General features: G+C 58.1%; 3 protein-coding genes across 9 annotated transcripts in view; all 3 read left to right on the top strand.

Moving 5' to 3' along the window:
* Positions 1-6,591: 6,591 nt before the first annotated feature.
* Positions 6,592-45,694, top strand: SEMA3F (semaphorin 3F). 5 transcript variants are annotated; one of them, XM_024983272.2, is made up of 21 exons: positions 6,592-6,719; positions 7,876-8,096; positions 11,944-12,097; positions 21,420-21,577; positions 35,007-35,167; positions 35,268-35,330; positions 35,453-35,572; positions 36,294-36,386; positions 38,020-38,113; positions 39,456-39,575; positions 39,798-39,937; positions 40,058-40,172; positions 40,324-40,393; positions 40,559-40,703; positions 41,547-41,769; positions 42,405-42,493; positions 42,627-42,668; positions 42,855-43,012; positions 43,215-43,282; positions 43,543-43,676; positions 44,332-45,694. In XM_024983272.2, exons 4-21 carry the CDS (start codon positions 21,466-21,468, stop codon positions 44,761-44,763), a joined length of 2,379 nt encoding a protein of 792 aa, XP_024839040.1. In that variant the 5' UTR covers positions 6,592-6,719; positions 7,876-8,096; positions 11,944-12,097; positions 21,420-21,465; the 3' UTR covers positions 44,764-45,694. The 5 variants fall into 5 exon arrangements, with proteins under 5 accessions (XP_024839040.1, XP_024839041.1, XP_002697079.2 ...); XM_024983273.2 differs by lacking the exon at positions 11,944-12,097; XM_002697033.7 differs by lacking the exons at positions 6,592-6,719; positions 7,876-8,096; positions 11,944-12,097 and adding an exon at positions 16,921-17,430.
* A 91-nt stretch (positions 45,695-45,785) lies between these two features.
* Positions 45,786-54,478, top strand: GNAT1 (G protein subunit alpha transducin 1). Of its 2 annotated transcripts, XM_024982388.2 has the most exons (10): positions 45,786-46,701; positions 49,599-49,708; positions 50,900-50,942; positions 51,081-51,222; positions 51,313-51,470; positions 51,564-51,692; positions 51,954-52,083; positions 52,406-52,559; positions 52,682-52,873; positions 53,227-54,477. In XM_024982388.2, exons 1-9 carry the CDS (start codon positions 46,643-46,645, stop codon positions 52,870-52,872), a joined length of 1,116 nt encoding a protein of 371 aa, XP_024838156.1. In that variant the 5' UTR covers positions 45,786-46,642; the 3' UTR covers position 52,873; positions 53,227-54,477.
* A 5,917-nt stretch (positions 54,479-60,395) lies between these two features.
* SLC38A3 (solute carrier family 38 member 3) overlaps positions 60,396-66,849 on the top strand; it is a 14,782-nt gene continuing 8,328 nt past the window's right edge. The window contains exon 1 of one of the 2 annotated variants that reach the window (XM_024982409.2): positions 60,396-60,451. The gene's annotated coding sequence lies outside the window, so the exon portion shown is untranslated. 2 annotated transcript variants of the gene reach the window in all.

Below are 66,849 nucleotides of genomic sequence, written 5' to 3'. Positions count from 1 at the left end.
TCCATACCCCACAGGTGATGCCTCCCCCAGAGAAAAGCTTTCAAGGCAGAAGATGGGGAGAGTCCTGCAACAAGGCCGCCCTCCCCGCCTCCCCTGTGCTCTCCCTATGGCTGTGCTCCCACCCCATCAGTCATTTGGGTAGAGGGGCCCTCCTTCCCCAGGATGGATGTGGAGTGCCAAAGCCAAGCACTGCAGGGCCAGCAGATGGGGGCCAAGGCCAAAGAGAAGTCACTTCCATCTTACCTGTCCCTTGAGCCCAAGAGTTGAGACTATATAGTAACAGCCCTTCAGAGGTCATAGATGGGCAGGCCAACCTTGGGGAGGCCACAGAGAACCCCAGGAACAAGATAGAGTGGTGTTATGGCCAGCCCATCACCACCTGCCCACTTTTCTGTCAGTCCCTATCCTTCCCAGACACCCAGATCAGGGAAGCCCCAGGCTAGGCTGGGGAGGAGAGAACCCCAGCCCAAGCCCTAGGTGAGAATGAGAATGTCCCAGGTGGAGCATCTCCTCTCTACAGCCTGTGACCCCTCACCCCTAAGGTTATGACACCCAGACAGGGCCAGACCCCTCTCTCCCCCAGCCATCTGTGGCTCCTAGGCTTCTGAAGAGCTTCCTGGTATCAGGGAACTGATACTGAAGCACACTACACTTCTACCAAGACCTCCACACTTGAGAGCCTGCAGCTAAAGTACTAAGGAGCAGGGCTGCCTGAGATTTCTCTTGTGGGCAGCAGGCGTCTGGCAAGCCTCACTCAGTGCAAACTGGGGGCTTGGCATCAGCTAGAGGACTGTTCAGACCCTCCAAGAAAGTCTGCTGGCCCTGGCAGGCTGGTGCAGCACTGGAGCCCCCATCTTGACTCAGAGGAGGAGTGTGGGTGAGAGGGGGACCAGCAGGGCAAGATGGGTGTCAGTGGCATGGGAATAGAAACCACCCCACCCAGGATACCTGATGGCCTAGTTTCTAGACACCATCTCTAGGGTCAGAGGCAGCGCCCTGTCCCCCATATCCTGTGTACTCACATCAGGCAGGAAGCAGGCCTCTCGCTCCAGAGATGGTATGCCTGGACCAGCGTGATGCCTGAACATCAAAAGGCCCCAAATTGCCCTGCCTCAGTGGAAAGAGGTCCCTGGGGCTTTAGAACCAGGAATCTGGGCCTAGAAGCCTGACTCCCCAGGGGGTATTTGAAAAAGAAGCTGAGGAAATGCCAGCAACTATTTATAGCCTGTGGGATATACCAGCCCCATCTTCTTCTCCTGCCAGCCACCTGCAAGCTGTCGGGGTGAGCATCCCTGCTCTAGAGCAGGAGACCCCAAAGGTTCAGAGACAGCAGACCTGTCTGAAATTCCACAGCTCACCATCTGCACAGCCTTGGGAGCTGGGAGCAGGGCCAGTGCTAACCCAGGTTACAGTGTTGCAGGGGAAGGGTACTGGGATGGGGACATTTACTCAGAAGGCCAGGGCAGGGCTTTCAGCCCAGGCCAGGCTTGGCAGGCCTGGTCAACAGGAAAGGGTAGTTGAATAGGCCTTCTGGTAGGGGAGTGGAGTTCAGTTCCCTTTGCATGGAGCTAAGGCTGTCTGAGTATAGGGGTATAGGGGTGGTTGCTAAGGGGTGATTGCTGAGGATATGAATTGTCCTGTCAGCTGTTTAGGCGATCCAGCCATGGGGGCAGGGAGCAGGTCAGAGCTGGCAGTGTGAGGGGCACCGAGTGTCATTGAGGCAGGTCCCTACTGCTGGCTGAGCAGGCTAGAGATTAGAAGCTGAGAAGCCCTCCCAACCCACCCACCTGATGACAGTGCTTTCCTCGGAGTCCCTACAGGAGGCACCCCTGAGCCCCAACCTCATAGCCCTCCTGGTCTCCTAATGCTCTGACAGCCCATTCACCTCGGGCTTCTCTGGGTTTCTTTGGGGACCCAGGGTCGTGGCACCTATTTCCTCAGTCCCAGGCCTGTCTTCCAGGAAGATTCCAAGCTCCGAACAGGCAGAAACCATACCTGCCTAATGTCTATACCCCACCCTACCACCACCACATTGGGGCCCATGAAGGAGAGGGGCCCACCACGGGGCTGGTCTGTGTGTGAGGCAATTGAATGAGTTTGCCTTAAAGCGTTGGAAATGCAGCTGTACCTTGTGGCTAACTGGTTGAGCTGTTACCCAGGGCTCCCAGGACCTGGGGACCAAGTGTGACTGAGATGGATGTGGTCTCCATCCTCCCAGAGCTCACAGTCCTGCGGGCAGGGGGGACAGTGCTGACCCCCCAGAGTGGCTGGACCTGTGATGAGGGACACAGGAGACTGGGGATCCCCAGGAGGTGGGACTAGGCCATCTTCTTTGAGGAGAGGTCCCCGGGCTGCTGAGCTGGCCAGGTCCCGTGGTCCTGAAACTGCAGCCCTGACTGGGAGGGGAGGCGTGTCAGGACCTAGGAATAACCCCCTCAGAGCTGGAGTGGTCTTGATTGGCTTTCCCTGAGACAGGTCTCTGGGGAGGTTGCTGGGGGACTGCAAGGGGCACCTCTTGTTCACAACAACGGATAGCCTGGGGACACGAAGTCAGCCTCAGGCAGTGGCAGGGCCTCGGGTCACTGGCTCTCACTGACCTGAAGGACAGGCCAATTCAGATCTCCCAGGAAACTGGCTCCACGCATCTGACCGGAGACAGAGAACCCAACCAGGAAGTGACCAGGGACGTTCTGGCCAGGAACACTGGGGAGCAGACTGTGGGGTTACTTATCCCTTCAGCCTTATTTGGTTCTTTCCCAGCAGGCACTCCCTTCCCAGAGACTGGTTTGTCTTTCCCAGGGCCTGCCAGGGTGACCCCCCACCCCGATGCACTAGCCAGGCAGACACCTGCCCCACCTCCCAGGGACACGGGGTCAGTTGCCCCACATCTGGACAGGTGAAGCCCATTTTTCACCAGCCGCCAGACTGGAGCCAGGAGCCAGAGTCCTTCCTAGGAAACCATCTGCCCAGCTCAGGTTGCCTGAAATGGGCACCAGCATCTGAATAAACAGCCCTGAGTAGGGCAGGGCTAGAGGTGGTGGTGGTGGGGAGGCAGGGCCCCCAGCCCCACCCTGGAGCTCACGAGAGTCCTGCAGCTGCCTTTGTCCCATCAGTCCTGCTTGATGACCACACGGACCTCCCACCCCTCAGCCCCATGGCTAACTGCTGCCTGCCCACGATCAGCCGGGCTGAAGCCCTCCCAGGCCCTCCTCAGACAACCTGTCTTCTCTTCCTGGCACATGAATGGCCTCTGCTGCGCTCCAGGAAGACCCTGCCCGTGGCCATCCTTTGCCCACCACTACACCAGTCAAGCTGGGCTGTCCTTCTTAGTGTCCACCACTGCCCCAGTGCCAAGCACAGGCTGGCACACAGTGGGTGCTCAGTAAACATTGCTGCCCATGGTCATGACTGTGGGATGGGTGGTCCCAGGAATAATGCCTGAGCCAGCTTAGACCAGCAGTTCTTCCTGCTCCTCCAGCCCGCATGGCCCGATCCAGCTCTGAAGGCCTGACCCAGACTCAGAGCAGGACTGGGCCCCTAGTGGGAGCTACCCATGGGAGGCCCACCCGTAGTCCAACTGTCCCTGCTCCTGCCTACCTGGGGAAAGAGGGGACCGGCATGGCCCCTCCCACAAGCCCCATCTACAGGCTGTGGGGCTGCTGCGGACACAGTATCTGGATGCTCCTGCCTGGCACCCCTCACAAGGCTTCAGCCCCCACTTCGCCTGCTGCCTAGGACTGGGGGTAGGGGGCATATGGACCTTCTAGCATCTTTCCTGGGAAGGTCTGTCAGTGCTCTCTGTCTCCAGATGGGAGACTTCCAGATAGTGCAGGGCCAGGGGCTCTGGGGTCCTGGGTGCCTGTAGGACTGCACACCGGGCTCCCCAGGGACCTGAGGGCACACAGGGGTCCCTAACCGACCTGCCTATCCTTGCTATGAGATCTTGGGCCGGGGGTGGAGGGTGGGGGGTGTGTGTGGGGGGAGATGTGCCAGCCCCTCCTTCTGGGTACTTCAAAAAGCAGTGCGTGCATCCCCCAAGGTTCATTTTCCATTTCCTGTAGGTCGGATCTCAACCTGACAGGCATCCCCTCTCACCTCCCACTCACCACTCCTCCCGCCCCCTCCCCCGCCCCCTTTTCTAATACCCACCCCTTCCCCTACCTAATGGGAACGCACCCCCACCCCCACAGAGTGGCTTCCTCTCTCTGCGGCGTCTGGTTCCCACTGCAGCCAGAAGAAGAGGCCAGCACCCTGACCCCCTGCCTTCCTGCAGTCCCTGTCGTCTCCCCTCTGCCCTTCAGGCAGCCCCCATCCCGTCCTGAAAGAGCCCCCCCAACTTTGGGATCCCCCTCCCCAACCTAGGGCCCCCACCCCCAGCAAACTTGGCTCCTTTCAGCTCCCCTCCCTCTCGGGCAGAGGCAGGGCGTTCAAGTCCATTTAATCTTGGCAGAATGCAATTTCCTGCTTCAGGGAGCTGCCGGGTTTAGGAGGCTTAATGAGGGGGGAGGGGGGAGACAGGGAAGAAGAGAAGCTGAGCGGGGCTGGGAGATGGAGACTGAGTCACTGAGAGGGGTGGTCCAAGAAGCTCAGGGATGTGCCTGTGTCTTGGGGTTGCCTGGGGGTGTCTTTGGGGGATCACACAAGCGTCAGCTCTTCAGCTTCAGGTCTGGGGCTCCTTCGCACACCTCCCCACTCCAGCTATGCGGGGTGGAAATGGGGGAAGGGGAGGGGCCTCAAAGTGGCCCACAGAGTGAGTGTGTGTGTGTGAGTCATGACTCTGCTTGGCTGAATGGTGCGGGGTGCAAGTCCCAGTGTGCAGGTGGGGGAGGGGGTCCTGGGGAAGGTGTGCAGCTGGCAGGTCTCAGACCCCCAGGTGGGGAAGTGGGCAGCCGGGCTGGAATTTCAGCCCCAAATGGGATGTTTATCTGGATACTGCCACCTAGGAGGCAGAGAAGATAAGGGACAAAGGGGCCTCTGAGCTGCCGGCAGCCCCACAGCTGGTGGGGGCAGGGCGGCCAAAAGCCTGGCCTGCCACCCAGCACCCCAGGCAATCCCTGGGGAGACTGAGGCTGGGTGTCTTTCTGTGGTCCCTGCCCTGCAGCCCCACCTGGGCCTCTCTCCCCACCCCTCCCCATCCCTCCTTGCCCTGGTTCAGGCATTTACTTCCTGAAGAAGTCCTTGGAGGAGCCACGACCCATCAGAGTCCCCAGGCAGGGCTGGCAGAGTGGTGGTCAGGCAGGGGCGCCCACAGGATGCAGGCCGGGGGAGGGTGGCAGGTATTTTCAGGGAAAAGCAGACAGCCTGGAGCCCTCCAGGAGCAGCGCCCTGGATAGGGAGGTTCTGCTAAGCTTGCGGCCCCGGTGAGGGGAGAGAGCAAGGAGGATAGAGGGGCTCTGAGAGCTCTGGAAGCCAGTCTGAGCCCACTCTCTGCTAGGAATTCTCATTTATGGGGGCCTGGGAGAAAGGCCGATGAACACCACGGAGCCGCTTGTGTGAGGCACTCTTCCTCTGGGCTGCAGTCTCACCGCGTGTGAAGAAACGTAAGTGGGGCGAGGTTTCTGAGGAGTAGCCCAGACCTCCTTGGAAACAGGTGGGTCCTGCCCAAGCCCAGGGGTCATCTTGGGGTGTCCTTGAATGGCAGCCAGGTGTGTAGAAGATACAATAGAGACCCACCTGTGACCTTTGCCCTCCCACACGTCTCCAAGCCTCCCAGCTGCCCATGAGTAATGAAAACAGCATCTTCTCCAGAGAAGGCAGCCTGTCTCTCCAGCAAAGCTAACACAAATCTACCAATAGAGTATGCTCAGGGGCAGAAAGGCCTGCAGGCTGGAGGTCAACAGGAGCCCCCCACCCCAGCTCCTTGTGAAGGGCTGACCTGGTTCCCTGCACCTCTGCTTCCCCTCTGACTAGCTCACCAGCTGTCTGGGCTGCCTGGTGTCCTGTCACTGGGCCTCTTCCTCTGATTGACAGCTCCCCAGGGATTGTTCCCGGTCCACATCTGCCCTTACTCTGCCTCTGCTGAGCTCAGCGAGGGCCTTCCTGGCTCTTGCAAGGGTCAAAATGAAGCTCCTCTGCCACTTCTCCTATCCCCTGCGCCAACACGCATCTCTAGTAGACTCCGACACTGATTCTGCTCGAGACAGCCCGGTGATCTGGCCTCCAGGACACCTTGACAGGTCATGCCTCCAGCCTCTTGCCCAAGTTGTTCCTTCATCCTTCAAGCTGGGAGATCTCTGGTTCTTTAAGGCCCAGTGACACTGTCACTTCCTCTGTGTGGCCATTCCTGAGTCACTCTCTCAGCCCTCCGGGTATACACACCCGCTTGGATATCCCCTGGCCAAGCTCCAAGCTGATCTGGGGCCTCGTCACCTTGCTGACCCCGAGAGCTCCTGAGTCATAGAGGTTTGCAGAAACTGTGGGCTGGACACTGCAGTCAGGGCCAGAGTGGGGCTGGCCTAGAGGGAAGCAGGTGTGTGACCTGGGAGTCCCTCCTGTGCTATCACCGCATTCCCTTGACAGCCGGCATGCAGGCCTCTACCTGGGAGGACGGTGTGTTTGCCTTTGCTGGTAGAGGCTCCAGTGGGGCAATCCTGTGTGCCGCCCTGTAGGTCCTGGCTGTCTGAGGAGCTGAGGCAGTGGCTGGATATGGAGTCCCTTCTGCTGGCTGAAAAGGGTCCCCACTCTCTCCTGGGGCTCCAGCCCATGGCAGAGGAGTTCAGGTAAGCCCTCATGCCCCTGGGTCTCTCTGGCATCCACTGGAGAGAAGCAGTGAGTCATAGCAAAGGTGACATAGGCAGAGAATGCCCTACATACCAGATGCTGCTCCCAGCAACCCGCTCGTAGTGGCTCCTTTCATCCTCCCAGCACCCTGAGATGAGAGACTAGCTCTCATTTTCCAGATGAGGAAACTGGTCTCCAGAGAATAAGCAAAAGAATGTACGTGGGCCACGGGTGGGTAAGACCCTCAGGCAGCTAGGCTTGGAGTCAGAGGGTCCTTGATGGGGTCCCAAGGAGACCTTCCCACACTTGCGTGCACTCGTACTGCAGCCCCAGCCTTGCTGGCCCTGATGGTTGGGTAGGCAGAGTGAGGCCCGGTGAGATCAAAGAGCTCAGTGTCCCTGGCTGCGCCTGCCCGTGTTCCCACGTCCACGGGAGCCCCGGTGGCTGCTCGGAGAGCAAGACCAGAGCTGCACAGCCTCTGCCACCACCCAGGCTGCACACCAGTCTCCACACTTCTGTGAGACTCGTGTTTCTCATTTCCTATTTTGAGACCCATCTCCCAGCCCTCAGGGGGCCTCTCCAAGGTGTAGGGTCCAGGGCAGGCCTGGGCCCTGCAGGAACTTGATCCTCCAAACTCTGTGCCTTTAGGGTCTCCTGAGGTGGCCCCTTTTTCTCAACCCCAAGCCTATAACCCTAGCCTACCACTCCTTGGGGACAATTTTGTTGCTCAGTAGGTAAAGATTCTGCTTGCAATGCAGGAGATCCAGGTTCAATCCCTGGGTCGGGAAGATCTCCTGGAATAGGAAATGACAACCCACTCCAGTATTCTTGCCTGGAAAATCCCATGGACAGAGGAGCCTGGCAGGCTATAGTTCATGGGGTCGCAAGAGTAGTTTAGTGACTAAACTACCACCACCACTCCTTGGGGACAATTTTGTTAAAACTTCAGCCCACACTCGGGTGGAGAATCAGCATGGGAAGCTGGGATTTGGGAGCTTACTTACCCAATGGGCAAGGGCTCAGTGGCAGTCTGACCCACTTTTTGGCTGTGCTGGGTCTTCGTTGCTGCATGGGCTTTTCTCTAGTTGTGGCAAGCTGGGGCTACTCTAGTTGCCATGTGTGGACTTCTCATTACGGTGGCTTCTCTTGTTACAGAGCACAGTTTCAGTCATCACGGCTCACAGGCTTAGCTGCTCCTTGGCATGTGAGATCTTCCAGGATCAGGAATCGAACTTGAGTCTCCTGCATTGGCGGGCAGATTCTTATCCACTGTACCACCAGGGAAGCCCAGTCTGACCCATTTTGTCCATCCTCCCAGAACTGCACCCTCAGCTCAGAGGAGACTCCACCAGACCGTCTGAAGTTCGTGGTCCAGAGTGAGTATGAGATGTGTGGAGACATTAGCCTCCATGGCCTGGCAGTTGGTTAGTCATTCAGTTGTGTCCGACTCTTTGTGACCCCATGGACTGGAGACCGCCAGGCTCCTCTGTCCGTGGGATTCTCCAGGCAAGAATACTGGAGTGGATGGCCATTCCCTTCTCCAGGGAATCTTCCCAACCCAGGGACTGAACCTCTGTCTCCTGCATTGTAGACAGATTCTGTACTGTCTGAGCCACCAGGGAAGCCCAAATATAATGTAAGTGCTATGTGAATAGTTGAAGATGAGTGGAAAATTCAAGTTTTGGTTTTTGGAATTTCATGGAATTTGAGGCAGGACACTCGTGATACCTGCAGAATGCATATGTGACATTTGACCAAGACACAAGGTAGAGAGGTTGTCTTCTAAGAATTCAGGGGACAGCGACTAGCTGGGCAGTTGGGGGGCCTTTTTGGGGAGACAGTATTTGAATCTGGGAACTACAGATCAGCCCTACCCACGTGGCTGGCTCTGCCTGCAGAATGTGTGCTGGAATTTCTTCCTTGTTCCAGCCACCCAGCTCTCTGCGTGCCTCCTCTCCCGCAGGCAGGGGCTGGGTGCACAGAGAGGAGTGGGGAGAAGGCTGCCTTATGGTTGGGGGAGCGGAAGGGCTGCAATGAGGAATGGGGCGAAGAGAAGTCGGGGCAGCTTGGGCTCAAGGACAGGAATTGTGGGTACTTCAAGAGAGGACAAGGGGTCGGGCAAGCTGGGGGCCCCAGTTTTCCCCCAGGGACTGTGAGGAGACCAGCAACTGGGAAGGGGAAAGGGAGGGCAGCGACTTCCTTTTGAGGAGGAAATGCTCCTCTGTGCTCCTGACCAGCATCCTGGGGAATCAGGACCTGACCAGGACTGCTGCCTGAAGAGTACAGCTTGGGCCCAGAGACCCTTCCCTGTGAGCTGAGTGGGTGTGACTGATGTAGATGCAGCACACAGTAGGTGTTCAGACAGGCTGTGGACACCTGAATGCATTGCTCTAAGTGGCAGGAATAGTCCGGAGGTGCGGGAGGCAGGCCGGCCAGAGGGTGGAGTGTGGATTTCTGATCTCTCCCTAGGCAGGCCCTGCCCCTTCCCTCCCTCCAAATCCCCCTCCCACCTTATCCCTCCATCTAGGTTGGTCCCTGCTCCTTCCGCGGCAAACATGAGCTTTGCTGAAACTTGTCCTCGGATTAAAGCTTAAACCACTGTCTCAGGGGAGCGGGGCAGGGAGCCCGGCCAGCCAGGCCACATGTGGAGGTGTATAAGGCTAGGAAGGAAGCTACTTTCCCCATTCCAAAAGTCTGGGTCAGATCTCATACACAAAAGGGAAAAGTGAGGGGACCCTGGCTGAGCTGAGCATCCCCAGCAGCTCTCCTAGTGATCTACCCAGGTGCCTGTCCTCTCGCTTGATGCTCACCACTCCCTTTCTGGCCCCCAGAAGCCAGAGGAATCCTGTAAAATCTTAAATCAGACTCTACTGCCCTCATTACCCTCAGGCCAGTCCTAGTCATTCCTCAAGCAGAGGCTACACCCCAACATTCAAGGGGACCCTAGTTTGGAATCCCCAGACAAGGTTGCCCAGGCTCCTGCTCCTCAAGGACTCGGTATTCCTTTCTGTGAAATGGGTGCACAGTGATGTTCTGACCAATGTAAGCCAGAGGCCCTCATCCTTTCTAAGACTCCACAGATAGCACAAGTGGAGCCCCTGATTCCTGGATGCAGGTTCAGAGGCCAGGTAAGGCCAAGGGGTCCACTCCACCCAGTTATGTTCGGAAATTAAACCCTCACAGGGCAGGATGGCACCCTGTCCCAGGGCAGGGGGCGTAGGCTTGGCTTCACTGCCCTGCCAACCACACGCGGAGCAGGGAGGTTCATCATTCTGGATGGAGTGCTTAGCAGGCACTAGGTTGGCCAGGGCGGTCCCAGCTCCCCACTGCCTGGCATCCGCCCTGCTACCTGATACTCCTCTAAGGCAAGAGGCCATGAGCTGTAATGGGGAGATTCTCTGCATAGAGCCTTCCTCCTTGGCCAGTCCCAATGCTGCTGTGCCCCAGATGCCTTACAGCCTAGAATAGGCGATGGCACTGGCCAAGATCCTCCATTTCCTGGCTCCTGAGGGATGGAGACCCAGATGGGATACTCTGGCCTTAGATCTCTGGTCTGAGGCTAAGGACAGTGGCCTCGTATTGAATCCAGGCTAAGGGAGGAGGACCAGGATGGCAGGGTGCCCAGGGTCTGCCCACCAGCCCCTCCCACTTCGGGGGGTTGCCTTATCTGGGCCCCATTTCCCTGCTGGCAACGAGGGACCAGGGGAGGCCATGCCGCGGCTGTCACGGAAGGGACATTCCCCAGTCATTTGGAACTAAGTAAGTCCAGATCTCGGCTTGCAGGCCTGGCTGCAGGACCCTCCCTGGGCCCCCCTCCCCCAGGACTGTGGCCACACAGACACAGGGAAGGGGGTGTGTGCCGCAGATGTGGGCCTGGGAGGCAGCCAGAAACCCACAGGATCAGAGCCCAGCGGACTTCGCTTGGTTGGGGGCCTGCCCTGGTCTCCCCTAGCTCTGAGACACACCTCTGCCTGAAGGACTATGCCTGCCCCTGGCCGGGGGAGGTGGGGGGGCACTCACAACTAGATTTTCCCTGTCTTTAAAGCCAAGGCAAAGTTGACCTTGAGTCTCTGGGGCCGTAGCTGGAGACATTCTCTCCTCAGGCCCTCTCTTCCGTGGAGGAAGAAGCAGCACATGGGCATCCATCCCTGCCCTGTCCACAGCTCCAGGGAGTGGGAGCAGAGGCCCAAAGATCAGGGTAGGAAGCAGCACCCAGCCCCTGGCCAGAGTGCAGAGGGGCCCTGGGCAGAGCCCTTCTCTCATTCCGTGAGGATGCTATATCCCAGTCTGTGTTCTGGGTGCTGGGGAAAAAGCAAATAGAACAGTTCCTGCCCTCTTGATGCTGATAGTCTACCAGGGGTAGAGAAATGGACAATAAACAATAAAAAAAAAAAAAAGAAGCAAAGGAGGAGAAAAAGAGAGGAAGGGAAGGCAAAGTCAAGCGCATTGGGGTGGTGGTGACAGATACTACTTGTGACAGGGACTATCTGAACAAAAATCTGAAGGAGGTAAGGGGCTGGCAGGGGGATGCCTGCAGGAAGATCATTCAGGTTAAGTCAGTTCAGTCGCTTAGTCGTGTCCAACTCTTTGCAACCCCATGAATCGCAGCACACTAGTCTTCCCCCGTCCATCACCAACTCCCGGAGTTTACTCAAACTCATGTCCATCGCATCGGTGATGCCATCCAACCATCTCATCTTCTGTCATCCCCTTCTCCTCTCGTCTTCAATCTCCCAGCATCAGGGTCTTTTCCATTAAGTCAGTTTTTTGCATCAGGTGGACAAAGTATTGGAGTTTCAGCTTCAGCATCTGTCCTTCCAGTGAATATTCAGGACTGATTTCCTTTAGGATGGACTGGTTGGATCACCTTGCAGTCCAAGGGACTCTCAAGAGTCTTCTTCAACACCACAGTTCAAGAGCATCTATTCTTCAGCACTCAGCTTTCTTTATAGTCCAACTCTCATATCCATACATGACTACTGGAAAAGCCATAGCTCTGACTAGACGGACCTTTGTTGGTTAAGGGAACAGTCATTGAAGTGTGCCTGGTGTGAGAGGAAGAGAGAGAGGAGGCTGTAGCCAAGAGCAGGAGGACGTGAGTCAGATGAGGAGGGGGGCTGGGGAGACAGCCACTGCAAGGACTTGGCTTTGACTCTCAAGGAAGTAGGAGCCATTGAGAACTTTGGTCAAAAGAGAGACAGGCCCTGACTTCCATTTTAACAGGGCTTCTCCGAATCCTGGCTGGTTAGCAGGAGGCAAGAGCAGAAGCAGGGAGCCCAGAAAGCAGGCTCCTGTCCCTGTCAGGCGAGAAACGAGATTGGCCGCGGAGGTGGTGGCTGCAGAGGCGATGACTGCGGAGCTGGCGGCCAGGGAGAAGGTAGGAAGTGGTCACCTGACATTTTGTATATTTTAAAGGTGAAGTTGAAAGGTCTAGATGGAGATGTGAGAGTCCAGGCTGATTCGAAGACTTTTTGGCCTGAGCAGCTGGGAGGATAGGACTGTCTCAACTGAGCTGAGCAAAACCAAGGAGTGGCTCCAGATACAAGGTCTTTTGAGCCACACTCTGCAGCCCCCACCTCTACCCAGTGGTGGGGGCTGCCCAACCATAAATGATCCTGGGCCCAGCCACCCAGAAAAAAGGCCTGCACCATGGGGGCAGGGGAAATGCAGAATTTCCATGTCAGTTCTTAGTAAAGATTCTTTTCTGGAGCAGATAAGGATTGAGCTCTAGGCCCAAGACCTGGGCTCCCCAGCAAGGGCTGGGCAGGCCCGAGTGGGTAAGGGATGGCTGTCTGGCCTCTATCTAAACAGGATATGCTCAGGCTGGCTGATGGTCATGGGTCACTTGGCAGCCAGTCAAGCTTAGGCTCACCCGACCCCCACCTCCCTCAATATACAAACACACACACACAGAGTAATACAAACATGGGATGAGATGAGTATGGGCAACTCAGATCCCATGACTCCCTCTTTTGTTCACTCTGAATGCACACGAGAAGCAGCGGCTGATGAGTCTGTGTGGGGCCCAGCCAGAACACAGAGAGACCTGGGTGTCTCGGTCTCTGGATGGACTTGCAGGACCCCTAGGGTCTAAAAAACCTTCTGACCCAAACATTAGGACTGGCTTCCTGGGAGGTCGTGTCTTCCCAGAGGCCTACAGGATCTAGGAGGAAATAGGAAAGGCTTCCAGCACAGGGGATCAGCATGTGCGAAGACCCAGAGATGAGAGCGAGGGCAGAACTCTTCAAAGAGGCCTGGGAGGCCTGCAGGGCTCCAGAATGGAAGGGGAGGATGAAGCTGCCTCAAGAAGGGAGCCTGGCCCCTTGTGCAGAAAGGGACAGTGTGTGGAGGGTGATGGAGGTGGCCACAGGCTCTGGGCTAGAGGAAACACAGGGCTTACACTGGTACTGAAGAGCATTCCTAGCAGAGGGGACAACAGCAGAAAAGGCCTAGAGGCAGCTTTGGGGAGCAGCCAGGGAGGTGGGTCGTTCCAGCTTTTGATCGGCTCGGAGCCAGCCCCTGGGGCAGGCTGGGCAGAAGGCTGAGCCAGGCGTGGGTGACTCCTCACCGCCCGCCCCCTTCCCGGTGCAGCAAGCACGGCCTTGCACCCCCTCCTGGGGGCCCCCTTTCCATCACTCCCCCTCTCTGGGATCCAGTTCCGGGCGGGTGGGGGCTGGGCCAGAAAGCAGGCAGCGCCTGGGGCAGAGGAGATGAGAAAACCAGAAAGTGGGGAAACCTGAGCCAGCAACGCTAGGGCTGGGCGGGCCAAGGCTTGCTCAGCCGGCTAGGCCCGGGAAACAGGTTCCCCGGAGACACAGGCAGAGGAGAGAGTGATGGTTTAGTGGGCCACCTTCGTGGAGGGGGCACGGCCGGTCCCTGAGGCCCAGGCCTGCCTTGTCCAGCCTTCCAGATGCAGAGACCAAGAGGGCAAGTTTTCTCAAGTTTACCCACAGTGGAGGCCAGATAGAGGCAAATAGTGTAGACAGAGGTTAGACAGGCAGCAGGAGGCCTAGGGCTGCACTTCAGCCCCCAACAGCACAGCCTGGAAGAGCAAGAAGGAAACTAAACAGGCATGAGCACTGCCAGAAACAAAGTCTGGGCCAGGCTGAAGGCTGGGGGTGTCTGGGGGAGACCTTCAAAGCTCTCCTGCCTGTTACCAGCACTATCCCCATGGGTGGCGACTGGGATAAAGGGGGCCAATTCTTTCTCATTTGTAGCCCTCACTATCAGGCTCTGTGAGACCTCAGGAGCTCTGGGAAGCTGAGCCCAAGGCTGAACAGCCAGGATGTCACCCCAAGGGCCTGTCCTCATGTAGGAAGGGAGAGGGCACTGCTCCAGGATGGGAACCCCAGAGAATCGGTCAAGGTGGGGAACCAGACCTGGCTTAACCATCTCTGAACTTCCTACCACCTTGCATGTCCAGAGCGGCACTAGTATGGGCCATAGGGACTGGGCATGCCTGGGGTCTGGGTGTCCACAGAGGAAGGAGGGACAGAGGCCAGGCAAGGGTCAGCCTGACCTGGCCTCTGTTCAGGTGGCCCCACGGGGCATCCTGGGTGGCTCTCAGGTAGAGCTGGCACAGCTGAGTAGCACTGAGACAGAAAGACAGAAGGACTCAGGGTGGCTGTGAGAGTGTCGGGTTGGGGCAGCCAGTCCAGAGGAGCTGGGTAGCAGGCAGGGAGTTGGCTCCTGGCCTCTTGGCTCATGTTCCCTCTTGGATCTGGTGTTACAGGGATTTGCCCTCTTATTCATTCAATAAAGATTTATTGAACTCTCTAAGTGCCACGTATGGCTCTAGCACTCATTGCCAGCCCCCGCAGCACTGGTCTGCAGGCCCTTGGCTCCATGTGGGCCCCGTGGCCTGGCCCTTTCCTCCTGGAGCCTTCCTGTAGCTCCGGAAAATGCTGCTTTTCTCACACCACAGCTGGTGGTTACAGGCCTCACTCCGCTTCTCCCAGTCTCCTCTTCCTCAGCTGTACAATGGGGCAGCAGGACTTGCTTCTCAGTGGGATTGTGAATGGCATGCAGGGCTTCCTGGTCGGGCATCAGGCTGGTTTCAAGGAGTCCCCTGAAATTGGAGATAAAATCACCGTAGGCTACAATGTTCCTCCCAATAATACATATTATATATATAATAACATATATAGTGATACAAAGTGCTCATCCCAGCATGATACACAACAGGACAAGGGTGCAGTATAGATTCACTGCTGCAACTATAATTGTTTTGATTTCTATTATTCAACCTTCTCACAGTGATTACAAGAGAACTGGCATCATTCCACTATGTGTAGCCAAGCCTAGCTCCAACTCTTTTCTCTTCTGCTGTCCCCTTCCTCCGACACCACTGCCACCAAAGGCCTCCGTGTGCTGAGAGGCCTGTGTGTGTGTCTGAGAGGTGTTCCATGGATAAATCAGCTGAGTCTCTTTCCTTCCCAACCCAGCACCCTGGAGTCGTTTTTGCCAAGTCCCCACAGGTCTGCTTTAATGACCAGGATGATGATCATGCTGGTAGTGGTGACAGAGGTGGCCAGGGAGCTCCGGGGTGGTGGTGGAAGTGATGGCTTTGGAAACCCTCAGCAATGATGGTGGCATAGGCTGCACTGGTAATGGTGGTGCAGTGGCAGTGACCTCAAGGGTGACCCTCATACAGAGAAGGGGGAAATGAGGAGGAATGATTGATACGGTGTTTTTAAATGAGGCATGACGGTGAGAGATGCACAGGCGCTGTCACTCCAGCCACTGTATCTGCAGGCTGGTGTTTGCTCACATCCAGTGGCCAGCCTCCGCTTGGAGCATGCGAACCAGCAGTCCAAGTGTAAGTCTGAGTCAGGAGACCCTCAGCAGGATCCCTAACATACCTAACAACCTACATTTGCAGTCAACCAGCCAATAGGTCAGAGTGAGAGATGTCTTGAGTGGGGGGTTAGCCAGGAAGAGAAAGGAGAGGAGGAAAAGAGAAAGGCGAAGAGAGTGAGGAGGAAGCAGACAAGGAAAAATAGGGGGAGAGGAAGGAGGGGAAAACGGCTTCCCTGGTGGCTCAGATGGTGAGGAATCTATCTGCCTGCAATGCGGGTAGACCTGGGTTCTATCCCTGGGTCAAGAAGATCCCCTGGAGAAGGGAAAGGCAACCTACTCCAGTATTCTTGCCTGGACAATCTCATGGACAGAGGAACCTGGCGGGCTATGGGCTACAGTCCACGGGGTCACAAAGAGTGGGACAGGACTAAACACACACAAGGAGCGGGGAAAGGAGGGGAAAAGAAAGAATAGAAAAGAGAGGAGAAAGGGGAGGGAATAGGAGAAGAAGGACAAGGGAGAGGACAAAGAGGCCCATGCCCATTGGGACCTTGGCAAAGTGCATGGGGCAGGGCTGAGTCTGTGGTCCTGGCTGGTGAGGCCATGGCCTTGGCCATCGCGTTAGGTTGGGTGGAAGGTCCCTTCCTGGCATCAAGGTGGGCCCAAAGCTCAGTTGCAGAGCCCTAAAGTCTGCAGCCCTCAGGAATCCACTTGAAAGCAAATGTGGCTTTCAGGAACCCCTAGCTGGCTTCTCTGGGATGTGGAAATATAAGGGGTGGGTCCGTGGAGCTACTGGCTTGAAATAGGGCTGGCTGCTGGGGAGATCACAGGGAGCCCTAGAGATGTTGGATGGAGCTGTAGGGCTGACCTGGCCTGGGCTGGAGGCGGAGGACAGGTCCTGCAGTGTCAGCCGTCCCAGGGGCTGCACTGCCACCTGCTGAGCGGCCCGGGCAGTCCTGGGTCCTAAGCTGCGGGGCTCACGCGAGGCCAGGCGTGGCGGGCAGCGAGTGGGAAGGACGGACACGGCAGGGGGTGCGCAGGTGAGCGCAGCCTCTTGCTCTCTGGCGCGCCTGCCCTTCCCGCCAGGGAGTTGAGTGCCCGGGTAAACACCAGGCGCGGTGTGCGCGGTGTATCCACGGAGAGACAAAGCCGGGGCGGGGCGGGGGCGCCGCCCGCGAAGCCAGGGCGGGGGCGCGGGGTGCAGGTTAGCCTTACCGGGCGCGGGCTGCCCCACCGCCTGGGATCACCGAGCCCACCCTGCGGACAGGTGGAGCGGGGGCGGGACGGCGGCCGGGCGGGTCCCGCCCTGGGGGTGGGGCCGGGCGGGGCGGGCGGGGCGGGGCCGCACTATGCAAATGTCGCCCACGGGCGGCCAATTGCCGGCGCTCCCCGCTCGGCTCCGAGCGCCCCGTCCCGCCGGCGGCCGCGAGACCAGAGAGAGCGAGCCAGCGAGCGAACGGCCGCGGCCCGGTGAGCCCCGGGCGCAACCCAGCGCGGCCGCCCGGCCCCACTCCAGAGACCAGGCGAGCACAGTGCCTGTGGGCCAAACCGAGCGCAGCGCCCCGAAGCCGAGCGCGCGCTGTCGCCCGCGCCCCGCGCCGGGGAATGCGCCCTCGGCGCGCCGGCCAGGGGGCGCCCGCAGCCCACCCGGGGGGAGGCGGCCCCGAGCGCCCCTGAGCCTTCCCATGGCCCGGGATGGGGTCCGGGGCCTCGACTGCTGACGCGCCCAAAGCCAGCAGACCCCGTTAAGCCGGGGCCGCGGCGCCGACCCCGGATCAGGCACAGCAGCGAGAGGGCGCGGGCAGGGCCATGGCCCCGGGGGGCCGCTAGCGCGGACCGGCCCAACCGGGAGCCGCTCTGCTGCCGCCGCCGCCGCCACTCGGGAGCCCAGGCCCCGCCGCCGTGGAAGAGGTGAGTGCGGCGGGAACCGGGAGGGAGCGGGCAGGCGGCCGGGCCACCCCGCGATCCCTTTGGGACCCGCGGCACTGCAACTCTGCGGAAGTGTCAGGGGCGCGGGGCTCGGAGAGGCAGGGCGCTTCCCGCGGACGCGAGGACGACAGGACTAGAGTGGGCGCTGTACCTGTCAGGGCTGCCGGGACCCTCAACATCGAAGCGACGTGGAGATGTGTGAAGGATGTGGCCTGCGGGGTCACCAGTGTGCAAAGCAACTTTTTCTCCGAGAGGTTCTGGGTGGGTGGGTGCTCCCATACGCCTCCTTGTTGCTGTAGCTGGAGACCTGATGCCCCTTCCCCTGGCTGAGCTCTCCCACTAATGCCTCAGGCAGCTCTCTTCCCTAGTAGGTACCCCTGCCCTGTCTCAGTGTCGGAATCTGGGGATCGTCTGCTGGAAGGGAAGCGCTACCCTGGCAGCCCCCTCGTGGAGGGTCTCCAAGATCAGCCGGGGCAGGACAGCCAGCCCCAAGGCTTTTCTCCCAGCCCTGTGCCAGCCCCCCGACCCCCAGCTGCTAGTCCGTGTCTGCCTTCCAGCAGGGCATTTTGCTTGGATTAGGGGCCCTGCTGTATGTGGGTAGTAAGTGAGCTGGGAGAGCCTGCAGTCAAGCCCCCCCTCCACCCCAATCTGGTCAGGCTGGGGCCCAAGTGGTGGAGTGGGCAGGGGACAGTAGGAGCTTGGTGGACTTGCCTAGAGCAGGTGGGACCAGAGAGTGTCAAGGTGGCCCAGGAGGGCTCGGCTGGAGCTAGGGCTGCAGGCCTGCCTGGATAAATAACTTCTGATTCTTGAGATAACTGTGTTATGAACACCAGCCCATGAACACCCGGGGGAGGTGGGGTGTGAACCTAAAGCGCTAATGTGTCAGCTCTGGAGATTGGGGGTTCTTGTCCTCATCAGTTCATCCAGACTGTCTCCCAGAAGCCCCTGTTCTAATTGCAGAGACAGAGAAACTGCACCCAGAGGTTGGTAGGTTCATGCCAGTCCCGGGGGTTGAATGGAGATGGAGCCTTTTCCCAGGCTGCACAGGGAGTGTGCCCGGACCCTTGGGGTAAGGTGTCCTGGAGAGTGAGGACACTGGGCATGCTTCCCCCTGCTGCTGCCCCTCAGTTCTGAAGGAGCCAGGCCCGGAAGTGCGGGGGTTGGGGAGAGGAGGGAACCTAGCCTCAGCCCCCTGCTGCTCTAGGCACACCTTGAGGGGGAAGATGGAGCCAAGCCCAGGTGACCTTGACTGGGAAACTCTGACCACGAAAGAGGGGTTTTCAACACCAGCTGTGCTGGGGTGTCTCTGGTTCCTGGTCCATAGGGTGTTGGGGGAGGGGGAAGCCAAGGAGTCGGAAAGAAGCTCTGGCCTGCTGGAGGGGGTGTCGGAGGAGCTAGATGAGGGGTAGGGTGCTGTTAATAATTTTTCCATCATGTCCCCCCCCCGCAGCATTTCCATCCAGTTCTCAGCTCGCAGGAGCCAACCTTCCTTCCCTGAAGCAGGCTCTCCACCCCCCTACCCGCGCCCCCCACCCCTCCAATCCCAAGAAGTCTGGATCAGGCTGGACAATGTGACCTCCCAGCCCCCTGCCCCGCCCCCAGGTGCCTCCGGACCCCCTCGTCTGGCCGCCCCTCCCTGCGCCCCTTGCCAGCCCCAGCTCCTCGGTTCTTTGTTCCAGCGTCTCTCCTCCGTCCCTCCCTCTCTCCTCCCTTTCTCCTCCTCCCTCCCGCCTGCCTCCCTCCCTTGCTCCCTCCCGCCAGCCTTCTTTCCTTCCTTCTCTGCTCTCCTCTTGGTGGGCTCCCAGGTGGCGGCGGCTGTTCCTTCTCTGTCCACCCATCTGGGCTGGACCCGACTGCTCCAGGGGCTGCTCTGGGACTGGGGCTGAGTGGAATGCATCCAGGGGCTGGCAGGGGAGAAGCAACTGTGGAAATGACTGCCCCATCCCTATCTCTGTCCTCCTCCTCCTTCCTTCTCCTCCTCTCCTCCATCCCCCAAGCTGCCAAAGAGGGGGGCCTAGACTTGAGCCTGAGGCCCCAACAGATTTGAACATCCCCGGTTCACCCCTTTAAAAGGCCAAAGCATTGTGGGAGGTCCCTGTAGGGGCCCAGTGGAGCAGAGCCCTCCAGGTTCCTGGACTCCGTGGGGGGACTCCAACACTGTCCTTGGTGACCCTGACCTTGTCACCATGAAAATGGATGTAGGAGAAATGAGGTCACAGGGAGGAGGGGAGGCGAGTCACCCCAGCCCCCTGATACCTCGGATCAAAGCTCTCCAAGGGACTCAGCCTGCATCTAGCCCTCCCCGAGAGAGAGCTAGAGCAGCGTCTCCCCACTTCCTGAGCCCCACCCCACTAGCAGGTCGAGTTCTTGAACAAACATATATATATATATGTATATATATGCTTGTAAGGACTAGTGCAGGCATGCAAGCTTGGATGTGTGTATCCACAGCTGTTAGAGGGGCCTCCCAGGTGCACCCGAGGGTGCCAGTAACTGCACAGCCCTTTCTCCCACCCCCCCACCCCCCGCAATCAGGGCCTGTTCTTCAGTCAGCTCCAGCTTTGTGCCCCAGCGGACAGGGGGCACGGCTGGTTCTGATTCTGCCCTCCCTCAGCTAGCCTCCCTAGCACCTGTAATGGGAGGTTTTGATGGAACCTGAGAGGTACTGCAGGCACCCCGGAGGGGGTGTGTCCACAGAGAGCACCACATGGGGAATGGGCAGGCCACTTGAAGCTGCACTTCCTGTCCGAGGAATCACCAGTGGTTTGCTTGGCAGGAGAGGCAAGGGCTCAGGGGAGGTGGGTCCCGGGAGGACATCAGGGTCTGTCGAGTGGGACTGGACAGTCCTGATGTGGAGCCTTGCCTCAGTGGATGCCAGCCAGGGCAGGGGATTAACAGATCACAATACCCCTCACCCTCCCCTCCCCACCCCAGAGTCCTAGAAATGGGCCTAGGGTCCCTGTCTCCCATGGGAGAAGGAAGTAGACCTGGCAGTTCTGGGGGGTGGGGCTCACATTGTCATTGTTGCCCCCACCCACAGTGCATCTGGGTGGGGGGGTGTTGGGAAGTTGGCGCTGATTTTCGCCGGGAGGGAGCAATATGTTCTGACAACTGGTGCTGGGCTGCGTTTACCCAACAGCCAGCCTGCCTGGGGAGACAATATTTGAAAAACATTGTGTGGAAACTTGGGCCTGCTGGAGGTTTGTATCAGAGCTCTGCCGGGGACACTGAGGCTGGCTCAGACCCTGCCCCTGGCCTGCTGGCCACCCTAGCTCCCCTTCTTTGGTCTCTGTAGGCAGAGCTGGAAGTTTCGCGGGCAGGAAGTCCTTCTGTATGTCTGACCTGGATCCCTCCTGCTGTGATTTCAATAGAAGTAGACCCTGCTGTTCTTTGCCTTTCCTGTTCTGGCTGCTGTCTCTCTCTCTAGGCCATCTATGTGTTTCTCACTTATCCTCCGCTCTCTCCTGCTCCCAACTCAAATCATCAGGCTCAGGTTTCCCTTTACTGAGAGGAGAGATTTGGCTGGAGCCTGCAGGACTGGACCCATCTCTTCCCCCATTCCCTGAAGTGGGAGAGGAAGGAACAGCCCATTTGGTTGGGGGGTGGATGCATGGAAACTGGAGAAGGATGTAAGATCACCTCCTTGAGCTGAGTCCTGTGAACGGAAGTCTGGGAGCTGTGGTTCGGGAAGGGTTTGGAAAGGTCCGCTGGCCCCTGTTAGCCCTGTTGACCCTAGGCTGCACCCGGTTGCTTGGTCTTCAGACCCATTGTTAGGGACAGGAAAGTATATGAGATTTTCACATTATGGTATTCATGGCCCCAGGCTGAGGGTGTGAGCACAGAGGTACCTATCACCGTAGTTGTTCAGGTAGGGAAACTGAGGTCCCTTTGACAGAATTACACAAGAAAATGTTGGTCGGACAGGATACCTTGCTCTGCCTCACATATTTCAATCTTGTTCCTCCTCGCAGGTGTATAGACAGCTGCCTGACTCCTGGGCCCTAGGCCCCTTCCACAATGCCTGTCGCTGGTCTCCTCCTCTGGGCTTCCCTGCTCACTGGGGCCTGGCCAGCCGCCCCCAGCCAGGACTACCTCCCAGCCATGCCCCGGATCCGGCTCTCATATAAAGGTAAGAGGCTTCCTTGCAGTTCCCTGGCATCCCCCTGTCCAGAGCATGTTGTCCTGTTGCAAAGGAGAGAGAGGGAGAGGTCAAAGCAAGAAAGAACAAATTGTACAGCCACATGGGTCACACGGGGTGGTTTGTAGGGGTTGGGGGAGGTGGTGACTTGCTGGGAAAAGCTAGAGACTGGACTACTTAGACATTTAGAGAAGGGTCCTGAGTCTGGGCTGCTTCTAGAGCCAGAATGTATGGTCTCTGGGCTCAAGTCTGCAGGGTGTCTGTCCATGCGATGACTGGGGGAGACAGAGGTGTCACATCTTTCAGACTTGTGCTTGCAGAAGCCCTTCCCTGCCACTGGTCCTGCCCTGCCTGATCGATCAGACAGTCGGACAGACATTGAGGCCTCCAAAAGCTAGAGGAACAGGACCTGCTCCTCTGGGGTGTGATGTGCTTGAGTAACCATCCTAGGGGTCTCTAGGTGGGAGGGGCTTCTAGGAATTGGGGAGGGGGCTCTTGTGCTGTGACTGGAGGAGTCTAGGGCCCCTGGTGAGTTCAGGGGGAACATGTGCTGTTATGACAGGCCCGAGATCCCCAGTGAGCACTTTGCCTGAAATCACCGGAAGGTTTTTGGGCTTCCCTGGTTGGTTCAGCCATAAAGAATCCACCTGCAATGCAGGAACCGCAGGAGATGTGAGTTTGATCCCTGGGTTGGGAAGATCCCCTGGAGGAGGGCATGGCAACCCACTCCAGTATTCTTGTCTGGAGAATCCCATGGACCAAGGAGCATGGCGGGCTACAGTCCATAGGGTCTCAAAGAGTTGGACACGACTGAAGCAACTTAGCACGCACACACAGTGGAGGCTTTTAATGATGAGTTGGGGTGTGCAGAGTGAGACACTGGTCCAGCTCCATCGCCTTTACAGCTAACCAGCTAGGCCGGTGAATACATGCGGCCCACATCCTCAGACATACCAGTGGCTCGCTCACCAGCCACTAACTCAAAGACGTGATCTAAAGAGTCTGCCCTTGGCCTGAGAAAAGAGATAGCGACTGTGCCTGGGGGACCCGGGGTCACTGCTGAGTTTTCAGCCTTGGCCCTCCTCTGACCCAGAGTGACTTTATTCAGCTGCCTGTCCTGGGTGGGGCCAACTCAGCCCTGGCTGACTAGATTTCCAGATATACTTGCTAGGGTGAGTGGCTGGGCCAGCCTTTCCTTTCTCAGGCTTGATGAGGCCCAGCCCCTCCTCACCATGTTTCCATGTCCCCTAGAAGAACCCCTCTCTTGGCCCCCATATCATTCCTGCAACTTGATGGGGGGAGTGGGGAGTGAATTTCTGAGAGTGTGCCTAGGGAGGGAGGAGTCGTACGCAGGGCCCGAGAAATGGGCAAAAGAGTCGATCGTTTTGAGTCGTAAAAAACAACCCCTCTCCTAGGCCTGGGAAGGTGAGATATTCATTCCACTGATACTGCTACCATTCCCTGGTGGAAGTTCTCAGAGCATATTAATAAATATTGAAGGGGTCCCATCCTCCTCTTATTCCCTTCCCAACCCAGGGTGCTGGCAGGGAGAATAGAGCACCCCCCCTACCCCCACCCAACAGGAGCTGGGAGGATGACTTGGTTTCCAGACCTTTGGAATCCTGGAGCCCAGACATCCACTTTGGGTATTTGTCATCATCTCGGAGACCTATGAGAGGAAGTAAAGGAACGAGGCAGAGGGAGGGTCTCTGGACGCTCCTTTTAAACCTTCTTGGACCTGCAGGGGCAAAGGGACAGAAGATTTTGTTCCTGTTTTCCAGAGAGAGAAACTGAGGCTCAGATGAGGGCAGGGCCAAGGTCAGGCAGGAGGCAGAGGCAAGGCCAGAAATAGAACCCTGGTGTCCTGGTCTTGCCGACGCCTGACGCTCACATCGGTCAGGTCGATTCCCTCTCAATTAGCTCTGAAGCCGACACCCGCACTGACTAAAAGCCCAGCTCGCTGGCAGCCAGCCTGTGGCGCTGACTTGTGGAGCCTGGGGCGGGGCTGGAGGCTGCCTGGGGCCACCCCATCCCTGGGCCTCTGTGCCTTTGCACACGCAGGTTTCTCTGTCCTGAATGACCTTTCTGTCTCCCACGTGATCTCCTGTCCTACTTTTATGCGTGGATGCCACTTAGTTTAGTAGATACTTGAGTCCCTGCCATGCGCCAGGCCCTGTGCTGAGTACTTGGGACTGTGCAGTGAACAGGGTGGGGCGCTCCCAGACAAAGTGGCTTAAAAGGCAGTGGACACCCAGTTGGCCCATGCCTCCTGGGAGCCCAGCACTTACTGTGCACCAGGCCCCAGGCACCCTTCTCCCCTGTCATGTTGGATGGTCTCAGCCAGGACATACCTATGGCGCGGCCCTCAGTGGTGGGTAGGCCCTCAGTGAGCATTTGTGGAGTAAGAATGGAGACTGACAACTACGGAACCTGGGGGTCCTGGCCTGGCTGTGTCTAAGGCTGGGGGGACAGCCTCCTGCTGCATATACCCAAGGGGCACAGAGAGGGCTGCTGTTAGGAGCCCTGATGGTCACGGCGGCTCCGTGCCTCAGCTTCTCCATCTGTGGATAGGTGAAAGCAGCTGGCCTACCAGGCCTCGGGAATTTGGCCTAGGCACATCCCCTCCCCTCCTTGGGCAGTTGGGAGATGCTAGTTCCAGCCCAATCAGCCCAGACCCTCTAATAAGCCAGAGGTGCTGCTGGTGTGAGGGGGGCCACGCTGCCCAGGACAGATAAAGGAACAAAGGCAGGAACTGGGCCAGGCTTGGGCTTGCTGCCTGCCCATCAGCCTGGGCACCCCAGCCAGGCCAAAAGCCTGGATAGGGTGTAAGAAGGGGCCCAGTTGAAGCAGGAGGACTCCAATGGCCCATCTCCTGTCCTGTCCCACCAGAAGCACAGCCAGGGTCATGCAGAAATGAGGGTCAAGTGGGGAAGGCTTTCCGGAGCAGGAGAGGCATTCTTTGAGTGCTCATGGATGCTTAGAACTAGTGACCTGGCCAGCAGGACCTTCTTTCTTCCATCCATCCTTGCCTGGGCCTGGAGTCCTCTTAACCCCAGAGTCACTGGCCAAGTCTGGCAGGAAAAAATACCCTCCTTCCCCCACCCTGAGATTGTCCAAGCCCTGAGGTATCACCTCCCACTGCAGAGGGAGGTGTGAAGGTCCTGCCAGCTCCTTTGTTCAGCCTAGGGAATGTTTACTTTTTCCCAGGAAGCCACCCCCACAAGACACAGCTCCTGCCTGGGCTGGCTTTGGCCAGGACTTGAGGTCAAGAGGTGTTTAGAGAGGGAAAGGGGTCTTGTGATGACATGAGGTGGCCAGGCTACTGAGAAACTGAGGCAGGAGTCGGGAGATGGAGTGGAAGGTCACCTTGCCAGGGGAGGTCAGGAAAGATGAAAATAATAGAAATAACAGTAGGTACCCGTGATGATAACCAAGTGGTAGTCCCACCAAGACCTGGGGAGGAGGGCTGCCTGGGTTTCCTGTGAGGAATCAGACCCAGAGGCTTTCCCGGGTCACTCAGGAGACTCAGATGGAACGTGGCTCCGCCTGATGCCCGAGCCTGTCCCAAGACTGAGGCTGGAGGGCAGGCTGGGGAGGCAGGCCCAGCCATCTCCCACGAGCTCAGGCTAAGCCTCGAGGACCCTGCAGTGCCGCCCGTAGCCTGTCCAGGCTTACTTCCCAAGGAAAGCACTGGGTTCGCACTGGGCAGGCTTCTTGTGCTCTTTCCCACTGGAGAAACAGCATCTGGGTTTGCTCCTTTCCTATGAATCCAGCTGTCCGCCACCCCAGCCCCTCCACTGATCAGAGTCCCCTGGGAAGCTGTCTCCCTTCAGAGAAGGAAAAACAGAGTCCAGGAGAGGAAAGAGCTCCGACATCCAGAGCAGCCCTGGGGTTCAGCCTTCTCAGACTGGGCGTATCTGGCTTGCCTGGTGGGAAGGACATTCTGTAGGTGGCAGGTGAACAGGTGGGTGCTGGTCACCACCCCCAGCCCACATCAGCCCAGCCTCTGAGTCTTTGGGGTAAATGGCCCAGAACAGGGCCACCACTTACATCATTTGTGTGTGGCTGAACGAGAGTCACCAGGCCTCCTTATTAGGAAATGAGGAGATTGGAGGTTAGGAAGGGTCACAGTCCGTTTACTTCACCCAAGGGAGAGTGAGTATGGGGTGAATACGGACTGAAGTGGAAGTGTCTCTAGCAAGCCTCATCTTAGCTGCCCTGACTGAGCAGGGGTGGGGGCAGGCCTGGGGAGCTTAAGGACCCTCCCTTGCCCCATAGGGGCTCCCTGGCCAGCCAAGCAGGCTTAGAGCTTAAGATTGAAAGGGAAGGGTGAGAAGGAGCTTGGAGGCCAGGGGTGGCACCAGAAAGCTGGGTAGATGGCTTTGACAATTACAGTGAAACTTGGCGATCACAAATTGGGGAGGGCTAAGTATTCCAGGATGAGCCAGACAAGGGAGGAAGGAAGACCCAAAGCACGAACTTGAGCCCAGATCCCTGCATCTGGGACCTCAGTTTTCCTGGAAATGGGAGCTACCCCCTCTCCTGAGATGGACCTTCAAAGTGGCCACTTGGGGAGTTGGGAGGTCCTGGGGGGCTGGTTGGCTGCCCCTCAGCTGGCCATGGATCTCTGTCAGAGAGAGCGGGGCAGGTCCTTGTGCTTGCTGAGAACCTGCCCGAGGCCCCGCCGGGGTCAGCCAGGCCAGGGCCGAGGGCCTCAGCTGTGGTCCTTCCAGGTCCCACCAAGCTTCAGATGGGACCGCCGCTGGCTGGGCCTCCGCAGCACAGGCCTTGTCTCTGGGTGCCTGGCACGACGCCTGCCCCTCCCTCCCTGGCTCCAGCTTCTCTTGGCACGGAGTGAGGAGCTGGTGCATGCTCAAGGAGTAAATCATGTTCCTTGGCAGCCCCCGCTGCTTCGTAATCGTAAAGAATTTAAAGAGAAACCACCAAGATAAAAATCTCATCCTGGCTCATAAAGGCATCTTTTACCCTGTGGCTTGGGAGGCAGCGGCCTCAGAGTGGGCTCCTGGCTGTCTGCTGTGTATGCGCACCTCCAACCCCGTGACCCCTCCAGAGGTGGTGGGGGATCCAGAGGGATGTCTCCAAAGCTGCGGGTCTCCCTGACAACTGGGAGACCTCCATCTCCTCCCCCAGGTCAGGCAGAGCAGGGCACTTACATTTGGTAGAATGCAGAGGTGATGCTGTGCTGGTTGAGAGGGCTGGCCTGGAAGGCAGACAGACCCCTTCCTACCTTCTCAGCTGTGTGATCTCAGACGGGTAGCCTAAGCTTTCCCACCCCTGGTTTCTCCATGTAAGGTGAGGATGGCAGTGGTCCCGTGGAAGCAGCATCCGGAAGTCTCAAACTGCCCAGCTTGCATCCTGGCCGTGGGTAGACCTTACATAGTGAAGTCCCTCTGTGTCCTGTTGCCTCATCTGTAAAATGGGGATAAAAAATGATGCTGACCTCATTGTGTTTTGAGTATTAACTTTGTGTACACCGTTGTGGCTCTGGTGAAAGGAAGTCTCAGAAACTAGGAGCTACTCTGAGGTTAGCAGACGGGTGAGGGCTAGTCCTGGGGATGCCCAAGGAGTCTGCACCGCCTCACCTCTCCCTGTAGATTTCTACCCTGTGGTGAAGCAGACGGTGTCTGGAAAAGGCTGCAAAAGATGCCCTGAGCCCTGTGGGTGGAGTGGGGTCAGGAGGAGGAGGACTTCTGCCGTGAGCATCTGGACAGGCATTTTGGAGGAAGCTGTATCTCCACCCGGGGAAGGGAGATTTCTGGAAGAACAGAAGCAGAGGCGGTGTGTGTGGTGCAGCACTTGGGGAAAGGGCAAGATGCTGGATAGGGCTCGCTCTCGGTGGTAGGATATAAAGTTTGTGTTTTCTCCTTTTTGGGTTTGGTTTTTAAGCTCTTTCTTTCATGGCAGAGGTACCACATACATACTTGGGGAAAGACAGTGCATTTGGGGAGGGGATGCCCTGGGGGGGTCTCTCCAGAGACGGGTGCCACAGTCTGGTTTGTGCCCATGATCATGGTGCCCATGATCAGCTGCAGTGACCTCCCCATCCCCACCCCCAATCTGAGCACTGTTCTGGCTCCTACAGCTTGTGCTCGGGGTGACCAGACTTGGACTGCTCACTTGGGCATCTATACAACTGGGCCGAGAGTGTGTGTGCTTGGCCTGACCTGGCGCTGTCCTGGGAATCTGAGCCCCGCCTCAAGAGAGCCCTTGGAGCTTTGGAGAAGCAGAGAAGATTCCTGCTGCATTTTTCTTAGAAATAGCAAGAGGGCCTTTGCCAGAGGCCTGGATGCCAGAAGGCTCCGATCTGAATCCAAAGCCCAGCTCACGTGGGTGCCTGAGCTTGGCAGGCCTGCAGGCCCCCGCCGCCCCAGCTTGCCGAGCAGCCCCAGGGAGAGGGTGGAGGCCTCCTGGGCTCCAGACCCTGATCACTGATCCTGACCCAGCAAAGAATGGGGTCTGGGCGGTGGCTGCTGGCCTAGGTTCCAGGAGGCCGGCCGGTGGCCGCGGGAGGCCCAGCTAGGCTGACTTGTGCTGTTCCTACTGGGACTGCCGGCAAGTATTGCCCATCTGCTGCATCTCTGCAGGGCAGGGACAGTCCCAAAGTAACAGCCCCTCCAGGGACCAGGAGGCCTTTGGGGCAAAAGGCCTTGGCTCCACTCCCCTCCCCCCAGTCTTCCTTCCTTCCTGCCCCCTGGTCCCCTCTTGCCTCCATCTCCTCCGTCACCACCATGAACCCTGCTTGGCTTCCTACCCGGACATGCTCTTTCCTCTCAGGTCTCTGCACCCGGCCAAGAACCTTGTTTCTTCCCATTTAGGGCTCCGTGCTGATGCCCTCATTTCCTTCCAGGAGCAGAGTCCACCGTGTGGACCTGCTGGTCAGCCCGCGTGGGTGGCTCCTGTCAGTCTTACACTATAACTGCAGAGCAGCTGCTAGAATGCGGGGGCCTCATGGGCTCCTGCGGCATCCGGGATAGAATGGGTGGCACTCCGGGCTCCTCTACCCAAGGCTGCCCATGCTGTCATTTTGCTCAGCACTCTCCAAGTCCCAGCACCAGGCCTGTGTAGAGTACTCGCTGCCTTTCTGGACTGGTGACCAGCTGAGTCCTGCTGGACTCTTGACACAGCCCCACCATATGCCCCAGGGCTGACCCTGAGCACACAGCTGCCTGTGTGATTATGCCTCAGTTTCCCCACCTGAATACTGGGGAGGGAGCTAAGACGGTCTGGGATACCCTGGGAACCTCTGGGTGGGTGAATGGGCCTGCAGGGACGGACTCCAGGAGTCTGAAGAGGGTAGAGATGGGGGCGGGGCCCAGGGCAGGGGGAGGGTCCTGACACCCACCAGCCTGTTGGTCCTATCCTGGCCTGTCCGTCTGGTTGATTTATCAGAGTAAATGAGCCATGGAGAGTTTGTTGTCTTTTGCAGTCACAGAGGGGAGGAGGAGGTGGAGTAAGGAGTGAGGGGCTTCCGGGCCAGGTCTGGAATGTGGGAGGAGGGGTGGGCCCCCAGGCCTGCGGAACTGGAGGCTCTGATCCACTCTCCCCACCTGAGAAAGGGATGGGTAACACCCTCCCCTCAGGACCCGCCCCTCTTCCCACTCACTTCCCACTTCTTGGGGGCACATTCCAGTGTGAGCTGCTTGCCTGGCTCAGGCCCTCTCCTCCCACCCCAGGCTTGGGGGCTACCCTGCTCCTTCAAGCCTGCCTCCTTGACCACACTGTGTCTTTTCCAGGCTGGGCTAGAGCTCTGAACTTTGCCTGGCCCACAGATTGCCAAAGGTGTCCTCCTAGGCACACCATTCGGGTCCAGGTAGGATGTCCTGGCCGCTGGAGCCACCAGCCCAGACCTAGAACAATCAGGCATCATGTGGGCCTGGGGCTGGGCAGGGTTCAATGGAGGCACCTGGATGGAGGGCCCCCTACCAGCTAGGACACAATGAAAAGTCATTGGACATCCTTCTCGGGGAGAGGTGTAGGGCCAACCTCTGCTCTCCTCCTGTGTGTGCCAGAGGGTGACCTTGCTGCCGCTTCCCACCTGCTGGTTTTTCCTGGGTCGGGATGAGCTGTGCCCCCAGCCTGTCTTCTCCTGGGCGGGGCAGGTGGGCGCTGGGGCGGAACGGGCGTGGGAACAGCATGCCTGGGCCTGCCGGGCCCCAGCCTCCAGCCCTTTGCCCCCAAAATGGGAGGGGAGCCCGCAGCAGAGTTTAGCCCAGCTGGGCTGCTCCAGCTTGGTGTTTACTGAACAGCTGCAGTGTTTACAGTAGCTCTTGAGAAGGGGCCCCTTGTTCCAGAGGATTTCCTATCCTGAGGGTCCCATCAAGGTCTGATCTTACCACCTCCCCATATCCCTGGGATAGGCATGTCAGGGAGCCAGAGACTACAACCATCTCCACCCTCTCGGCCACTGTCTTGGTGCCTGTCCCTCCGCTGTCCACTCTGGCCTTGGGTCCCTCTCCCCTGGAGAAGCTGACATTCCCAGGAAGTGGCAGCTCTAAGTGGTAAAATACGGTAACAGGGTCCCCAGTTCAGACTTTTAAATTAAATTCAATCAGAGCCGTTATTGAATATAAACACGCGGAGTCATTTACATGTTAATTATGTTGAATGGACTACGAGGCCATAATTAGTTGCTAATTGGGTGAGAGCTGCTGTAATTGGTTTTGTTGGCACCGACCTGGCTCACCTGCCTAGGGGGAAGAGGGGCGAGTATGGATGGCTCCTAGGGAGGCCTGTGGGTCTCCGCTCTGGACAGCCTGATGCAGAGATGGGACTGGAGAGGGAAGAGTTTGATGGGCTTGGGGCCAGAGGAACCTAGAGTCTGCCCCCCATCCCAGGAAGCAGACAGATTAAGCCCTAGGCAAACCCCTAGGTCTGGCTTCTAGGGGTTCCCATCTAGAACATCCCGAGGGGTGGCGGAGGGAAGGGACTGGGGGAATCAGCCCCTGAATCAAAGGTGATGGCCTCCCCTGCTCAGCCCCATGTGGGACCTGGACCTGAATAAATGGTACGTGCCTAGGAGAGGATTAGCACAAGGCACATGTCACCCCGGTGTATCCCTGCAGATGCCGGGACCCTGGCACTGAGGTGTGTGGGAGGTGGGGTGCTGAGCAGGGAGAAAGATGCCTGCAAAGGCTTTAGGGCTGCCCTGCCCCCTGCTCAGCCTGGCTGGAGCTCCGGGGTTGCAAGGCTGTGGCCAGGGGCTGAGGCCTTCCGGCTGGCCGCTCATTAAAAGAGGATTAGGCTGAGAGCCAGGGGGCCAGCCCAGCCCCTAGGCCTTCCTCTGGGGCCCCTCACAGCTTGGGGGAGTGATGAAGGGGCTGGGGGCCACCCCTGCCCAGCGCCCACGAGGGTGTCCAGGAGGGACCCTTCCCCTTCTGCTCCTGCCCCCATCTCCTTTTCCATCTTGGTTTCCCTCCTCAGAAGGACTGGAGGATAGAGACCTAACAGAGACCCTGGCGCACCCCTGCCCCTCACCCTCTGCCTCATTTCTCTTCATCTTAGGAATTAGGGCTGCCCCAGCCCACATGAAGTCAGAGGTCAGGGCTGGGCTGCCAGGACCTGTCCATCAGCTCGCAGTACCCATGCACAGCCCCGGAGGTGACACTGTCAGTCAAGGCCTGCTGCTTTGTAGGGCTGTAACCAAGGGGGCGGGGTACCCATCTCTGCTCCAAGACCCCGCTCTTGCAGCAGCCCCTGCCTCACTGGCGACAGACCTGGTGTCCTAGAGACGGGCAGCAGGGGTCGGGGGCCGCCCACTCGGGGTCTGCGGGTGAGGGCTGCAGACACGCCCCCTCAGCACTATCCTCGCCCACCTCCTCCTTTTAAGTGAGGCATCAAGTGCTTCCCAGAGAGGAGGAAACAGAGACCCCCCAGGATTAGGCTCCTCTATGCTGAGAAAGTTCCTGCCCATGGACCTTTGCCAGGCCGTTCTGGGCCAGGACCCCAAGTGTCTAATGGCCATGGGAGACTGTCAAGGCTGGGAACGGCTGCGGAAATGAGGTGGCCGATGCCAGAAAAGGCTCTTCCTTCCCGATGACGGGAAAAGCCTTCCCGGATGTTACCCCACCCAGCCTGTGCCCAGCCTGCAAGAGGGCCTGGGGGTGGGGAGCTCGTCCCTGGAGCATCACCCAGGCACACCACCCTCTCTCCCCAAAATGAGAGCTCATCCAGACTTGAATCCCTGGCACCCGCAGAGCCTTGGATTGGGCTGGTTGTGCCCTGGCCCCTCCGTCTGTATTTTCCTGGGGTTGCGGCAGGGGGGTGACACTCCTGCTATCAGAGCTGGGCCTGGAACAAGTGGAGCAGAGGTGGGGACTGGCCTGAGGACGTGAGCAGCCTGGGTCCATGTCAGCTCCTCCTCGCACACCCATGCCTGCTTAGGCCCCCAAGTGCCCTGGGCCCAAGTCCCTGCCCCTCACTGGAGCTGGCAGCCCTAGGCTGTAGGCCTGCTGACGCTGCAGGTGTCAGAGCAGGATGCCCAGGACTACTCAGCCACCACCTGCCTTCAGCCGCACTTCTTGGAGGAGTGAAGACCCCCTGTTCTTTCACCCTGTGGCAGAGGGGAGGTGGGGACAGGATACTAGTTTCAGTCCTTGCCTGGTGACCTAAGGTGAGCACCACTCTCCCCTGGGCCTCAGTCTTCCTGTCTGGAGCTGGGGCTGCAGGGCTGTCACAGGGACCCTTGTTGTAATTCTTTACTACAATCTGGTTTGCAGGAAATGAGCACTCAGTGACCCCAACTGGGCTCCTGAAGCCCATGCCAGGAGCCCATGGCAGGGCCAAAGATTCCTGACCCCTGTCCCACCCCTTCCCTACTCTATACAGCCTTATGGGGGTTCCCCACACCTGCCTGTTTCCACAGTGACCAAAACATCACATCCTGTGACAACAGAGCCATTGACGCCATATCCCGTGGCCACTGGGAGGGGTCCCGAGGGTCCTGAGTCATGTGCCCTGTAAGTGGAGGACGAGTCACCTTCCGGCCCTGGCCCTCCTGGCAGGCAGTCCCCACCACCACCACCAGGATGGGCTCTGCCAGAGCTGCCCCCTCCTTCGGTCCAAAAGGCCATGGACCTGGGCGGGAATCCTGCGCTCTGCGCACTCCGATGTGTCACTTTCCTGCTCTGCCTGTCATCTGTAAACTGGATGCTGTGAGCACAGGGCTTTGCTCATGATAGACACGGGATGACTAAGACAAGGGATGATTCCCTCCATTCCCATCTCTACCCACAGGGTGGGGACCCGGAGGGAGTGAGGGAGGGTCAGGTCACCGAGCCTCCTGCTCCTCCTGTAGGTCTGTTTCCTCACTGCTGAATGGCCCTCTCCTCTGTCCTCGCAGCACTTTGAACTTGAGAGGGGGATTTGGAAAACTTGAGGGGTCCTGGCACTGTAGAGTGGGAGGGCTCAGATTATAGGGGCCCATGGGGCTGGGCAGGGATGTAGGGATTATAGCCGGTTGTATCCCTGGGGCTAGATATTTGAAATTCCCCCCAACCCTAGATCTCTGTGTCTGAAGGTGCCCACTTGAGCCTCGCCTCCCTTCCCCCTGTTGCCCCCCAAATGCCCCCTAGCCCAGCAGGACGGGTAAGGGCACTGTCAAGGCCATGCCCCCAGCCAGGGTATAAATAACCCCTGGCGGGCTGTCCCAGCCTGGGGGGGCTCCGCTGGCAGCCCCACTTCCTCTCTGGCCACTTCCTGGCCCTGGGGGTGAGGGAGTGTTTACTTTCCTGTTGTCACGATGGCTGGGTGGCCAGGCGGGGGACTCCGAGTGGCCCAACAACAGGTGCAGGACAGGTGCCCAGGCTGCCCTGCCCAGGACTTCAGAGGCACCGCCAACGAGGCCGAAGCCAGGCAGGGATCGGCCCTTTGATCCCTTGGCGTCCCTGCGTCCCAGCGGTGGGCCAAGGTCATCACCTGTATTCTTTTGTTGCCATAGTCAGGGCTGGGCAGGGCACGGCCTCGGACGTGGCCTCCGGGTCTGCTGTGGGAGTCCCCTGGCTCCTGGCCCGCCTCACACGCCCATCTCAGCACATCCTGAAGCTCCCATTCAGAGCTGCTCTCAGGCTCAGCCTCTCCAGCCTCCTTCCCAGCTCTCCAGAGCACAGCGGGGGGTCAGGGTCAGCCAGGCCAGTCAGAGACAACTGCCCCGAGTAGAAGGCAGCCTGGGCTAATGGGAGAGAGCCCCCTGCTGGTTCCACCTTGAGGAGGACCTCAGATCCCAGCTGTTCCCCCTCTCCAGGTCTCTCCCTCGAGTACCCCACCTGTGAAATGGGTCACCAGCTGTGGGGCAGGGAGATTGCACATGTTTGATCTCCCTTGGGTGCCTCATGTGGCGTAGGACCGATATGTACAGGTGTGTATACCTGGGCTGGGTGCATACATGCATACTGTTGGTTCTGTGTGCCGCCAGCTCAAGTCTCCTGTGCTGGTGAATATCCATCACCCTGGTTACAATCAACTCCTCTCTGGTGGAGCTGAAAATAGCTGGGGGTGGGTGGAGGAGGGGCCTGCCACAGGGACCCCTCGGAACTCCCTCTCCCAGAGGAGGAAGGTTCCCAAGTTTCCTGGAATCCTCTGTCATTGGCGTGTCACTAGCTAAGTTCCCTCCTGTCTTTCATCCTCAGAAAGGACGGCTTTCCCCCAGCAGCCTGTGGGTCAGTGGGCCACATGGAAGGGAAACTGATGAGTCAGATGGACACTGCTCCCAGCCCCTGGGGGTGCTGTAGCTCTAGAGGGCAGGCCTCTTTCCTGGGAAGGACTTCCTGGCTAGTTCCAGGAAGTGGCCTGAGGGTTCCACCATCAGCAACCCCATGGGGTCTAGGGGAAGCCCAAGATATCTTGGGCAGTTTGCTTCCAGCAAGGCTTTCCGGTGTCCTGGCTAACCTGCTTCTGACACGGTGGGGACCTTGTGTGTGCCCGCTTTGCCCCCTGCCTTGTTGGCAGCTGGGGTGAGGACTGGGTGCCCCGGCTCTGTGCCAGCGTCTTCGGGCTTCCCTTGATGCACCTGCCCCCACCCCCACCCCCCTGCTCATTAACCCTTTTAGGCCCCTGTGGGAAGCTGGCCCCACCCTGAGCGTGGGAGCATTAACCCCCACCTGAGCAGAGTCTTTGATGCCATCACGCGCCCTGGCCTGCGCCCACTGTGCTTTCATTGGGACCTGGAGACTGGCTGGGCTGCTGATGAATCAGGGCCCCAGCTTTGGGTGTGGCCCCTTCCCTGGCTTGCCCACCCGTCGTCCCATTTTCTCCTCCGAGAATGTCAGGAACTCAAGAGGTTACCAAGAAGGCTCTGCAGGGGAAGCAGAGGGCTAAGAGGACTGTGGGGCGGGGTTACCGCCTCTGTCGAGGGGATGCTGGCTGGCCTCCAGGTGCCCACTGCTGCCCTACCCTCCGCCCACAGAGCTTAAGGCCACAGGCACCGCCCACTTCTTCAACTTCCTTCTCAACACAAGCGACTACCGAATCCTGTTCAAGGACGAGGACCACGACCGCATGTATGTGGGCAGCAAGGACTACGTGCTGTCCCTGGACCTGCATGACATCAACCGCGAGCCCCTCATTGTAAGGGCCAGGCCAGATGTGGGGCGGGGGATGCTGGGGGACGTGAGCCCCAGGGTGCGGGGCCCCTGCCGGCAGGCCCTCTGATCCCCCTCTCTGGCAGATCCACTGGGCAGCCACCCCACAGCGCATTGAAGAGTGCGTGCTCTCAGGCAAGGATGGCAACGTGAGTGCAGTGGGGTCCACGGGTAGGCTGGGGTGGGGAGGGCAGGGGGCACGGGGACCCCAGGAAGGCATGGGGCCTGGCAGGCATCTGGGGCATCTCCTTGGCTTTCCCTCCGGCCCCAGGGTGAGTGCGGGAACTTCGTCAGGCTCATCCAGCCCTGGAACCGAACACACCTGTACGTGTGTGGCACCGGAGCCTACAACCCCGTGTGCGCCTATGTAAACCGTGGCCGCCGCGCGGAGGTAAGCCCCGCCCCGCCCCGGCCCGATGCCGCCCCCACTAGGAGCTGCCTTCCAGGGTTCTGACGGGAGCACGGGCCTGAGCCCCAGCCCTGCCACCTCCTGGCCCTGTGGCCGTGGGTGAGTGACTTCTTCCACCTCTCAGAGCCTCTGTTTCCGCACCTGAAAACGGGACTTATAGCTGCCTTTCTCACAGGTCGGTGTGAGGAGGCGGCAGTGAGCTGATGCTCTCAGAGCACTTAGCACTGTACCTGGCGTGTAGTAAGCACTCACTCCATACCCGGCAGCAGTTCTCTTGGCTTTGCCTGTGGACGGTGCCCCCTGCAGCCAACCCAGAGGGCCTGGCGGGGGCCTCAGCATTAGGAGGCTGGATGCCTGGGTCAGCTTCTGCCGCACGGCCTGGGGGAGAGCTGCCCCTTCCTCAGCTCTGCCCGCCCACCTGCCCGCTTCTACCCCACTCCATTTCCATGTGGGCATGCGTGTGAGCTGGTGTGACCTTGTAGAGTGTGTGTGAGAGTGACTGGACTGAAGGGGCATGGGTGTGTGCAGGCGTGCCCCAGCTGTGTGGACATGTCCTCACGGCGATGAGCCATGTGTGAGCTCAGGGGGCCCAGGTGCGCCTGTGTGTGTCCCTGGCATGTGTGGTGTGAGAGGCTGGCAGCCCAAGCCCGCTCCCCCAGCCCCTGCCACCCCTGGCTCTAACCCATGTTCCTCATCTTCTCAGGCCACTCCCTGGACCCAGATGCAGGTGGTCAGAGGCCGAGGCAGCAGAGCCACCGATGGCGCCCTCTACCCGACGCCCACAGCCCCACGCCAGGTGGGCCTCATCCCTCCAGGCCCTTGCCAGCCAGTACTGCCTCAGCACCGAACTCACCCCGGGCCTGACCTTCCAGCCAGGAACCCGCACCCCAGGCCAGCCTCCCCAGGGTTTTCTGTCTACCTGTGTGCCCCCTCCCACCCCTTTCCCTGCAGTGCCCTCAGGCTCTGAAGGCATTCCCAGTTGGACTCGTGTCAGCCTCAGTGTGACGAGAAATCATGAAGTCACCAGTTGGGGAAAACAGGAGCCCTGGGGACAGCCATCCCTCCACCCTCAGAACACGTGTGTAGACATGTGTGAGCACATACCAACATACGCGTGGGCACGTGTAGGGCACTCTCCAGCCCACACCTTACTCAGCACCCAGTGCGGGAATATGGCGCGTATGTTCAGCCTGACGTAGCTCTCAGGGGTTCGTGCCCCAGGCCTCCCTGGTCGTGCATTAATGCAGGTGTCCTGCATACCCCCATGTCCGGGGTGGAAGGGGCAGAACTGTGTTTCTACTAGGCTTGACCTGGGACAAGGCTGGGCTGGGGGGCACTGGAGGGAGGGGGCACTGGGGGCCGGGGCTGGGGGGGGCCGGGGCTGGGCAGGGGCGGGCAGGGGGGCAGAGGCTGCCGGTGAGTGACAGAGCAAGTGGTCACTTGAGCTGGTGTGTCTGTGGCAGGGAGTGCTGAAAGGTGGGACCGCTCAGACTGTGTGTGTGCGCTCCCAGGGTGTGAACAATGGGTTCCGTGTGTTGGCTGTGGCGCGTGCCGAGCTTTGTGTGCAGCCCCGTGTGTGTGCAGAGTGGAACTGGAAGCAGGCCTGTGTGCACCTTCCCATCACCATCCCTGCCCCCTGCTGCGCCTTCTTCCTGCCTCTTGCCTGTCTCTTCTCCCTCCCTTAACCTCGTGAGCTTGTCCTGGTCCCAGTGCCTCTACCAGCCTGCCTCCTAGCATCTGCAGGGATGGGCTGGGAGGTCTGGGGGGCTTTGTGAATTCCACGTGGTCCAGGCTAGACCCCTCAACTCCCAGCTCCCCACAGAGATGTGTGGGGCTGGGGGCTCTGCTGAGGGGCAGGGAAAAGGCCCTGCTCTATTAGTTTGTCCCAAGGACCACAGGTAGGGCGCAAAACCCAGCAGCACAATAACCTCAGAGCCCTCGGGCCTGGCAGGACCTGACGGCAAAGGGCAGGACCCCAGGCCCTTGGCCAGTCCCCCTGCCCTGGTCAGGTCGGCAGCCCTTCTGTGGCCTGAGACTGGCAGCCACAGCTCAGAGAGGTGTGCCTCTGTGGCCCACTGGGGGGCCCTGGGCAGAGTCTTCCTGAACCAGTTGGCATGGAGGGGCTGAAGCCCCCATAAGCCCATCTCATGCCCCTCTCATGGTCCTCAAACCAGAGTCCTCTGAGACCTGTGATGTCCAGGTCTTATCTGAGACCTGGACCAGGAAGCAACTTCTTGGGAACCCACAGCATGGCCGTGCCCTGGGACACCTGGCCAGATGGAGTTAAAACCCAGTGAGATCTGGGAAGGGAAGCAGGGTGGCTTCAGGGTTCCCCTGGGGGCTCACTGTCACCCTGGGAGCCTGGTGGACCTCACCTTCCCTGGCTGTGGGACAGCCTAGACGACGCTGCACCCCTCTCTGCCCTGCAGGATTACGTCTTCTACCTGGAGCCTGAGAAGCTCGAGTCAGGGAAGGGCAAGTGTCCCTACGACCCCAAGCTGGACACAGCCTCAGCCCTCATCAGTGAGTGCCCTCACCCCACCCCAGTTCTGTGGCCAAAAGGTGTGACCTCTGCCTCTGGAGCAGGGAGCATGGCTCCAGCACTTATCCCAGGGAAGAGACTGTGAGATTGCCATGTCTGAAACCCGTCCCCCGCAGTGTGGCCTCTCTTGGAAAGGGGAAGGGTACAGACCAGACCCCAGTAGCTGAGGGGCAGAGACGAGGTGGCATGAGTCTCCATCCAGCCCCTTGGATGGGGGGTGGGGTGGGGATAGGCTCAGGGGGCCAGATTCTACCCTGAAATCCACATTGGGGTCCATGTGAAGATCAGAGCCCTCCAGACTGCAGCCTCCCTGGGAAAAGACAAGTGGGGTCTGCACTGAGGCCTGTATGAGGGCTGGTCCCAGAGTGTGCCTTAGATTGTCTGGGAGACCAGGAGAGGCCCACAAGGCAGCACCAATGGAGGGTGTTGGCCCAGAGACTGACTGGGAGAGTTGGTTTCTGGTCTGGCCAGGTGTCTGGGGGAGTTGGGAGAAGGTTCTCTGAGAAGGAGTCCTGCCTGGGGCCTCAGGAGCAGCTGCAGGCCCCTACCCCCAGGTCGGGCAAGCCCCATGCTGACCCAGGTCCCTGCACTCAGCCTGTTTTCTGGCTGCCCAGCAAGTCTGCCTCTCAGCAGCTGCTGGGCAGTGTGCCACCTCCAAGCCTGGGAAAGGCAGTGGGTGGGCTTTATCTTCCCCCATCTTGGGAAGAAGGTCTCCTAGCTGGATGGCAGGATCCAGACCAGGGAGTCCGATGGGGGAAGACCAGACCTGCTGGGAGGACCTTAGAGGAGCACCCTTGGAATGGTGTGCTGGAGCCAGCGCACTTCAGATTTTCTGTTAAATGTTCAGGTATTTTGTGGGCCAGCTATTAAACACAGATATTATTAAAAAGTCAATTATATAAGCTTACAGTTAAATTACTGTAAAGACAAAGGTAAAGATACTCCAAACTCATTACTTCCTAATTATTTTACTACGTTTTATTATTATCTATACTCTTGAGATTATTTACATCTTCTGTGAATATCCGTGAGAAATACTATCCACTGGTTTGAGCAGCTCTTCCCCACTCTGCTCGGTGATTCAGGGTAATGGCTTGAAATCAGCCATAGTGGGAGCATTTACACCATAGATATTGGCTCTGGCTGCTTATCAGAGTCAACTGCGACCAATCCCAGTCTTCCCAGAACCAGTCGTCAAAACAGTCCCCAGCGCCCCACTGGTGGTACAACTGCCTGGGAGAACCTGAGCGGGGGAGATGGGCCCCTGCCCCGGAGGTCACCTGAGCTGTGCACTGTCCCCCTGACTCACTGGCCCACCTGCAGATGAGGAGCTCTATGCAGGCGTGTACATCGACTTCATGGGCACGGACGCAGCCATCTTCCGCACCCTTGGCAAGCAGACGGCCATGCGCACGGATCAGTACAACTCTCGGTGGCTCAATGGTGAGAACAGCCTGCAACAGCTCTAGCGGGCAGCATGTCTGGGGTGCTGCACGGAGACCCTAAGGCAACACTCATGGAAAATCTGGGGGCCCTTGACTGGCTAGGGCAAGGGTGGTTTCTTATCCCGGGTTAAGGGAAGAGTTGGGGGTGTTCCTGCACCTGACCTGGGCAAGAAACCTTGTCTGAGGAGGGCCCTGCCTGCTGACTCCTGCCCGCCCGCAGACCCTTCTTTCATCCACGCCGAGCTCATCCCTGACAGTGCCGAGCGCAACGATGACAAGCTCTACTTCTTCTTCCGTGAGCGGTCCATAGAGGCGCCGCAGAGCCCTGCCGTGTACGCCCGCATTGGGCGGATCTGCCTGGTACGAAGCCCCTTTGCTGCCCCCTGCCCAGGCCCAGTCCTGGCTCTTGTCAGCCCGGCTTTGGCGGGGTCTTGGGGGTGAGCGAGCTGATCTGACTCAGCTCCTGCCCACCCCCACCAGAATGATGACGGCGGCCACTGCTGCCTGGTCAACAAGTGGAGCACATTCCTGAAGGCAAGGCTGGTCTGCTCTGTGCCAGGCGAGGATGGCATCGAGACCCACTTCGACGAGCTCCGTGAGCACCTGGGCGGGGCCAGTGGCCACTGCAGGGGAGGGCGGCCAGATGGGTAGTCAGGAAAGCTTGGTGTGCCCCCTCCCTGGAGTGGGCAGGGCTCTGGGGCTCCTGGCCAGGGTACGCTCCCAGCCCCCTCTCTTTCTATCCCCAGAGGATGTGTTTGTCCAGCAGACCCAGGATGTGAGGAACCCAGTCATCTACGCTGTCTTCACCTCCTCGGGGTGAGGCTAAGGCCAGGGCCAGCAGTAGCAGCGGGTGGCAGTTTGAGGGGCTATGACTTGTGGAGGACCCCATCCTGGTGGGGAGCTGTGGGCGAAAGCAGGCTGGGGAGGGGCCCTGGGCCAAGGGTCTGCCCCACCCACAGCAGCAGCCTGCCCTGCCCGCAGCTCTGTGTTCCGAGGCTCTGCCGTGTGTGTCTACTCCATGGCTGACATCCGCATGGTCTTCAATGGGCCCTTTGCCCACAAGGAGGGCCCCAACTACCAGTGGATGCCCTTCTCAGGAAAGATGCCCTACCCACGGCCTGGCACGGTGAGGACCACGCTCAGCCTGCCTTTCCCCTTCCTCTCTTTCTACGAGACCTCTGCTGGGTCAGGCCCTTTGCAGACGTGGGCCCCACCATTGTGACACTCATAGCCAAGTGGCGGGCGGGGGGAAGGGTGGACCACACACACGTATAAACTCCCTATTCACCCGCTATAAAGTTGAAGTTAAAAAGAAAACTCCACCGTTTACAAACAGTGTCAGGCTGTGAAAGAAGCCAGCTAGGATCCTGAAACAGAGACGGTGGCTGGGTGTGGCAGGGTGCACCCTCTGGGGGCAGGGGCAGGGGTTGTTGGGGAGCTAAAAATTGTGGGGGAAGTCTTCAAGACAGGCTGGAGGTGGGGGGGTGGGCAGGAGCCCCTGCAGGGAGGCGACCCACCGGATCTTGGTGTGATGGGGCCACCGCAGGAGTGGAAGCAGGAACACATCATGATCCGATCACATGGCTAGGCTGGGGCAGGAGCTCCCGCTGAGCAGGGGGTGGAGTCGGGGGCAGGGGTCTGGAAGAGCAGTCTGAGGAAGCAGACAAGTGGGTGGGGATGAGGACCTGGAAAGGCCATGGTCAGCTCTGCCAGATGGCTGCCACAAGGTCATGGCACGTGAGCTGGGGAGATGGCCATGGGACCTGGCCAGGTGAGACCTTGGGACCTCAGCTGGAGCAGGACCTGCAGAGAGGTTGGGTGGAGGGCAGAAGCCCAGATGGGGGGCAGCTCTGAGAAGCGGAGCAGGGGAAGACAGCAGGTAGGCACAGACAGGGGAGACCTCTTCTGGAGCGAATGGGCCCGGCAGGCCCTGGGCGGGCTGGGCCTGACGCTCATCACCTGCCTGCAGTGCCCTGGCGGAACCTTCACGCCGTCCATGAAGTCCACCAAAGACTACCCTGATGAAGTCATCAACTTCATGCGCAGCCACCCGCTCATGTACCAGGCCATCTACCCTCTGCAGCGGCGGCCCCTGGTGGTCCGCACAGGCGCGCCCTACCGTCTCACCACTGTGGCCGTGGACCAGGTGGACGCAGCCGACGGGCGCTATGAGGTGCTTTTCCTGGGCACAGGTACCCACTGCTGCTCCCAGCCCCTCCCACGCTGGGCCCGCTGGGTGGAGGGTGCTGACCCACAGGGCTGGGCCCTGACCTCCTAGGGGGTTGCTACAAGGTTGTCCCTGTCACCCCTGCCACCTCCTTCATCCTATGGAGCCCTCTATTACCAGGATAACTGAGAATGGGGGTGGGGAAACCCCATTCCCATCCTCATCCCTGGTGGCCGGGAGAATGGGGACCCAGGGTGCCTGGGGACCCATGTTTGGGCAGGAAGAGGGAAGACAGAGGCAGGCACTTCCAGGACACCCGGGTCCAAGCACACACATGCTCTCGTGTGCACATGCAGACCACATTCACCGCTGTCCCAGTAGTTGTCAACCCAGGGGAACGCATCCTGCATCCTGTTCTCAGCTTCCCAAACGAGGGTCTGGGGGCAGAGGGGCAGACTCTAGCTGTGGCACCCTCCTTATGCAGGGCCAGCCCCCTTAGACCTCTTCCCCTCATCTGGGGGCTGCTCTTCCACCTTGGCATAGAGCACGCCCACTCCACTGCCCCTGGGGGGTCTGGGCCCTGGTGGGGGAAGGGGCTGAGGCTGGTGCCCCTTTCCCAGCACCCTCAGCCCCGCTGAGGCCCTGCCCGGCCCGTTCCAGACCGCGGGACAGTGCAGAAGGTCATCGTGCTGCCTAAGGACGACCAGGAGATGGAGGAGCTCATGCTAGAGGAGGTCGAGGTCTTCAAGGTGGGTGTGACACCACCCGGGCCTGTCCCACTCACCACAGCTGCCCTCGGTGCCACCTCCTAACCTCAGACCTCCAGGTCAGGACAGGAAGGGGGGTCCCTAGGGTTGCACGCTAACGCCTGTTTTCTTCTAGGACCCAGCACCTGTTAAGACCATGACCATCTCTTCCAAGAGGGTGAGTTTAGGCGAGGTGGGCTGGGAGTGGGCATGGAGCCCACCTCCCCTTGGGGTCAAGCCCGTGGTAAAGAGAGATGGGGGATATTGAGGCACCGAACAGGAAGGGGAGGAGCCCAGCTCAGCTGGCTCCTAAGGAAAGCTGGCTGCCAAGAGGGAACTGACAAGCCCCTACCCCTGCCCACAGCAACAACTGTACGTGGCCTCAGCCGTGGGCGTCACACAGCTGAGCCTGCACCGCTGTCAGGCATATGGGGCCGCCTGTGCCGACTGCTGCCTCGCCCGGGACCCCTACTGCGCCTGGGATGGCCAAGCCTGTTCCCGCTACACAGCGTCCTCTAAGAGGTGCAGACCCTGAGACCTTGGGAATTCTGACTAAAAGGCTCTGTCCTGGGGGTCTAGAGATGGATGTGATATATCCCTGGGGGGTCTCTGTGGGTGAGGCATTCTAGTAGCCTGGAGTTTTGGGGTTCTAGAGACCTGGTGGTGGGGAGTCGGGGGGACAAGCTTTCTTGAGAATACTTCTTTAGGAGTTGTCTTCATCCAGGCGGAGCCGCCGGCAGGATGTCCGGCACGGGAACCCCATCCGGCAGTGCCGTGGGTTCAATTCCAATGGTGAGTGTGCTGTGTCTCATTACCACCACGCGGCCGCAGAGCCGGTCACGGGGCCCGCACTGCACAGACCCTCCCATGGTCCGTGGAGGTGAGGGGTTTTGGAGAAGGGATGTCCCTGGCCACCCCCTCCAGGAGTGGATGCCTGAGGGCACAGCCCTGCCTGTGTGTGTGGGGGTGTGTGTGGCTGTGTGTGCCCCCCGCCAGCCCACGGTCTGCCCAGAGGCGGTGCTGCTCTCACGTGGCACCCTCTTGCTCTGCAGCCAATAAGAACGCTGTGGAGTCTGTGCAGTACGGTGTGGCAGGGAGCACAGCCTTCCTTGAGTGCCAGCCCCGCTCGCCCCAGGCTACCGTGAAGTGGCTGTTCCAGCGAGATCCCAGTGACCGGCGCCGCGAGGTGACTTCCTGTGCCCCATGGTCCTTGCCGTGGATGGGGCATCCCTCATACAGTAGAAATTCCACGTGGGTGAAGCGTGGTATAGGAACCAAGAGTGGGGCAGCCCTCATTCTAAGAAAGTCCTTCCAAGCACCCTTCCCTGTGTGGAAATCATTTGGGTGAATCCAGTTATATGGAAACCCTGTGGGGTTTCCATAGTACATGGAAACTACTTGTAGGCATGCCTTTTCATGTGAGAGTTCCATATGTGTACTTGATTGGCGGTGTACCTCACTGTATGGAACTCACGTGGATGAGTTCCAGCATCTGGAAATTCTATCGGGTAGCCCTCCTATTATGGAAATAGCTTCTAGGCAGTCCCTTCTTAAACAAATTCTAGGAGGGTGCCCCAATATCCGTTTATTCTCATTAAATAGAAATTGTATGTATGCTCCAGAATTCCCTCATTGTACAGACTCCCTTTATGGTCATTCCTCCGGAAATGGCAGTGTCATATGCCATTCAGATGTCATATGAACACTTCCTGTGGGTTTTTCTTGCTCCATGGAAATTCCAGATGGGTGTCCCTCCATGGGATGGCCACAAAGGTGGTCTGATCTGGTGGGGACAGCAGGGTGGTCCTGCAGTCCCTGAGTTCCACCCCCTGCCCCTGCAGGTCCACGCGGACGACCGCTTCCTGCGCACTGAACAAGGCTTGCTGCTCCGCGCCCTGCAGTCTGGTGATAGCGGCCTCTACTCCTGTACAGCCACCGAGAACAACTTCAAGCACATCATCACACGGGTGCAGCTGCATGTCCTGGGCCAGGAAGACATCCGTACGGCCCTCTTCCCACCGCCAGCTGCAAGCATTCCACCGCCAGCTGCGAGCATTCCACCGCCCCCGGGCACCGGCCCCCCAAAGCCCCGTTACCAAGAGCTGGCCCAGCTGCTGGCCCAGCCAGAAGTGGGCCTCATCCACCAGTACTGCCAGGGCTACTGGCGCCACGTGCCCCCCAGTCCCAGGGAGGCCCCAGGGGCACCCAGGCCTCGTAAACCCCAGGACCAGAAAAAACCCCGGAACCGCCGCCACCACCCACCGGACACATGAGGCCTGCTGTCTGAGCCCTGCAATGGGCCAGCCTCTAGCCCTTGTTCCTTTTAATATAAAAGATATATATATATATATATAAAATATCTATATTCTATATACACCCTGCCCCTGCAAAGACAGTATTTATTGGTGGGTTGTAAATAACCTGCCTCAACGGCAGCATCGTCCAGAACTTAGACCCAAGCTGGTCAGAGACAGCAGAAAACGGAGCCCACCTAACCAGGCGCAGCCAGTTGGCCGGGTCAGGCCAGGACCACAGTCCCCAGGCTCACCTGGGGGTCTACCTGCTCGACAGCCACCGGCGGGATCGACAGGACACGGGGAGCGAGCAGGCTCTACCTGGATAGAGCACGGACTGTACACACACCTTTGCCAGTGTGTTCCATCAGCCTGTGCTGTTGGCATGCACGTGGAGGCGAGGACTGCTTTGGAGACTGGGGGTGGGGGGCGGGGGCTCAGATGCACTCAGAGAAGGGAAGAAGGGGGTGGCACAGGATGCCAGCGCCTGCCTGGGAGAGGGGCACTCAGTCAAGGCCAGCCCTTTCCTGGGTATTTATTCTCTATTTATTGGGGATAGAAGAAGAGGAGCCCTGCCTGGGTGGGGCAGCCCCTCCGGCCCCTCCTTCCCACCCTGCCTGGCCTCTCTACCTCCTCTTCGCTTTTTCTGTGCCACTGTGACTCGGGGGCTGGGAGAACAGCAGAGGGGCCAGGCTCAGGTAGCACTGAGGGGAGAAAGGGCCATGGCAGAGGCCTGGGGCCTGCAGGGGCTCCCCAGGGCTCCCTTCTGCCCACCACTTCAGATGATGGGTGTAAATAGCTCTGGGGGGCAGTTGGGTAGTGGGGTGGGAGCTCCTGGCAGCCTTCTGCTGCCCGGCTGCACCTGCCCTTGGGTTCCATCTTGCTAATAAACACTGGCTCTGGGACTGGACTTTGGTGTTCTCCTTGGCGCAGGAGGGAGGGTGGGAGTTCAGCCCACACCCAGATTCTGTCCTCCACTAATGTAGCTTGACCACCGGTTCCCCCACGGTCTCCTTTGGAAGTTCAGCTTTCAGTCATTCATTCAGCCGTTTGATCGTTTGCTCACACTGCTTTCTCACCTGGCTTTGTGTTTTGCCAGGAACTCAGGACTCAGAATTGGCAAGACAGAGCCACAGCCTTCACAGCACAGCTGCCCCTGGCCCGAGAATCAACAAAATTCCCATTCTTCCTGTCTCCTTCCAGCCAGCTCTTAGCAGAGGGCCCAGCACAAGCAAATGTCCAGAGGCAGGGAAGACCAGGATAAGTGGGGATCTGCTGGAGAGGAGGAAGTGGGGCTGGGGGCCCTGGGCCAAAGTTAATGAGTCAAGCCTTGATGTGCATGCATGTTCAGTCATGTCCGACTCTCTTTGCGACCCTATGGGCTATAGCCCGCCAGGCTCCTCTGTCTATGGGATTTTTCAGGCAAGAATACTGGAGTGGGTTGCCATTTCCTTCTCCAGGGGATCTTCCTGAGCCAGGGATTGAACCCGTATCTCCTGCATTGGCAAGTGGATTCTTTACCACTGAGCCACCTGGGAAGCCAGTAGCTAGGGAGGCTCAGGGATCCAGCAGGGCTCAGGGCCATACCTGGCAGGCAAGGGGAGCTGGGGGGGACAAGGAGGCAGTGGAATAGTCCCACTTTAAGCAAAGCCAATATGTAGAAAGCAGGTTTTTGTTGGTTTCACACACCTGGGCCCCTGTACCACCCCAACCCCCTGGGCAGTGTACAGGCTGCAGAGACTCCCAGGGCCCACTTGCAGCATGGTGGTGGGGTAGAAGACAAATGGAACCTAAAAGTCGAAGGTGGCGCAGATAATCTATTGCTCCTGAATGGATCTCCCCTCACCCAGCAGGGCAGATGTTGAAGCCACCAGCTCCCAGCTCCCAGAACCAGTGTCTACTTCCTACATGTTTAGGGTCAGTGTGTGTTGTGTGTGTGTGTGAATTTTTTAATTCAAGTATAGTTGATTTATAATGTGTTAATTTCTGCTGAACAGCAAAGTGCTTCAGTTATACATATATTTATACATTCTTTTAAAATATTCTTTGCTGTTATGGTTTATCAAAAAGTATTGAGTTTAGTTCCCCGTGGTATACAGTAGGACCTTACTGTTTATGCATCCTATATGTAATAGTTTGCATCTGCTAATCCCAAACTGCCACTCCATCCCCCCCCCACACCACTCCCCTTAGCAACCACAGTCTGTTCTCTGTCTGTGAGTCTGTTTCTGTTTTGTAAAAGTTCACTTGCGTCATATTTTAGATTCCACATATAAGTGGTGTCATACGGTATTTGCCTTTCTCTTCCTGACTTGCTTCATTTCGTGTTATAAGCTCTAGTCCCATCTGTGCTGCTGCAAATGGCATTATTTCATTTATTTTGGTGGCTGAGTAGTATTCCAGTGTGTTTTTGTGCCACGTCTTCTGTATCCGTTCATCCGTTGATGGATGTCTAGGTTGCGTCTTGGCCATTGTGAACAGTGCTGCTATGAATATATGGGTGCATGTATCTTTTTCAATTACAGTTTTCTACAGATGTATGCCTGGGAGTGGGATTGCTGGATCATATGGCAACTCTGTTTTTAGTTTTTTGAGGAACCTCCATACTGTTCTCCCTAGTGGCTCTACCAACTTGCCTGCCCCCCAACAGTGTAGGAGGGTTACCTTTTCTTCACACTCTGTCCAGCATTCATTATTTGTAGACTTCTTAATGATGGCCATTCTGACGAGTGTGAAGTGGTACCTCATTGTAGTTTTAATTCGCATTCCTGTAGTAATTAACAATGTTGAGCATTATTTTATATGTATGTCAGCCATCTGTATGTCTTCTTTGGAGAAATGTCTAGTTCTTCTGCCCATGTTTTGATTGGATTATTTGTTTTTTTGTTGTTGAGTTGCATCAGCTTTTTGCATATTTTGGAAATTAAGACCTTGTCAGTCATCATTTGCAAATATTTTCTCCCATTCCTTAGGTTGTCTTTTCATTTTGTTTATGGTTTCCTTTGAGGTGCAAAAGCTTTTAAGTTTGATTAGGTCCCATTTGTTCATTTTTGCTTTTATTTCTATTGCCTTGGGAGACTGACCTGAGAAAATACTGGTACGATTTATGTCAGACTGTTTTGCATACGTTCCCTTCTAGGTGTTTGATGATGTCCTGTCTTACATTTAAGTGTTTAAGCGACTTTGAGTTTATTTTTGTGTGTGGTGTGAGAGTGTTCTAACTTCATTGATTTACATGTGCCTGTTCAGCTTGCCCAACACTAGGGACAGTCTCAATGCCCAGAATATGGGGCCCTGGCAGCCTTGTGTCTGCAAGAGTTGAGTGCTAAGGCAGCAAGTTTTCTGGGGAGTCCAGCCAGGAGGGGGCTGAGAGCCCAGGATCTGAGTCTTCTCATGGGAGGTGGCAAAACTCCAGAGGCTGCAACTCAACACTACATGCTCAGCTGAACCACTTCCACTTAGGAGCACACCCTGTCCCATCTGAACCCCACACGACATCTAACCCCTAAGCTGAGGCAGGCATGCCCTGGAGATATCCCTGACAGGTCCCAGAGCACCCACAAGGGACAGAAGAGGAGTGGGGCTCATCCGCTCCTCCCCTGGGAATGCCAGACCTGCTCTGGGACTCTCTTCCCATCTGATAACAGGCCTGCAAGATATTCCCTGGAAGAGCCTGGCCACCTCTGCAGGTCAGACTGCTGACCTCAAGTTTATGGGTACACGCATGTGCAAGTGTGCACACATACAGGCAGACACGTGCATAAATGTAGGTGCACACAGGCAAATCCACACACATGCATTTCACCTGTGCATGCATTATACATTCACACACATGCAACATTAACCCACATAAGCACAGCAAAGTGCACATATAAACATACACATGAGAAGTGCACAAAAGCATCCATGCACACACACGTGGTACACAAACAAGCAAGCATAGACATACACTGGCACTCAAGAAAGCACAGGCACATGTTTACATGCAAGTATACACAGACAAACGTATGTCATTGTTTTGCTTGATACCAGTACAGGATACATGCACACCCACCCAAGTCTGTTGGAATCATGGAGGCAGGTAGAGGCCTCACCCAGGTTGGATCCAGCCCTTGGTACAGGGCAAATGCAATGTCCACCTTTCCTTCTTGACTCCCTATTAAGCATGGAACCCTGGCCTAGAGTCACCGGCCCTTCTCAACCACCTCCTGCCATGTGATCCTCTGAGCCTCCACTTCCTCATCTGTGCAGTGATGTGGTGCATCCGCCAGGCTGGTGTGAGCTCAGCAAGGAGCAGTGCTGAGCCCAGTACTAGACAGTGGGCAGGTGCTCCTTGCAGGCTTATCCTTCTCCTCCCTGCTCCCAGGCCCTCCCCTCATTACCCCCACCCCCAGAACTGAGGCCCTCTCTTCCCCTTTTTGAGCCTGAACCCCCCAGAACTTGTACCCCTGCTTTAGAGCAGGAGCTGGACTAGGACTCCAGGGTCTCTCCCAGAGGGTTTGGGGAGCGGCAAAGAGTGGGGTGCAGAGTCAGCAGGTGAGGGATTGGGGCCATGCCAGCCTGATTAGGAGGGCTGGGGGCTGAGCTGGATTCACCTGTCCTTGTCTCTGATTGGCTCTTAGATACCAACAACCCCCAAATCCTACTAAGTAGCCCCACCAGGCCCTGCCCAGATCTGTAGACAGCCATTGGATTCCCAGTTCTGGGGTCAGAAGGGTGTCCAGGGAGGCCAGAGGCTAGCCTGAGCCTGGCTCTGGGGAACCCCTCCATCCGGAAGAACCAACTCACGGCCCTCCTCCTTCACCTCCTGCCAGGACCATGGGGGCTGGGGCCAGCGCTGAGGAGAAGCACTCAAGGGAGCTGGAAAAGAAGCTGAAAGAAGATGCTGAGAAAGATGCTCGAACCGTGAAACTGCTGCTTCTGGGTAAGGGGGTGGGCTGAGGAGGGGCCACATCTGCCAGTCAGAGGCCTGGGGGCAGGCAGGTGGCCCTTCTGTGAAGCAGGTGTGATTTGGGAAACAGAATGAGCCTACAGCCTAGCAACAGAGTGGAGCCCAGGCCAAGCAAGACCAGGCCTGATGGGTGACACTTTTGGCTCCCTAAGGCTAGGTATCCCGCAGAAACCCTCTCTGGAGGGCTCAAACCTCAGGCAACCTCCCCTCCCAAGATGTGTGTGCCAATCACACTTTTTTTAGAGACGTGTTCAAGGCCCACATTTGCCCTGGCTATGTTCCCTCAAACCCCAGCCTTTAGCTTGATGGGCCTGCTGAGGAGGGCTCAGAAACCAGGGGCCTCGGGAGCACCACAACAAGGCTGCTCCCTTGGGAAGGAGGTCACAGTCCTCCTGAGAGTAGGTAGCTTCCAGGACCTCCCAGGTCCACACACAGTGGCCCTCAGTTTCCAGAGCTTTATTGCTGGCAGACCTGCAGGACAGGTGAAAGATGTAGAGAGCTACTAAGGCCCAGTGGAGAATAGAGAAAGCCATGTCCTTGGTCCCATGGGTAGTGAGGGGAGCTAGGACTGATCTAGTACTTCCTCCTGCCGCCACCACCGAGGGAAGGAACTGCTTTGAGAAGGCACCTCAGGCTTCTCCCAGGCTGTCCAGGGTTCAGACAGACAGGTGAATGTGGGTAGAGAGACCAAACCAGAGTACCCCAGGGAAGACAGGCTAAGCCAAAATCCCATTAACTGTGCCCGACACCCACACGAGAGCAGGCTCAAAAGGACTGTCAGCTCTGTCTTCTCCCCCAGCAAAACGTGCTAATTCCCTCTGAGCCTCTTGGGGACACTCCCTTCCATCCCAGGTGGAAAAGCAGGGGTTGACCTGGCTCAAATAATCCCATGCATGTAGTACCAGAATCGTCCACAAGGTGGAGCTCAAGGTTTCTTTATTTTTGGCCTCCGAAAAATAAGACAGCCTACAAGGTGTTGGAGGCTCCAGGACAGAGTTGAGGTTGTCCATTCGCCTCATCAGCCCGCTTTGGTCACTCCTGACATTTAGGTTTTGCTGCCGGGGTATTAGGACCTTATTTGGGGAGTGTGGTAGGGAAACAGGTGGGATAGAGGGGACAGTGCGGTCTGCGCATCTCTGAGGCAGGGTTTCCATTCCAATCCAGGTGCCGGTGAATCTGGGAAGAGTACCATTGTCAAGCAGATGAAGTGAGTGCCCCTACCCTATCGGAGGCCCTGGGGGTGGGTGGTGCCCCTGCCCTACCTGAGGCCCTGGGGTTGGGCGTGCCCTGGAGGTCTGATCCCTGACCCGCCCAAGAGGTGCTGACCCGGCTCCCGTGGCTGTAGGATTATCCACCAGGACGGGTACTCACTGGAAGAGTGTCTTGAGTTCATTGCCATCATCTATGGCAACACGCTACAGTCCATCCTGGCCATTGTGCGCGCCATGACCACACTCAACATCCAGTACGGAGACTCTGCGCGCCAGGTGTGTCAAGAGACTAGCTGAACAGGGCCTCTGGGGATTCGAGGCTGAGCCCCAGCCCCTGGTTACCACCAACCACTCCCCTGCCCTCAGGACGACGCCCGAAAGCTGATGCACATGGCAGACACCATCGAGGAGGGCACGATGCCCAAGGAGATGTCAGACATCATCCAGCGGCTGTGGAAGGACTCCGGTATCCAGGCCTGTTTCGACCGAGCCTCAGAGTACCAGCTCAACGACTCTGCTGGCTAGTGAGAGCACAGGCCAGGCACAGGGGTGGGGGGCAGGCGGGGCCCTGGCACACCCCTCCACCCAACCCTACCCACATCCCATATCTCCCACAGCTATCTCTCAGACCTGGAGCGCCTGGTAACCCCGGGCTACGTGCCCACTGAACAGGATGTGCTGCGCTCCCGTGTCAAGACCACGGGTATCATTGAGACGCAGTTCTCCTTCAAGGACCTCAACTTTCGGTAGGACACTGAGCCCTGACTCCTGCTCTGGAGTGGGGAGGCCTTCCTCCAAGTTCACTGCCCGAGGCCTGTTGGTCGCAGAGGTCCCAGCCCTTCTAGAGACCTGCCACTTCTCCAACACCCCACCAGCAGAGAAGTCTGGCCCCTCCGGATGCCAGGCCCATCTGGGTGCTTCCCAGCCAGCATTAGGAAGCCAGGGGATGCCTGTGGGCGTCTCCGGCAGACTTGATACACAGGTTTCCGGTCCTCATGGCCCCGCAGGATGTTCGATGTGGGCGGGCAGCGCTCAGAGCGCAAGAAGTGGATCCACTGCTTCGAGGGGGTGACCTGCATCATCTTCATCGCGGCGCTGAGCGCCTACGACATGGTGCTGGTGGAAGACGACGAAGTGGTGAGTGTCCAGCCGGGCCTGAGCGATTGAGCGGGGAGGAGGAGAGGAGAAAGAGGAGACGGCGCTGTGGGCGGGCGCGGGGAGCATCTGAGAGAGGATGTTTGTCCCAGAGCCCTCTGAAGGAGGAGACGAGGCAGCCTCCTCATCAGGAGATGAAGGGAGGGTGGGCGAGTGGCAGGAGAAGGAGGAGACAGTCTTGGAGCTGTCTGAGTGGGGGCCCGGAGCCCAGAGAGCAGGCTGGGGTCGGCCAGTCAGTCGCAGCCAGGTGGAGGGGGGTGGCGACCCCTGTCCCCCGGTGCCCGACAGCCTCTGTCCTCCTCAGAACCGCATGCACGAGAGCCTGCACCTGTTCAACAGTATCTGCAACCACCGCTACTTCGCCACCACGTCCATCGTGCTCTTTCTCAACAAGAAGGACGTCTTCTCGGAGAAGATCAAAAAGGCGCACCTTAGCATCTGCTTTCCGGACTACAACGGTGAGACCCTTGGCCTGCCACCGGGCGGCGCTCCAAAGCCACTCTCTCGGCCTGAGCTCCTCCTGCCGCCGCGGGGAGGCTTCGTAGCAGGGACTGAGAGCCCCCCACCCCTCCCCTGCCAGGGCCCAACACGTATGAGGACGCCGGCAATTACATCAAGGTGCAATTCCTTGAGCTCAACATGCGACGCGACGTGAAGGAGATCTATTCCCACATGACATGCGCCACCGACACGCAGAACGTCAAGTTTGTCTTCGACGCTGTCACCGACATCATCATCAAGGAGAACCTCAAAGACTGCGGGCTCTTCTGAGGTGGCTCCTCTGCGGGCCGGGATGCTCCTCTGTCTTGCCTCTTGATCTCAGTACCCCCGGGGGCCCCATCCCCAGCTCCCTATCCCATCTGCAGGCCCCTCCCCAGCTTTCCGGATCCACTCCACTGCCTGGCGTCTGGTCGCCGGACTTTCTGACCCTTCCGCTTCCGGGTCCCACTCTAGCTCCTCAGGCTCCACCCCTACGGCCATAGGCCCCGCCCCCGGCTCACAAGCCCCACCCACTAGCTCTCTTTTGACTCCGCCCCAGTCACTCAGCTAGGGCACTGCTTCCACGCCCATCTCCATATGACTCCATGTTACGGATGCTGACTCTGTTCCTTCTTCTCTTCACAGGTGCCTGAGCTCATGCGTCCCTGAGACCCTGCAGCCCTTGACACCTTGTAGCCCCAATGTGCATGACCCTATCAGTCCCCCAGGACTCCTGGGCTCCAGCCTGTGGCCCCACCAGCCACACACTCAAAGCCCTAAACCCTGCTAGCCTTGAGGCCCTATAACCCTCCCTCGTGGCTCCCAGGATTCCCAGGTCTCCGAGAGTCCAATGCCCCCAGCCACCCCAGCACTGCCCTTCACGGCCTGGCTGCACTGGCCTCCCAGACCTACCACAGCCAGCCCCAGCTAGAAGCAAGCAGGACTTGGGGCAGCTACAGCTCACGGTGACTCAGCAATACCTCTACTGACCAATCTCCTGCCTCTCTTCTGCCCCAGGAGGCCCATTACTCACCTGGTGAGTCTGGGTTCAGCAAACAGCCCTCCCTCCTAGAGCTTTATGAAGGGCAGGGGGCAGGCATGGAGCCCTTCTCTGAGCAAGCCTTCTGCTTACCATCAGCCCATTCTAGCCTTACCACCTCCATGTGACAGGGTCTGATGCCCATCTGCCCAGTGGCCAGTGACTGCCCTGCCCAGCAGATTCAGGAGTCCAAAGTTCAAGCCAGCTCTGGCCTGTGCAGCTTGTATGGAGACGACTTAGTGAGTCAGGGCAAGCCTGGGGGCTCCTGGTAGCAGGAAGAGACTCAAGCTGGAAACTTCCCGTACCCTAACCCCTCCCCCCAGAGGCTCTGCCCACGCCGTCCTTGGACACCAGAGTCATGTCCTACTCCCCTCCAGCCCGCGGCACTCTAGATCAGCCACTCTGTCGAGGGAGGGTACTGTTGACACCAGTTGTGGCCAATGGTCACACTGTCCTGAGGGGTGGCTGGGAGCAGAGTCCGGGTCCCATCGATCAGCCCCAGGCAGAGGATGTGAGACCGGAAGGAAGCCCAGATTGTGCCCAGAGTGGTCTGCCTCAGGTAGGGTCAAAAGCAAATCCATGTGACCCCTTGTCCCTGCCAGCAGCTTTTCTCACCCTTCCCATCAGGGCCCTGGTAGGAAAAAAAAAAGTCATGCCTGAACCATCAGGGACAAAAGCCCATGTCCCCTTACCTCTGCTCCCCACTTCCTCATCAAGTACCTAGTCCTTGCTGATGCCCATGGGCCGTAGCCCGTGCTGGAGTCAAGGGCAAGGAACATCCGTCTAACAAGTCCAGGGCATAATTTGCACTCCCTTCAGCTAGATACACAAACTTAGCAATAAACCTTTGCGTCAGGCCCTGGTTGTCCTTTCTTGGGGGGAAGGGGAGAGTTAATGATCATGAATCATGCGCATTTATTCAATGCCCAGTGCTGGACTGGACGTGAGTAGGGAGATGGTTCTTTCCAGAAAGAAGCGGCTGACATGTCGTGGCAGGGGGCACTCTTGGGGGCGTGGGATCAATTTGGGTGTCCTGAGAGGGATTGAGGGGGTAAAGGGGCCATGGGAAATGTTCACAAGGACAATCTTGGATCAAGAAGGGGTTGTGAGGTGGAAGCTCATTCTGGCATGGACAGTAGGGTGTAAATGGCCCAGGAATGTGGGCTTTTGGGTCACAGGAGTTGCGTGGAGCAGGAGCAGGGAAGGAAAGGGAAGATGGGAGAAGCAGCAGCAGGAAGGCTGGACGGGTGCCACCCACCAGCCCAAGGGCCTGTGCTTCCTCCAGAAGATGATGGGTCCAGGAAGCCCTTGAAGCTAGGATATAATCACAGGGCTGAGATTAGGGTGACGCAAATGAGGCACTCACCTCAGATGTAAAGCTTAAGGTGGTGCCAAAAAAACTCAGTAATCAAGATAAATACTAATGCAGTACTTTCAAAAATCAAAATTACCTGCAAAAATCCATAATGAACAGAATATCAAAATTTTTTATCAAGACAAGATCCAAGAGAGCCTGGCGGAACCATATTAGACCCCAAAGCAAAAGGAAAAATGTCCACTCCTATCATATATGTTTTCATGTAGTTTTAAAGGTTAATTTTTTTTTTTACGGAACGTTAAAGTAGTTGAAGAAACATCAAATAAGTCGAAAGTAGGCATATTAAAATTCACAGCGTTACTTTAAGCTTGTGCACGCGTGCTAAGTTGCTTCAGTCGTGTCTGACTCTTTGCGACTCTATGGGCTGTAACCCACCAGGCTCCTCTGTCCATGGGATTCTCCCGGCAAGAATGCTGGAGTGGGTTGCCATGTCCTCCTCCAGGGGATCTTCCCGACCCAGAGATCGAACCCGCGTCTCTTATGTCGCAATCCAGGGATTGAACCTGCATCTATGTCTCCTACATTGGCAGGTGGGTTCTTTACCACTAGCACCACCTGGGAAGTCCTATTTTAAGCTTAAGTATTTTATTTATACCTAAAACAGTATTTACAGTGTTATATAGAGGAGACCCGGGTTCGATCCCTGGGTTGCCATGATCCCCTGGAGAAGGACCTGGCAACCCACCAGTATTCTTGCTTGCAGAATCCCATGGACAGAGAAGCCTAGCGGGCTACAGTCCATGGGATTGCAAAGAGTTGGACACGACTGAGCAACTATCACTTTCACATTCTTGGCTTTAATGGGAGTAAAATCATCAATACTATTTTCCAAATCTGTTTCTGGAAAAAATAATCATAAAAATTTTCATAAAAGCATGTGTATAGGGACACACATTTTTCCTGGAGGCTAGGCATGGGGGGATGAGAGGAGTGGGGCTGGGAGGCTCCATGAGGAAGAGATTTATGTCATCACTCCATAGGACCAACATCTTCAAGGAGTGGGACTCAGTGACAAGGGTCTGAATTTGTACAGTGATCAAGTGCATGTGATGCCCCCACTAAGCTGAGGCTGCAAAGGAGTGTTGAGAGGACTGAGTTTTCTGGACCTGTGGCCACTTGAGGGAGAGATCCAGGAGTCAGACAGATCCTTGGGACTGGGCAGAAGGCAGCATGCGGGCATCGTCCTCAGTGTCCAGGTGGAAGCGGCACAGTGAGCCTGCGTGGGGCTAGAAGGGGAGAGTGAGTGTGCACAGGCCTGAGCGTGGGGTGGAGGTGCGGGGACACCGGATAAGTTAGGGAGCCCAGGACACGTGTGGGCAGCCATTCTGGTGCTGCTCAGAGGCCTGAGGGGGAGGATGGGGCTCGGGCCAGTGTTTCAGGATCCCACTGGGTGGTTTGGGGCCTGGCTGAGCTGGGCTGTTCATCCCTGCTAAGGACTCTCTGCCCAAACAATTTACTGGAGTGAGGTGAGGCAGGGGAGGGTGATGGCGGGATTTCATGGGGAGGGGCAAGGCGGAAGACAGAAAGCTTTGAAAGGCTGGAGGAGGCAGGCTTGAGAGAGAGGAAGCTGTCCGGAGAGCTGGGCTCATGGGGAAGTCTGCCTAGCCACCTTGTCTCAGAAGAAAGGTGATGAGCTACCCAGGCTTCCTTGGCAAGAGACAAAGAAGAGGCCAATACCATGGAAATGCTGGACCCCATACTCCAGGTTCTGACCCTAGGGGCTGGGATTCTGAGCCGATATTCTTGGATCCCACAGACTGGCGACTCTGCCTGGCCTCCAGCTGCCCTGTTCATGGCCATCAAGTGGAGGGAGAGGGTCAAGTCTCCCGGACGGAAGCCTCCTCAGCCCCACTTAGCACACCAGTGTAAATTATACCCTAGCGAGCAGGATCAATGGATGCCCAATGCCTGATTCACAGTCCAGGGCAGAGGATCAGAGAGCTGGTCCAGAGTCAACATGTGGCCCCACCCTCGTCTTATAGGCAAGGGGCGTTTATTATGGGCACCTCCAGCCACCACCATCCCTGCTGACCTCAACGCCAAGGTGCCCCTGGGGGCCTTCACGGCCTTCGACTCTGACTCTGGCGGGGCGAACCTGGCCCAGCCATGGAACAGAGATTAAACAGGCCTGGTGAACCGTTAATGCTGCTGACGTCAGGGCCTGGTCGGGTGGCCACTGGGGGCTTGGGCCCTCCCCACAGGCATGGGGGGCGCACGTGATCTGGGCTCATTAAGCCGCTTCAGTGGCCAAAGAAGCTGGGGGCCAGGTCTCGGGGGAGAGAGGGGGGCCCTCCAGGGCTGTGGGGACAGGCTCTAGCCAGAAGGTCACGAGCTCTGTGGATGAAGGCCAGGGGAGAACCAGACAGGAGGGTTTCCTATGGGTCCGCTCTAGACTTCTACAGCCCTAACCCCCTGCTTGGGACCAAAGGGGAGCCTTCCAGACACCAAGCTGGGCAGAGTGTTGTCAGGAGCTGTAAGTGTGGGTCCTCAACCCTGGGATGTGGAGGTGAAAACCACCCTCTCCTCTAAGGCCTTGAAAGCCCCCAACGTGACTCCAGGCCAAGGGTCTCGCCCTGGCCACAGCCCTCCGCCTATCAGTGCTAATCTCATACTCATTCACAGTTCCCTGTGGCTAAGCTGTTCCTTCTGTCCACCGTGCCCTCTCTTCCCCACACTGGCAGGTGTCTTTCTTCCCCTTGGCAGAGCCAAGCCCACAGATTGCTTCTCCATCAGGCTTTTCCTTATCTGCATGCTCTAACCTGGCAGGAGCTTTCCTGCCTCAAGGACCCACACAGAGTGCTTGGAGACAAGTGGGGCTGCAGCTGTGTGGCGGGGTGGCAAGAGCTGCTGCAGTCGGTGTAGGAAGAAGGAGCTGGCTCTTTCTGGGGGCTCAGAGGTGATCCTTCATTTGGCTACTGAGGGACAAGCGAGAGTTTGCCAAGGATGTGGGACAGGATGGGGAACCAGGACTGCAGAGGTACAGGGAAGTGAAGGCTGGCATGTTCTTGGAACAGCAGGAAAGAGCTTGGCCAGCTGGGCAGTGGGGGAAGTGAAGAGGCCAGCTGGGAAGAGGAGCAGGTCGGGAGGGTGTCAGGGAGGCTGTCTGGGTGTGAGGCAGGTGCCTGCAGTGTGTTGGAGGAATCAGTGGATACAGATGCTAGGCTCTGAAGAGGACTGGGTTGAAGATGAAGATGGAGCCTCATGGTAAAAGAGTCTTGGGATGTTGTGTAGCCAACATGCCATGGGACGTGCTGGCAAGCTGAGAGGAGGCTGCCTAGCTGGAGGCTGAGAACACATGACTAAAGAGGGAAGAGCAGAGCAAAGGGCTGCCAGGACCCTGGAAGAAGGGTCTGAGTGATTCTGGGACCCTATGTTCTGCCTCATGTATCTGGCAGTTTCTTGGGGCTGTGTGTCAGTTTCTGGAGATGGGGGCTCGGAGGTAGGAGGCTGGGCCACAGGTTGAAATAAAGCTCCCCCCGCATCTTCCACTCCAGGTGGCTGCCCCCAGCACTGCAGCTGCGTGAACGGACATTCCCTCCAGCCTCTGGGAGAAGGTGCCTGGTACCTCTCGGAGCCCCATGAAGACTGCCAGCTGTCCGGACACCTCAAGCTGGGCTGGGATATTCGGCAGGTGGCAGGAAAGGCCTCTGAGCTGTGTTTGCCCTGGCTGGGGCCCAGGCCTAGCATCAACAAACAGGCAGCTCCTCCCCCAGCCGGCCCACAACTGGCCTGGCCCAGGGACCCCACACCATGCCGCCCTGGGGCCTCTCACAGCAGCCCAGCCCAGCTGGCCCCTGCTCCCTCCAGACTGGATTGAGGACCCCAACACCCACATGCCGGTGACCTTGAAGCCAGACCTGGCTCCTCAGGAACTGCCAATAGGAGCACCCAGTCCTTGGCAGATGGCTTCTGTGAGCACCCAGGATGTGTGGAGGTTGGGGGGGTGGGGCAGAACTGAGACCCTGGTCAGCACCTCTCCTATTTGACTCTGTCCCACGGGCAGCCCTAAAGCCCCTCAGAGGGTGAGTTTTAGGGTCTCTCAGGACCAAAGTAAGCTGTGATCTGGGGATTACATCAGCCCCAGATTAAGAGGGACAGCCAGTCCCTTCCTGTTTTGCAGCCCTCAGCAGGGAGGCAGTTTAGATGGTTTGAGGTTTTCAAGGATTGCCACCATCCCAATGCCTTTCTCTTTATTCCACCCAGGCCCCTGGCCTTCCCAGCCAAAGCTGAGTCCTCTGTCCTTGATTCACAGCTTCCTTCAGGCCAGGGGAAAAGACAGCTATTTTCTTGTGACACAGAGGGAAACTGAGGTACGCTAGGGCTTGGCTGTGGTGGTGCTGTGAGTCAGTAGGAAGAGAATCCTGGAGTCCTGACTCCCAACCCAGGGCAGGGAAGAGGTGAGGCCTGTCTTCTGAGGGCATTCTCCCCAATACCAGGGAGGGGGACGGACTTGACACAGAGACATCCAGCTTGGCTAGGAACAGCAGAGGCCATGGATTAATCGGCTCAGAGCCAGTGGCTGAGAAGCGAGAGACAGCTGTTCGGTGAACAGTACCCCCTCCAGCTCACTCCCCAGATTAGGGCCTTCCCCAGTTTACTGCTGGTTACGCCTGGGGTGGGGGGCGTGAGCCTTAACACCCACCATGCACCTCTGAGCACTAAGGCTTTGGCTAAGAAGCAGGCAAGGATGCGATTAGGAGCCCTCAGCCAGGAACACCAGGACCACCCTGAAACCCTTTCCGCCAAGGCACCAAGTCCCAGACCACAGTTCCCATGGGCAGACACAGCTGTCTCCTACTCTTCAGAAATAAGGAAGTGGGTGGGAGCATGGCCAGGGAGACACAGGCAAGGATCAACAGGAGCCAAGCCTGGTTCCACCCCCGTCCTCACTCTACCCTCAGTCTCTTTCGCTTATCTGCAGTGAGGACAGAACTGATGCAGAGTCCCTGTCCTCACCCTATCCCGCCTCTGCTTGAGAAGGGTGAGGCCGGCAGAAAAGACATCTTTTGCCTAAGTGATGTCTGAAAGTCCCCCATTCAAAGCACCTTTCGCTGAGGTTAAGCATGGCTCTGTTGCCATTACTCTTGGCTGAAAAGCCCCTTCTGGCTCAAGGGAAGTGAGGGCAGAGCACTTCAGGGGTTAAGGGGGCACTCGGAGACCTTAGAGAGAATCTGTCCTGGACGAAAGCATTCTCCCAACAAGACTCCCCTGAGCCCCTTCCGGAGCAGCTGCTGTCCTACCTAAGGGCTTCCCCTTTGCTCCAGGCCTGCCGAGGGCCCCCGCCTCTGTCCCGACCGGCCCCTCCTCCCGCGGGCCGCCCAGGATTGGAGGGCCGGGGGCGGGCCGGGGGCGGGGCTGGGCGCCCTTCATCCCGCGCCGCCGAGCTCCGCCGTGGGCAGAGCGGACAGCACCGACTCGAGCGGAGCACCGCGCGTCCCCTCCCGCGAGGCCAGGTACCGCTGGGGGCGCCGACCCCCTCCTAGGGGCACCGGGCGGGCGGAACCCTACTGTCCACTTTCGCGTCCGGATCTGGACTCCGGGCAGGTCCCCTCACCCGCCCTGGCTCCGGGCAGGCGCCCCAGCCTCCGGGAAACCAAAGCCCGGAGAGCTGCAGGCTCTGGGGACCCGCCAGCTCCCATCTTGAGCTGGTGTCCCGCGAGGAGCACCTCGTCGTCCCAGGGCCTCTCGCAGGGCCGGCGGGGTCGGCGGTACCCTGAGCCAGGGTCACGGGACGCCTTGTCAGGGGCTGGGGTGGCGCGCCGTGGGCTTGCTGAGGCACGGCCCACGGGGACGGGCTCGAGAGGGTCCCAGAGGGGGGCCTAAGAGGGCCCGGGAGCAGGCCCTGGAGCGCTGCCCCGTCGGGCGCCCTGACAAGCAAATCGGCCTGGCTGGCAAGGCGGGCGTCAGGGTATATTTATCCTGCTGCCTTAGGCAGGGGCTTGAGGGCAGATCCGGCCAGGCTTCCTGAGGGGCTACGGGACACACGTTGGTCCCAGAGCCCATGCCATTTGCAGCCACGCCAGCGGGCACGGCGGGCACTGGGCGAGTGTGGCTCCCCGGACTGAAGGCGGGGCTTGGTCTGCGCTCCTCCCCGCCACGCGCACTGGGACCGAGGTGTGAGAGCTGGCAGCGGCGCAGGGGCGGAGGGGAAGGACTGGGACTAGGTTCGCAGGAGCCCGCCCTACCCCAACTGGCCCCTTCGATTGGCCACAGCAAGTGCGTGCGTTTGTTTACACCCGGTGGAGAGTCCTGGGGAGGGGCTTATGGGAAGTCACCCTCTCCACCCGCCTCCCCACCCCCACCACAGTCACCTGAGCCTTGAGTCCAGGTATATGCTCCGGGACAGGTCTGAGGGGGACTACGGGAAAGCTCTTCGCACCGTGGGGGACACCTCGACCCAGGCCCATCCTTCCTTCAGCCTGCCAGTCCTGTCCTTCCTTCCACGACTGCCTTGGGCCTCTGGCTGGCCCTGAAAGAAGCCCTTCGTCTTTAATGCACAGTCTGGCATGGGGGCTCACTTCCTTCTGGAAGGGAAGCAAATCCCTCAGAGGTTCTCAGTCTGGAGCATAGAAAGCTGGTGGGATCCAAAGACAGGTCCACTTTGAGAAGGGGAGGCTCTGCACAATCATGGAAGGCTTCCTGTAGGAAGAGCCAAAGGTGGGGAAAATCAGGGGTAGAAGAGGCCAGACCTGGCACATCTCCAAGAGGCCTGGAATACTTGTAATCAGGAAGGAGAATCTCTGGCTCCTTGAGGTTGAGCTGTATGTCTCGGAACTTTATTCTGCCTGGGCTCATAGAGCCCTATCCTCACCGGCTTTTCAATCCACCTTTGGTTCAGTACTGGTTCTGTGGGACCATGTCACAAACACCCCCCATGAGGCTCCAAGTGGCAAGATCTTGAGAGCTGGTTGCTCCTGTCCCAGTGCAGGCTCCCTAGCAAGTAGCCTTGGTGGTTGTTGTTTAGTTGCTAAGTCATGTCTGACTCTTTTGCAACCCCATGGACTATAGCCTGCTTGGCTCCTCCGTCCATGGGATTTCCCAGGCAAGAATACTGGAGTGGGTTGCCATACCCTTCTCCAGGGGATCTTCCTGACCCTGGGATTGAACCCGCATCTCCTGTGTTGACAGGCAGATTCTTTACCACTGAGCCACCAGGGAAACCCAAGTAGCCTTGGAGCCCTGGAGAGATGGAGAAATTGAAGTGCAATAGGACAGACCAGGTGGTTTATAGTGCTTGGGTTGGGGCAGGGCAAGTTTTTTGAGCTGAACTGAACGCACCCTGAAAGTCTGGGCTGGGTAGGGGGCAGGCACTCAGTTTGAGGCGGGAACCGTTTTAGGGGAATGGTTGGCTGCAAGAAATGTACAGTTGTGGCATCTGTGCACACAGAAAGCTGGGGTGGGTTTGCAGCCTGTACCCTACTAGGTGAGGGGCGCTGCAGGGGGATGTTCTCAGGCAGACATGGCTGGGGAACCAGATGCCACCTGGAGCAGGTGAGATGGCCTGGAGGCTTGCCAAAGACTTTGAACCCATTTCATTCATTTCATATTTACTGAGTGCCTACTGTGTGCCCCCTGCACACTGTCAGGTGGGTGGAGGGCTGGACTTTGACTCTGGATAAGAAGACTGATGCAGGGTGGGGGCTCTTTAGAGGACCAGGCAGGGTTACTGGGGGCCAAAGGGAAGGACCAGCTGCAGGGCAGGAGGGGCTTTCCGGCCTGTGGCCTGGGGTGGCTTGGATTTGAATTTCCGCTCTGCGGGCCACGTCCTGTACACAGCCTCTCAGCCGGCACGTCTACACACGTGCGTGGCTGCTGAGGATGGGGTCATTCCAACTGACGGTTCTCTCTTGTAGCTTTCCTATTGTGCGGGTACACAAGCCGTGGGTGCTGGACTTGGGGGCTCTGAGTTTTCTAGCTCGTCCTGGCCTGTGGCCCCATCCTCTGAATGTCTCCACCTGGCTAATGAGGGCATAACCTGCCCTCATAAGAATCCAGAGATGCTGTGGCGTCCCACTGGACCTGCTGCCCCTCATCTGGGCCTCTGGCACCACCCACTTCTTGCTCCTTCTGGGGCACTCTGTCTGGTAATTCCGGCTCTCTGTCTGTTTCTACATCTAGCTATCTCTAACTGATTGGCCACCTCTGTCAATCCATCTCTCACTTGTCTGGTTGTCTGTCTTCCTGTCTGAATGCCTACACATCTGTCTCTCTGTGTATTTTTTTCTTTTTGTATCCCTCTGTGTGTATGTATGTGTGTGTGTTAGTCGCTCAGTCATGTCTGACTCTTTTGTGACCCCATGGACAGTAGCCCACCAGGCTCTTCGGTCTATGGAATTCTCCAGGTAAGAATACTGGGTGGGTAGCCATTCCCTTCTCCAGGGCATCTTTCTGACCCGGGAGTCGAACTCAGGTCTCCTGCATTGCAGGCAGATTCTCTGCCATCTGAGCCACCAGGGACGCCCTTGTGTCCCTCTGGGTCCATCTGTGTTTCTTATCTCCCCCGCCTCTGTCTGTCTCTTGGTCTGGATCTGTTTGCATGAGCACAGATATCATGTGTGCGTGTGTTTTCTCCCTTTCTCTTCCCTTTCCTCCAACTCTCTCTGCTTCTTCCTGGCATTGGATGGTGCCTCTCCTCCAGGCTGATCTTGTCTTGTCTTTTGCCGCCCACCCCTCCCCATCAGGGTCTCCAATGAGTCCTGAGCTGCCCCAGGCCCTGGCTCCAGCTTTCTTTGGGGCCAGAAATCCGGCTGTCCAAATATTTGGCCGCCTCCAGGGGATTCCGGGTCAGCAGGGAGGAGGATGGGCTGGCTGGCTCGGGGTCTCCCCTGCCTCTGGGGGGGCCGCAGGCACGTGATGTCCTGTCCTTTGCTTCAGCTGAGCCTCGGGCTGCACGTCCTTCTCAGCAGGCTGGCAGTGGGGGGAGGGGGCTGCTGCTGGCCCTGGCTGAGTCTTGAGCCAAGAGATTCTGACCACAGCTTCCACTGGGTTGGGGGGCAACCTGAGCAAGGAGGGTTCAGGGTTAGGCAAGAGGGGAGGCCTAGGTGACTGGGGATAGGCCCAAGGGTAAGCATCTGTTAAGTGTTTAGAAAGTGTACCCTGTCACAGGGAAGTCCACCTTCCGGCCCCAGCGGGGGCCCTCAGATCCTCCTAGGTGGTTCCGGATACCCAGACACGGAAGCACGGGGCCAAGGAGCTAGCGGGTGAGGGTTGGTGTGGCCAGCACATGGCTGTTCTGCACCACTTGCCTTCCCCTGGATGCGGCCCCTCCTGTCTGCCACCCCCCAGTTCCAGCCGGGGGTTAGCCACACATTGGTCACTTACTCAGTGTTGTTGACAGTGAGGGAGTAGTAGATGGACGACTGGATCCGCTGAGGTCAAAACCTGGAGTTGTGCGTCTTGAGGAGGGGCAAAGTACTTTTTTTTTTTTTAAGCATCCTCTCCTGTTCTAAACATCCTCCCACATGGCCTGTCCCTAGACCCCTGACCTCAGCAGTCGGCTTCGCACCAATCGCCGTGGCTGTGCCTTGAGAGCGTACAGTCCACACGTGTCCAGCAAACCCAGTTTCTCTGTTGACTAATGTCTGGTCTGAGGAGGTTGTTTTCCTTCTGAAGCCTGGAGAAGCAGGTGGACACTAGGCTGGGAGGGGCATCTCTGAGCCAATGAGGGAAGTTGTAAGGACCCATGAGCTAGAACTGGGGGCAGCCGTCACCCCTGAGCCCCCAGGGATGAGCACAGTGGAGCCTTAAGCCAGGCCCACTGCCTCTGCCCTGAGATCTGAGCTGAGGTGGGGGCTGTCCAGGCTCAAGGAACCGGGGGGCCATGGCAGCCAGTCCCGTGGGATCAGTGCCTCCACCAGCGCGTGCAGCCACAGGACTGAGGGAAGAAGGACAGTGTGGATTCTCCCTGTAGCTGAGCTGCAGACCCACTTGTGTCCCTGCGCATGGGGGAGGAAAACCGGGCTCAGAGCCCTGGTGACTCCCAGGACCTGGATGAGGGCAGAGAGACATGCTTCCCATAGCGGCAGACGCAAGCAGTGGCCCCACGGTGGCCTGGATTCCTGGATCTTGAAATCTTTAATTAGCCAAACTCAACGCCTGCCGAGGAGGTGTGCCTGACGAATTCTCACCCTGTGATGTCTGCGTGGGCGGACGTTACCTGCTGTGCGATCCCCTTGGCTTCTGGCCCCCGGCTCCCCCCTCCACCTCAGCCCTTATCTCCCAACAGAGCAAACAGGCCCCAGGGCAGTGGCCTGTACCATCGATTTACTGCTTGAACTCATGCTACACCCATGACGGCTGCCGTTCTGATGATCTGCCTCAAGGCTGCCGTGATCTCCCCACCCAAGAGCCTGACCCCTCTCTGGGGGCCTGTGGTCTGCTCTAGGGGCAAAGTCCTCTGGGAGGCGCCTCACTCTGTCCCCACTTTTGGTCAAGCCTCACAGAACCCCCGGAGGGCAGGAGGACACTGAGGTCCTGAGTGAGGAATAGTTTGTCCATGATCCTACCATGAGGCAGGGCCAGGTCAGGCCGCAGACCCAGAGTGTCTGCCCTGGGCTTTCTCTGCAGTGGCTCAGAATCTCCTGGCTGCTTTCCTCAGGCAGGGCTAACTCCTGAGTCTACCCAGATGTCTGAAGCAAAGAGGCCTGGGGACGTGGCAGGCCTGAGAGATGGGAACAGTCAAAAATGGGCTGCCAGCCTCAGGGAATGGTTCAGGGTCCACATGTCAGGCCAGTGCTATCTCTACCCTGCCTCCACCTCCAGCCCTTAGTCCTGCCTTAACTGAAATCCAGCCTCCTTGACCTCAACTTCAAGGCCCTGTCAGGCTTGTCTATGGCCACAGAACCTTCATACTATCCTCACAGCCTGCCTCGAGGCCTTTGCCCATCCGTGCTGTGCACGTTGCTTGAGCTGCTCTTTCCTGTTTCCACACCTTGAGGGCTCTTGCTGGAATTTCAGAACTGGCTCCCTCACCTCTTCCTCCAGGAAGCCTTCCCTGATGCCTCTCTCTCTCTCCTTTTTTGAATCCCAGCACTATGTGGCTCCGTTACAGCAGGAGCCATCGGGTAGGGGATGGGGGGTGGGGAGTTTGTCCCTTCCAGACTGGAAGCCACTTGAGGAAGGGTATTCTGTGTCCTCTCTGGGATCTCAGGCCAGCCTGTGACCTCAGGTCCTGCCGAGGGGTTGGGGAACCTGAATCGAGGGCCTCGGGCACCTTGGCCATGACCGTGCCAGGCGCTATGGTCTCCCTGGAGGCAGTGCTTGGCTGCTAGGGAAGAATATTAAGGCAGAGAAGAGTGTTTTGTCCAATCTGCTGACTCAGCACACCCTGAGGGCCTGTCCCAGCCTGCCCAAGGCAGGAGGCCCGGCAAGGGTAACCCCAGCTGAGAGCCGGGGGGCACTCTGGAGTGACTCTGGAGATCAGGTGTGGGTGTCCTTGGAGGGGTGCTCTCAGTGAGGCTCAGGGCAGGGGCATGAAGAGGACAGGCCGACCTGGGGGACTCTGGTCCAGGGGAAGAGGGCATGAGAAGAGATCTCAAATTGTCATGGTCCTATGTGGACAGGCTGGAGGAGAGAAAGATACAGCTGCCAGCATCAGAGGAAGGAGAGCCAGGGTAAGTGGTCCAAGGGTGCCAGGTATGGGGTCTTCAGGACTGAGGTACCTAGGATGGGAACTCTGCTTTGGGGCTGCATGGGCAGTCACAAAGAGGTCCTTTGGGCAACTCCATGTGGTTGCTGCCCCAAGGACACCAGGGCCTGTGGCCTGAGGCTTGAGTCCTGAGCTTAGCCTCCCCTCCCCACCCCAGCCCTGAATGCTGAGTCTGAGACCCCTGGTACTCTAGCTTTAAGAACG

The sequence above is a fragment of the Bos taurus genome, chromosome 22 (assembly GCF_002263795.3).
Source record: "Bos taurus isolate L1 Dominette 01449 registration number 42190680 breed Hereford chromosome 22, ARS-UCD2.0, whole genome shotgun sequence".
Taxonomy (NCBI): Eukaryota; Metazoa; Chordata; class Mammalia; order Artiodactyla; family Bovidae; genus Bos; species Bos taurus.
The sequence above is the reverse complement of the archived record's forward strand: the minus strand, read 5'-3'. Positions and strand labels throughout refer to the sequence as shown.

Excerpts from the sequence above, each read along its gene's own strand:
- GNAT1 (XM_024982388.2), top strand. The coding sequence starts at position 46,643 with ATGTTGAAGCCACCAGCTCCCAGCTCCCAGAACCAGTGTCTACTTCCT. Across the intron at positions 49,709-50,899 it reads CGTGAAACTGCTGCTTCTGG|GTGCCGGTGAATCTGGGAAG; the intron begins GTAAGGGGGTGG and ends ATTCCAATCCAG. Across the intron at positions 52,560-52,681 it reads CTGCTTTCCGGACTACAACG|GGCCCAACACGTATGAGGAC; the intron begins GTGAGACCCTTG and ends CTCCCCTGCCAG.
- SEMA3F (XM_024983273.2), top strand. The coding sequence starts at position 21,466 with ATGCCTGTCGCTGGTCTCCTCCTCTGGGCTTCCCTGCTCACTGGGGCC. Across the intron at positions 43,283-43,542 it reads CCGTGGGTTCAATTCCAATG|CCAATAAGAACGCTGTGGAG; the intron begins GTGAGTGTGCTG and ends CTTGCTCTGCAG. Across the intron at positions 43,677-44,331 it reads CCAGTGACCGGCGCCGCGAG|GTCCACGCGGACGACCGCTT; the intron begins GTGACTTCCTGT and ends CTGCCCCTGCAG.